The sequence below is a fragment of the Raphanus sativus genome, chromosome 4 (genome assembly GCF_000801105.2).
Source record: "Raphanus sativus cultivar WK10039 chromosome 4, ASM80110v3, whole genome shotgun sequence".
NCBI classification, from domain to species: domain Eukaryota; kingdom Viridiplantae; phylum Streptophyta; class Magnoliopsida; order Brassicales; family Brassicaceae; genus Raphanus; species Raphanus sativus.
Window position 1 is genome coordinate 5,582,503 of NC_079514.1, and position 50,817 is coordinate 5,633,319.

The 50,817-nt window shown below is 34.0% G+C and overlaps 8 protein-coding genes and 3 non-coding genes across 15 annotated transcripts; 8 read left to right on the plus strand and 3 right to left on the minus strand.

Moving 5' to 3' along the window:
- The first annotated feature begins 5,901 nt into the window (after positions 1-5,901).
- Positions 5,902-7,638, plus strand: LOC130510934 (protein DETOXIFICATION 56-like). The gene has a single exon (XM_057007649.1). The coding sequence runs from the start codon at positions 6,086-6,088 to the stop codon at positions 7,559-7,561; it is 1,476 nt and encodes a 491-aa protein (XP_056863629.1). The 5' UTR covers positions 5,902-6,085; the 3' UTR covers positions 7,562-7,638.
- Positions 7,639-7,901: 263 nt separating this feature from the next.
- TRNAK-CUU (transfer RNA lysine (anticodon CUU)) lies at positions 7,902-7,974 on the minus strand. Its single transcript has one exon. It is a non-coding gene; the product is annotated as a tRNA-Lys (tRNA).
- Positions 7,975-14,803: 6,829 nt separating this feature from the next.
- Positions 14,804-17,577, plus strand: LOC108849627 (ACT domain-containing protein ACR7). Its single transcript, XM_018623209.2, has 6 exons — positions 14,804-15,087; positions 15,588-15,633; positions 15,726-15,840; positions 15,931-15,998; positions 16,092-16,763; positions 16,857-17,577. Exons 1-6 carry the CDS (start codon positions 15,026-15,028, stop codon positions 17,244-17,246), a joined length of 1,353 nt encoding a protein of 450 aa, XP_018478711.1. The 5' UTR covers positions 14,804-15,025; the 3' UTR covers positions 17,247-17,577.
- A 5,262-nt stretch (positions 17,578-22,839) lies between these two features.
- Positions 22,840-24,845, plus strand: LOC108849131 (AT-hook motif nuclear-localized protein 2). Its single transcript, XM_018622640.2, has 4 exons — positions 22,840-23,557; positions 23,830-23,897; positions 23,978-24,109; positions 24,211-24,845. The coding sequence occupies exons 1-4, from the start codon at positions 23,152-23,154 to the stop codon at positions 24,595-24,597; spliced, it is 993 nt and encodes a 330-aa protein (XP_018478142.1). The 5' UTR covers positions 22,840-23,151; the 3' UTR covers positions 24,598-24,845.
- Positions 24,846-25,592: 747 nt separating this feature from the next.
- LOC108849249 (uncharacterized) lies at positions 25,593-28,129 on the plus strand. Of its 4 annotated transcripts, XM_018622791.2 has the most exons (5): positions 25,593-25,752; positions 25,879-26,038; positions 26,134-26,223; positions 26,291-26,323; positions 26,489-26,522. In XM_018622791.2, exons 1-5 carry the CDS (start codon positions 25,718-25,720, stop codon positions 26,504-26,506), a joined length of 336 nt encoding a protein of 111 aa, XP_018478293.1. In that variant the 5' UTR covers positions 25,593-25,717; the 3' UTR covers positions 26,507-26,522. The 4 variants fall into 4 exon arrangements, 1 of the variants encoding a protein (XP_018478293.1); XR_008945520.1 differs by adding an exon at positions 27,097-28,129 and having other exon boundaries at positions 25,595-26,223; positions 26,489-27,020; XR_008945522.1 differs by adding an exon at positions 27,097-28,129 and having other exon boundaries at positions 25,595-26,038; positions 26,134-26,323; positions 26,489-27,020.
- Positions 26,672-26,744, plus strand: TRNAK-CUU (transfer RNA lysine (anticodon CUU)). Its single transcript has one exon. It is a non-coding gene; the product is annotated as a tRNA-Lys (tRNA).
- TRNAK-CUU (transfer RNA lysine (anticodon CUU)) lies at positions 27,458-27,530 on the plus strand. The gene has a single exon. It is a non-coding gene; the product is annotated as a tRNA-Lys (tRNA).
- An 820-nt stretch (positions 28,130-28,949) lies between the features above and the next one.
- LOC108849248 (probable protein S-acyltransferase 13) lies at positions 28,950-30,921 on the plus strand. Its single transcript, XM_018622790.2, has 7 exons — positions 28,950-29,303; positions 29,545-29,767; positions 29,857-29,948; positions 30,041-30,170; positions 30,260-30,345; positions 30,430-30,495; positions 30,584-30,921. Exons 1-7 carry the CDS (start codon positions 29,115-29,117, stop codon positions 30,713-30,715), a joined length of 918 nt encoding a protein of 305 aa, XP_018478292.1. The 5' UTR covers positions 28,950-29,114; the 3' UTR covers positions 30,716-30,921.
- Positions 30,922-32,792: 1,871 nt separating this feature from the next.
- On the plus strand, positions 32,793-34,821 carry LOC108848627 (uncharacterized). 2 transcript variants are annotated; one of them, XM_018622037.2, is made up of 7 exons: positions 32,793-32,965; positions 33,306-33,731; positions 33,797-33,969; positions 34,046-34,126; positions 34,201-34,276; positions 34,374-34,451; positions 34,542-34,821. In XM_018622037.2, the coding sequence occupies exons 2-7, from the start codon at positions 33,311-33,313 to the stop codon at positions 34,670-34,672; spliced, it is 960 nt and encodes a 319-aa protein (XP_018477539.1). In that variant the 5' UTR covers positions 32,793-32,965; positions 33,306-33,310; the 3' UTR covers positions 34,673-34,821. The 2 variants fall into 2 exon arrangements, with proteins under 2 accessions (XP_018477539.1, XP_018477540.1); XM_018622038.2 differs by having other exon boundaries at positions 32,807-32,965; positions 33,299-33,731.
- A 2,885-nt stretch (positions 34,822-37,706) lies between these two features.
- Positions 37,707-38,294, minus strand: LOC108850080 (LOB domain-containing protein 35-like). Its single transcript, XM_018623667.1, has 2 exons — positions 37,950-38,294; positions 37,707-37,853 (listed from the first exon to the last, which is right to left on the minus strand). The coding sequence occupies exons 1-2, from the start codon at positions 38,292-38,294 to the stop codon at positions 37,707-37,709; spliced, it is 492 nt and encodes a 163-aa protein (XP_018479169.1).
- A 4,417-nt stretch (positions 38,295-42,711) lies between these two features.
- LOC108850081 (LOB domain-containing protein 32-like) lies at positions 42,712-43,291 on the minus strand. The gene is made up of 2 exons (XM_018623668.1): positions 42,941-43,291; positions 42,712-42,846 (listed from the first exon to the last, which is right to left on the minus strand). The coding sequence occupies exons 1-2, from the start codon at positions 43,289-43,291 to the stop codon at positions 42,712-42,714; spliced, it is 486 nt and encodes a 161-aa protein (XP_018479170.1).
- Positions 43,292-50,817: the final 7,526 nt, after the last annotated feature.

The following is a 50,817-nucleotide window of genomic DNA, read 5'->3' on the forward strand; positions in this document are numbered from 1 at the left end:
TTAAAGTTACTAGATTCTGAACCGCCCTTAAAGGGCGGATATATTTTTTATTTTAAATTTAGTTTTTATATTTATGTTTTCTTTGTGATTATATTCGTATGTTTTTTTGAAATCATATTTGTGTGTAAATATTAATCAAAATATATTTTATTAAATAATGGCAGTTTAAAAATTAATCCGGTATATATTCGATTATGAATGAGTTGCAGGTCGAACCCGGCCGCTGACCCGCCAACCCGCGGATTTCAATTTTGTTTTGGTCAAAAAATCTGACCCATACAACCCGCAAGCAAATAATTTTGTACCCGCTCTGCTTAATTTTTTTTGGTTATCCGCATGTTATATTTTTTTAAACCATAATTCTTTAATTTAATAATTATAAAAATATATAAAAACATATTTATAATGAACCTTTTATATATTATCAAAATTCATATACAGTTGTATATTTTGATTTGAATAAAACAATATTTGAAACTTAAATAAGATATATGGTTTAAAAGTTGAGGTCGGATCATAATTTTAAATATGATATATGATTAATTAGCGTTTGTTATGCAAATATGCATTACGTAATCGTGGACTGTTATTATATGTATATCAGTATATGATAGAAGTTAATTTACAAAAAAAAAAGTATATGAAAGAAGTTGGGTGCGATAATATTGGAAAAGAGAGAGGAAGTTATAAATATGGCTCCTTGAATATTTAAACGACAGTTGGCTAGTGTAAAGACAGTTACATGTTCGAAGGTATAAGGACAGTTACATGTTCGATTAGTAATCATGGACACAATTATAGAAAATTAAATAAAGTGTATTAAAAGGGAGTTATAAATTTTAAAAGGTGGACACAACATTTATCAACTGGTCATACATGAGAATTAATAGAATAGAATATATGATTAATTAGCGTTTGTTATGCAGATATGCATTATGTAATCGTCAACTGTTATTATATGTATATCAGTATATGATAGAAGTTAATTACAAAAAAAAAAGTATATGAAAAAAGTTGGGTGCGATAATATTGGAAAAGAGGGAAGAAGTTATAAATATGGTAGTTTACAAAAAAGTTATAAATATGGCTCCTTGAATATTTAAATGACAGTTGGCTAGTGTAAAGACAGTTACATGTTCGAAGGTATAAGGACAGTTACATATTCGATCAGTAATCATGGACACAGTTATAGAAAATTAAATAAAGTGTATTAAAAGGGAATTATAAATTTTAAAAGGTGGACACAACCTTTATCAACTGGTCATACAGGAGAATTAATAGAATAGATTTCAACAAAAAAATTTTTTTTTACTTTCTCCAGTAATTTTGAATAAAAAGCTTTATACATATCAAATGTAATATCATGAGAAGCATCGTTATGTTCTTTAGTCAGGATCACATGTTTCATTTTGCCCGCGATTTCAAGAAATGCTCTCACTGGTGATGCATACACTATTTTCAATGGTTTGAGCATCACAGTCATTGACTTAATTTGTATAGATTAACGAGGGCATCTTCAACTTCACTCTATTTTTATTTTAAAATAAAGTGAAATATAATGAATAGAATAAGATGGAACAAATACTATTAAAATAGGAATATAATTTATTAATATAGGTATGGTCCGACTATTTTAATATAATTATTAAAAAAATTATTAATTATTTTAAAAAATATTAGAAACATATATATATGATTAAAAATATAAATATAAAAATTAAATTTTTAAAAAATGTGAAACAAAAAAGATATACTCACCTTTTTAAGGACGTATCAGAATCTAGTATAGAGTAAAAATGATGCAATTCAATTCCATATTTCAATTCATAATGAAGTTTATTATATAATGAAATTATCTATTTTAGATAAGGTTGTAGCATTTTTATTCCACATTATTTTTACTTTATTTTAAATGAAAAATAGAGTTTTACATTGGAGATGATTGTAGAATTAAAAAGAGGAAAAATTCCATAAAAATACCCGAACTAAATTTTGTTAAGCTTTTTAATACCTAAACTTTTTCACTACCCAGTTTAATACCTCAATTAATTATTTTGCTCATTTTAATACCCAAACTTTTAAAACTGTGCCCACTTTAATACCCGAACTTTATTTATTTTAATAAAAATACTAATAAGTTTCAAACAAAACTTAAAAAATCTCAAAAATTGAAGAAAAAAATATTAAAAATTCTAATTTTATTTTGAGATTTAGGAAAAAAGGTAGATAAACCATGGAAAATTTATTTTTTAAAAAATAAATGAACTTGAATGATAAAAATAAATTTCGTTTTTTTATTTCAGAAAAAAACTAAATACAATATTTAAAACTTAGAAATTTTATTACAAACTTAAATATTTTACACTATTTAGTTACTTTTATTTCTCAAACCACAAAAAAAATTAGAATTTTCTGAGTTTGCTTTGTAAATTTTAGAAATTTTTTAAAATTTTGTTTGAAACTTATTAGTATTTTTATTAAAATAAATTAAGTTTGAGTATTAAAGTGGGCACAATTTTAAAAGTTTGGTTATTAAAATGTGCAAAATAATTAATTGGGGTATTAAATTGGGTAGTAAATAAATGGACCCGTTGTAACATGTTTTGTTGCCTAATGTGTCGAACAGACGTTGAAATACTCCTTGATGGTCCGGCACAAATAAATGGACCCTTGTAAGCCCAAATGGGTTCTCATTGAGTTGATTGATTAATTAATTGCCTACTTGTCAAATTCGATCACAAAGACTATTAATTAATACTCCGTTGGTTTCATGTTACTTAAGAAAACTATTTTTATCATTAAAATATGATTTTAAATTAATTTATTTAATTACAAATAGAGATAATAAAATGCAATTGGTTAAATAATTTTTGATAAAGTTAAAATTATCTATATTTGTACAAACATCTTCTTTCATGAAAGAACAAAATCTCTCAAAACATCATTTATATGGATAGAGTAAAACTCTAAACGTCTCTGATTCTAAAGCATATTTATTTCTAGTTTATCCTTCTGAAAATATGTTCCAGTAAAAGTGGCAAGCTTAAAAAGCCCTTTCTCAAAAAAAGAAAAAGTTGCAAGCTTAGGTTCATTAACTCGAAGTAAGAGTGGCAATCATATCAGTAGGATGATGTAATATTTTTCATGCATATGATTTCCATTTCACCTACTTTGAGTTATTTAATTTAATCTTGATAAAAGCATCTGATTAGCGCCAAATGTTGGATATAATTTTTTTAAACAAAATCTGAATTATCTGTTATCGGCTCATATCCACTATCATCAATCATGATTTATGAAATAAACACGGATAGATTGCTACATATGTTTTTCAAAAAAAAAAAGTTTGCGACATATGTTTTTCCTACAGTTTTGTTCAACCACCAACTTAACACTAACTTTATGGGTAAAACAGTGGAAATCCTTATCACCTAAACTTACCAACCAGTCGAAACCTCTATTTTATTTTTGGGGGATTTGTGAGATGTACATAAGGGAGGAAAAACTCAAGCATATAGCCATTCTACAGTTGCAAACGGTGGATGAGACAATTAGCACACAATCTTGACCAAATTCTCCTTTTAGGCGCGTGTGTTTGATTTTGAAGCTCTAAAACTGAATTTGTAATACTATACTATATGTTATATAGTATAGTCGAAAGATTATGACAATTAAGAATATAGCCATACATGGAAAAATGTGTCTATGTATTATCAAACGCTCGAATTATATACTATTCTATATATAATATAGATATAGAATAGATTATTCCAAACATAAAATGTAAACCCTAAACCCTAAACCCAAATCCTAAATCTTAAACCCAAACCTAAACCCTAAACCCAAACCATATACTCTAAACCCTAAACCCAAATCCTAAATCTTAAACCTAAATCTAAACCCTAAACCCAAACCATATACCCTAAACCCAAACACTAAACCATAAACCCTAAACCCAAATTCTGAACAGTAAACCCAAACCAAAACCCTAAACCCAAACCATATACCCAAACCATGTACCCTAAACCCAAACCCTAATCCTAAACCCTAAACTCAAACCATTATCATTACATGACTATGTTATACATACTATGGTATGGAAAACTCGACACACCCACAAACTTTGTATATATGAAATTCTCTAAAAATTTTTTAGAGAAAGAGCTGATGAGTGGCGATGGTGTTGGAAAACAAAATAATGTAACTGATCAAGTAGTGAGTAAGAAGAATCAGAAGGTAGAGAAAGAGATACAAAGTGCAAAATAAGAGAAAAAGAAACGTATCATACTATACTGTAATTTAAAATAGAGTATAATATGATAAATTGAGAGAGAGAGAAACCCTAAATCTAAACTCAAATCATATAGTATAGGTAAAGACAAATAGATTATGACGTATGATATGGGGATATAGATTATGACGTATGATGTAAATTACAAAAGAAGAGAAAAGAAAATTTATCATACTATACTGTAATTTAAAATAGTATAGAATATATGACGTATGATATGGGGATATAGATTATGAAGAAAATTAGAGCAGTTTAACCAATTGGGAGGGTCAAAGTTAATATGATAGTTTGAATATGGAATACTCGACACAACCACATAAACTTTTATTTTTAATATGTACACAGTGTCTAACCAATTGAGAGGGTCAAAGTTAACATAACAACTTGAGAATGTCACCATAAATGTATGTGTTATGACACGAAGGAAAGCTTCTGTGAGAGTTGCGTGCACGGGGAAGAGGAGGAGTGGAGATGATGTAAGAGGAAGAGGAAAAAGAGGAGGAGGAGTGGAGATGATGTTATAGTACATTGTGTTGTACTATTCTATATTTATCAAATGGAATAGTACAACACAACATTTACTGTTCATCTTCTCCATTAGTTCTTACGCATCCTCTGTTTTTAATCCACATATATCAAAGTATTAAAAATATAAACCCAAACAAATATATGAAGAAACGTGATCAAACATAGTTATTGGATCAGATGATTACACATCATGCGAAGTATCACTTTCCAAGAATTTCATAAAGCTTATAAATGATCATCAGACAAAAGAAAGAGAATAAAGATCATTCTGGAAAAAAATAGTTTCAGAAGAACAAGATGAAGTGATGAACGATGGAAGTGAGAGTGAAATTGAAATAGTAGAATGAAGGGTATTTTTTGTCTTTATACATATTATACAAACAATATCATAACCAAGAAGTTGTTATGGTTATAAACTTTTTTTTTTGTGTTGCTATGTGTATGCAATGCAATTTCCCTTTATTTTTCTGAACCCTTTATTTTTTCTCTTTTAGTTCTTTTAGAATTTAGACGGAACCTCTTTTGAGAAGCACCAAAACAAAAGGTAAAACATCCAGTGATCCATAAAAAGAGTTTGTATATTAAATTCATGATGTTTTTTATCACACAATTATATGCCTTATTGCAATTATTTCTTGCTTTTCTATAAAGAAAAATAAAAAGCTAAGGTCGCATGTCCTCTCTTTTCTTGTCTTTGAATTTTATTATTTATCTCATAAAAAGTATAGTTTCTAATCGCTACAAAGAAGAGATGGAACTGATCAACTATCAGTTTGGTCAGTATTGCTCGGGGCCTTGATCCGTGCAGTTTAGTTATACTTTTGACCATCATGGAATTTTTCATAGCAGTTAAAACAAAATCTGGAATCAAGTTTAGAAAATCTACAAGAATATGATATATAAATATAATATTAGCTGAGCATTTTTAAATATTAAAAAATAGGCGAAACAAAAAAAAATATTGCAAATGTGACTGATGTGGTTTCATCATCATCAGTGCACTAAGAAGTAGAAACCCACCAAATTGTTCCACCTTTTCTTCTTGAGCGTTACAATAACTTTCTCCAGAAAATGCAACCTCTCACGCAAACCATGCTTTTAATTTACAATTTACAGTCCTACACGAAAACATAAAAGCCATTGGCCACCTACAAATTTCTTGATCTTATCAACTAATAAACAAGCAACTTCTCAAAGTTCTTTTCCTTTTATTGTTTCACTTATCAACTTCCCTTTCTCAAAATCATCCTCTTCTTCTACACACAAATGTCAGAGACATCGAAATTAGAGACTTTTCATCTAGAAGCCTCTGATGGATTGAAAGTCTCTGAAGGGTGTTGTTCAAAGACCTTGATGCAGAGCATTTCTCATGAGCTCAAGGTACAAATGAGAATTGGTTTACCATTGGTGGCTATGAACTTCTTGTGGCTTGGTAAGATAACAAGTACATCTGTGTTTCTTGCCCGTCAAGGCAAACATAACCTAGCCGGTGGCTCATTAGGGTTTTCCTTTGCAAACGCTACTGGTTTTGCGGTTCTATACGGAATCTCCGCTGCAATGGAACCCATCTGTGGCCAGGCTTTCGGAGCCAAGAACTTTAAACTTCTCCACAAAACCCTCATGATGGCTGTGCTCTTGCTCCTCCTGATCTCGATCCCTATTTCTCTCTTGTGGCTCAACGTTGACAAGATCCTCATCGGTTTAGGTCAAAAAGAAGACATATCCTTCATAGCCAAGAGATACCTTCTCTACCTCCTTCCTGATCTACATGTTCTCTCTTTGCTTTGTCCCCTCAAGGCTTATCTAAGCTCACAAGGCGTTACTCTCCCCATCATGTACACCACAGCTGCAGCCACTTCTCTTCACATCCCCATAAACATATTCCTCTCTAGGGCTAAGGGAGTCCAAGGAGTTGCAATGGCGGTTTGGATCACCGATCTTATCGTCGTGGTTCTTCTAACGGGATACGTGGTAGTCGCTGAGGGGTTGAAAGATAACAAATGGAGACAAGACGGGTTGTTAGACCAACGTGGTCAAGAATGGCTTAACCTGATCAAACTTAGTGGACCGTGCTGTCTCACCGTCTGCCTCGAGTGGTGGTGCTACGAGATCTTGGTCATATTAGCCGGGAGGTTACAAAACCCTGAGGAGTCTGTTTCCACCTTGGTCATAATTCTCAACTTCGACTACTTGCTTTACGCCGTGATGCTTTCCTTGGGGACGTGCGTGGCCACACGAGTGTCTAACGAGCTCGGCGGGAATAATCCAAAAGGAGCTTGTAGAGCAGCTTATACTACCCTCGGTGTGGGTGTTGTTTCGGGATGCGTAGGAGCTTTGGTGATGATAGCGTGTAGAGGTGTATGGGGTTCTTTGTACGCTCGCAATGACTTGATGATCATAAACGGTGTGAAGAAGCTGATGCTGATAATGGCGGTTGTTGAGGTTATAAACTTCCCTTTGTTGGTATGTGGAGAGATTGTTCGTGGAACGGCAAAGCCGTTGCTTGGGATGTATGCGAATCTCGGTGGGTTTTACCTGTTGGCTTTGCCGTTAGGGGTGAGTTTGGCGTTCAAAGGTAAACTAGGTCTTGTAGGGTTCTTGGTAGGGTTTTTGGTTGGAGCATCTGTTTGTTTCTCGACGTTGCTCATCTTTATTGCAAGGATTGATTGGGAGAAAGAGGCGGGTAAAGCACAGATTCTAGCTTGTAACACTGAGGGAGAACAGAGTCAAAACAAGATATGATCTCTCAAAATACATGTTAACAAGTATCTTGATGTCTTAAGAAATAATAAGGTCAAAGACACTCATAAAGAGAAGTAGCTTCATTAGTAGTAGACTTTTCCTTAGAAGTTTAAAAGTTATTAAGATAAGGAGTCTCTTGTATTTGTATATTATGCAGAAACTCCTTATCATGCAGTATAAAGCGGGTAAAGCAGAGATTGTCTGTACATTATGCAGAAAATGTGAAACTTAAATAAGGAAAGAGATTACTAATTGAATATTTGAGCAACTGCAAGGACAAGATTTCATTTGAAAGAAGAAGAAACAAAAATTATTTCGAGTAGAGAGAAAAAAAAGAAAGCGCCCACCGTGGGGCTCGAACCCACGACCACAAGGTTAAGAGCCTTGCGCTCTACCAACTGAGCTAGACGGGCTTTCGATTGTTGTTTGACATAAATATTTATAGTGTTTTGTTAGTAATAAAAAATAACGATGGCTTTCCCAGTGGTATAATTCTAAAAAAGGTTCTGAATGATTCCAGCACTGAAATGAGTAACCTAAATTTCACTAAAAGACAAGAACAAGCTATACAAAGTAAGGATTAAAGTGATACGTCAAACCTGGTTTTATTTACAGATAAAGAATCAAAGTGCCCTTTACGCAAACCTTCACACACCCTGTAAAGCATATACTAACAGCATTAGATGTCTATCTATAAAGCATTGTCAACAACTGTTCCCACTCACTAATTTGAATTTTCAATTCATTATGTGTATATTAATCACAGATCTCGTCACCTTCAAACAAAAAGTTGCATGTATATGATTATTGGAGAAAGATGGTAACCTCTTTAGATACGACGATAGTTTCATGGATTGATGGTTGATCTGTGCGTACCTGCGTGCGCACATTAGCTTCTGCTGCAATGGCTAAGAATTAGAGAGAACAATTGAGGGATCAACCATGGATACGTGAATCAGAGACTGAGTATAAAATTATCTCGTCAAGAGACTGATCTGCCCTTTTTTTTCTTTTTTTTTTTTAGTTTTGCCTACTTCACTTTTGTATGGATATCAGAGGAGAAGAAAAACGAATATCCCAATGATCAAGAACACCGAAACGCTATCGTTTAATACTAGCTGACTTTTTATTCATATAAACTTGGGCTTTCTACCAATTTGAAAGCCCATTATTTATTTCATTTACAGGGCTCGTGGAAAACCTTACCAGGCCTCTTTTATTTAACTCGTTAATGAAAGGATTCCAGTAGAATGATATGTTTTCTCTTGTTTTCTGTCCCAAGAAGCTTTCAATCAGTTCTTGAAAAGAAAAAAAAACGAATTCTTGATTATGAAAAGAAATGAAGCTTAAATTTTATATCTAATTTTAAAGAACTAATCTCTTGGCCAAGCCATTAGGTAATAAAATGACGTTTCAACAAATTTGAAACAGTTACTTTAGATAACTGAAAATATTATATTTGCTAAGAATGTACCTAATGAAAGCTAATATATTAACCAAGAGTGTATATATTAACTTCTAGCTTCAACAGAACAATTTCAAAATGTAAACGTTTTCGTTGATTGCGAATTAAAAAAAAATGACATTTTACCAAACGAAAAATAAATACACTTACCAATACAGCATGATACAACCATTTGGTTATTGGTGTTTTGGTAGACAAAGAACCTAAAAACATTGATTGTGTCTTGTGAGTGCCATGTGAATCGGAAACACATATCCGAGAGAGAGTGTGAGGGTGGGCAATCAGATCTCAATATATGAGTGGGTTTGAAAGCTCAACATTAACTGAGGTTGGATTTTTATAAAATAATAATACTAGTGTCTACCGGTGAATTTGTCATCGTTTTACATGTACGCCCCACGTTTATCGTTGTATAGATCCGATATCAGTAGACACGCACTCAGGTCACTCAGAGTTAGTATTACTTTTATAAAGCTTTTGTCAACGTTTATTGATTATTAATAACGTTGAGTTTTAGTTACACAAATGCATTTGCTGATAATACCATTCTTCTGCCGTTCTGCGATATGTCAAAAGTCGGTTTTGACTTTTGAGATTAGGCTCCTTCTTAAGATATAAATGAAACATATTTGAATCTAAGTTTGTTGCCATTTTATTTAATTAGTTTGTGGAATCTGTTGCATTAATGTTTTGGGGACGGTTCTCTTAATTTTGCTTCTCAGAGTTGAAACTGTTTCAAATTTCATGACTAAGTCGATCAAGTGGGGTTGTATAATCCATGTGTATACCTTGTACTTTTTTTTCTTTTTTTTTACCTTGTACTTTTCGGTTATAATTTGTTTTCTATTTGGGAAATGTTACTTGCCAATGGAAATGGTAAACAGACTGTTACACATCACATATGAAATATTACACATACAATACATGTACTTACACATACATGATGAAACGAGATAGACTAGTTGATTTATGCAAGAAAAGGATTAAGTGGTTTAGGTAATTAACATCTCTTGTGATACCTCATGAGTTATCTTGTGATGTAACTAGTTTTTTTTTTTTCCGTCAAAGTTAATTAATATATAAACGGGCCAAGCCCAGATAACATACAAAAGGGAGGCCCGCGGCCCAATCCCTAAACCCACTAGCAAACAAACAGTTTGGGCCTCAAGCCTACCCAAACCCACCGACACTGTCCAGAAGCGGACCAGCTGTCGCAAACCCTAATCTTGTCTACTCTCGGCGACTCCGCCAAAGCTTAAACGGCGGTACACCGTCGACTTTGTAGCATCGAGCATTCTCGGACTCACCAAGGGCTCAGCCAAAGCCGCGCATGCCGCCTACTGGAAATTTTACACCCGAGACCCATCACCTCTGCTTTAGAACAACTAATAATTTATTTCCTCATAAAATGAACTAGTTACAAAAGCGAAATCCAATTTATATTTTAAACTACAGGTAGTTGTTGCAACCATCTAAAATTTTAACAAACTATAATGTTTGGATAAAAATACAACGACTAAACTCATTATCTTGGTATATGATCGTGATCAGGCAGTTAGTTGTCGCTGTAATAATCAAATCTAAGGTTCAAATTCAAAACTATAAAAGTTCATCTTGTCCGAAGAATTACTTTTATGAGTTCTTTTTATATAAATGTTGGCTACAGTTGTAATATACAACATATACTCCATCCATTTCAAATTAATCCATTTTGTAGAAAAAAATTGTGTCAAAAAGATGTATTTTTTACCTTTTCAATACAATTTTAATAGATAATAATGAAAAATTATAAATTTCAAGAAAATTAATTATATTTACTAAATTTTGATTAGTTAGAAGTTATGGAAAAATGTTAATCACAAAAACTATACATGTAATATGTTTTATTAATAAGTATGAAAAATCTAAAACATGGATTAATTTGAAATGGAGGTAGTGTATATACTTTATAGTGATACAAGCAATTAGAAGATGTCACTATCTTCTAAATGTGTGTGTCAAATATTTAAGAGAATTGGATTATAAAAAATGGCCGGTTCAAATGTCTGAAATTACAAGCCAAGTTATAGTCCCACGCCACACTCTTCTCTTCGAAATATCTTTGACAATTTCTACTTTTATATTCATATACTCTTCTTAATTCCGGCTTACATTTTAAATAAATTAGTCATCCCATTAGTACCAAATGTGAATGGAACTATCTATATAAACAAGAAAATTTGGAATCATATCATTGGTTTATTTTATTAATCCTGTAATTCTGACCATTGAGAAGTGACACTGACAACTGTTGCATGCTTTGACCACGTGTTCTGTCTTTGACCAAATCTTAATCCTCTCTCTTGTTCTATGATTCTTTAAGATCTAACTTAGCCGAGATCTACGGCTATAATCTTCTGACACTTCAAAACATCAAGATATCACACAAGTTACTCGACGATGCGGTATTTTTTTATCTTAAGAAACAAAATATCATCAAAACAAATTGATCCAATAATAGTTTATACCTCTTGGTTTGAAAAACTCGGCATGTGGTTTACATATTGAAAGTGTAACATCCCGAGTTGTGATATACGGAAAGGCTTAAGAGAATTGATTTGGCTACCTATGTCACCAAAGTTGACTTACCTTTTCCTGTCACACATCTGTTTAGAACTCCAGAGTTAAGCGTGCTTGGGCTGGAGTAGTGAAAGGATGGGTGACCTATCGGGAAGTGATTCGTGATACCGTGTGAGTGAGGCCAAAGCACGGGGAAAGGTCATGTGGTGCTTGCAGGGTCAGTAAACGATGATTTCAAGCCTTGGAAAATTAACGACCGACCGTCGGATGGGATGGGGCCCACGGGCCGAGAGAGCGGGCGTGGGTGGCCCATTAGCCGTGGGCGGGTCGGGGCGTTACAAGTGGTATCAGAGCTGGTTAGCCGTCTCAGTTCTGACCTGAGAGGCGTCTTGAGACCTGTCGTGGGGGCAACGACGAGGACGTTGCGTTCTTTGAGAGGGGGTGAATTGTAACATCCCGAGTTGTGATATACGGAAAGGCTTAAGAGAATTGATTTGGCTACCTATGTCACCAAAGTTGACTTACCTTTTCCTGTCACACATCTGTTTAGAACTCCAGAGTTAAGCGTGCTTGGGCTGGAGTAGTGAAAGGATGGGTGACCTATCGGGAAGTGATTCGTGATACCGTGTGAGTGAGGCCAAAGCACGGGGAAAGGTCATGTGGTGCTTGCAGGGTCAGTAAATGATGATTTCAAGCCTTGGAAAATTAACGACCGACCGTCGGATGGGATGGGGCCCACGGGCCGAGAGAGCGGGCGTGGATGGCCCATTAGCCGTGGGCGGGTCGGGGCGTTACAAGCAGATCAATTGGTGACAGCTTGTCCTGTGGGAATGCTGTTAAAGGGTGAGGACCTGGGTTCGAGTCTCACCAACAACCTAATTATGGAGATAGTGAGATCTCATAATGGAGGGGTTGGGGTCGGTGCGCTGCAGCGCTGTGAGCCTGAGGTCCATGGGCAGGTGTTCCACGGGACGGGTTGTCACAGAAAGTCTCTTTAGTCGAAGGCCTCAACTATGCATCTATGCCGTCCGTCGCCTAAATATCATCTTTTTCTTTAGAACTGTGACAATAATCACACTCTTAAAGTCTTTGAAGAACGCATCTCCCATCTCGGATTCAAGTGTAGATAAATGTAACATTACGTATAAAATAATCAAAAACAGGTGTGACTCCATAAAAAGACGAAAAGAAACACATCGTTGCTACCTGCTACAACTACAAGTCTACAAAGCACTCAAGCAGACACGAATCATGTCTTCCCCATTTAATAAGTCTCGAACGTTCATTATATTACACATGACACTTTAAACCTCTCAAACATTTCTTTAGATATTTTATATTGCCTAGATAAATCACATTTCCGTTACTATACTTTCATATAAATAGTGAAAAGTATTTAGTGGGTAACAGAACAACGGTTACGATCCACTATCATTTATGGTTACATTTGAGACGGTGAAGATTTTATGAGTATGTTGTGTATCTTCTTTAAAAATGAACAAATAAACCAGCCATGCCGACCAAAGTCGTTCGCATGTCGATAGGTACATGTGGGACCAACATCTGCTTTGACGCGCCTACGACTAGTCTTAAGCCAGCCATTTCTTCTTACCGTGGACACATGACTCTATTTTTCACACCATTTTTCTATAGTTTTCAACACGGTTTTATTTTTAATTTAATAAAACATACCGACAACTTTTCTTTTCTCTTATCTTCTAATTTTCAAAATTCCTAATACTAATGTTGTTATTATAAAAAGATAACTAACCAAATGTATAATGCCAACAATTTTAATTATTTGGCTATCTCTATAATTTTTATAATTTCTTGAACGTGTAAATATTAATATATGTACCGGTAACATAACTTTACGCCACCCCTTAAATTTTTGGTTTCTAACAAGTCACAAGTGCAGTTGGATAACAAGAAGAAAAAAAATTATTTCTTGAAACTAACAAGACAAAAATCTCACAGGTTGAAATTAAACTGTCAATTTTTTTGTGCAAAAAACATTTCTGTTAATAAGTACAATGAAAATATAAATAACCTATTAAACATCTGCTAATTACCGTATATTTGGCGGGAAGACAACTAACTTTCCGCACGAACCGGAATCATCAACGGCTGTTTGTTGCTACGTGAATCATGTGTCGTTAACTTTACCGTTGACAAACGCGCGTAAAATCCACAACTCTTCTACATGCCACGGGGATCCCGACAGACGAACTAGCTCAAAGTGTTGCATTTACTGGGTTGTACGGTCGAGCCATATTGACAATACATTCGGTTAAGATATTGATTGTCACTGGTTTACTGTTGATAATAACGGATTATTCTTATGCTCTGTAAATACTTTGTGTAAAGTTAATTTTCTCATAAATTTCTAGAATAAAACAATTGCGAATAAGAAAATAGACAAGATGAACAAAGAAAAGAATAAGATTGACGATGATCGAAGCTTAAATCAATCGAAAATAGAGAATAATGGTTTTGATACCATTACGATCAAGAAAAGATAGCGAAAGAAGAAAGTTTTGTTACTGTATTATTCAACTCAAGTATAAAGTAAAATACAGAGTTCTGATTATATACATATACATATTTACATAGCATAAAAGATTAACCTGACTATGATCAACATTAAACCATTGATAACCAATCTCTTAACCGAATGTTTTGTCAATAATCCATTGTACTCCATCTGTTTCTGAATAAATGTCATTTTAGAGTTGTACACACGGATTAAGAAATTATTAAATTTTGCATATTTTCCATACAAAAATATCATTATCCATACATTTCAACCAATAGAAAATAAAATACAGAATAAAGTTAATAAATTTTGCATTAAAATGCTAAAACGATACTTATTTTGCAACGAAAAAAAATTTCTACAACGACATTTAATATGAAACGGAGGAAGTAATTTTTTTTCTTTTCCTGATGTTTGTGAAAATAAATAAGGAAAGTGGGTAAGAATCCAGATGGGTGAAAAGGAGACAGAAAGGAAAGTCAAATAAGAAGATTAGTAATTTTGAAAATTGAATGGTTTAGATTTTTTTCCTATGGGAGCCGCTAGAGGAATCCAAAACAGGAACAGGTCAGCGTCTGTTTTGATTTTTCAAGAGCCGGTCGTAACGCCTCGTGGATATTTTATTAATATTTTGTTACAATTTATTTTCTTCTCCTATTAAATATTTAAGAGAGACTTGGAAGTAACTCTGCCCCATAAGAGGAGAGAGAAAGACAGAGTGGTTTTTAGATAGAGAGAAAGAACGACGCTGTGCAAACACATGAATTGTTTTATTTATTGATAGCTTCATCCTAACATCTGAAGAAGAAGAAGATATATAAAAGGGTGCTCCGTGAGGCTGTGAGATATTGTTTGAAGGATTTATTCTCTGCAACAAGGAGCAAAAAAGAACTGAAGGATAAAGATGGAGTTATCTGATTGCTCTAATGAATATGAGAAGCTCGTTGTACGGATGAACATGCCCAGGTTTATATTCTTTCTATTACTCTTCTTTTTCTTATAGAACCTAATATTTATGTACAAAAGTATCATCTTCTTTGAAGAAAAATCATGGACTTTTAACAAAAACAAAAAAATATCAAGATCTTTATTCCTAGGAATTAACCTCTTTTTTTTTTTTTGAAACTACCTCTTTTTTCTCGTATTTATTCAAAGCTTAAATTCGCTGTTAACGTTTATATTTAAACAATTCAACAAGTTCACTTGATCATTTTTTAATTTCATATGATAAGTTTGCTGAAACGAATATAAGGTTCTTGATGAATTGATGAAGAAAGAATAATCTCCAATTTGCATGGAAGTCTTAGTCATCTCCTCGCTTTACCCTCATGTATTAGTGTATAATAATAGTGTATAGTAAAACAACAAGTCAAATTATTGGTAATTTTTAATTTGTAATGTTTTGGTTGTTTGATTCATACAAAAGAGTGAGGTTAAAGGGTCGCTGTCTTTTTGGTAACTTGTAGGGTCGTGATTGACAATGGAGTTTGCCCCAATTCAACTGTCGTCAAGGTTTTTACCCTCACGCTACCTTCCTCTTCTCTTCCGTTTCATTTCAAAATGATTTATAATACTTAAAACTTAATCGTTTTTTTTTTGGTTAGATCGATAGCGCAAGAAGCCCAGGAATATTGCTTGAATCTGTACAGCTTCTAACCGATATGAATCTCTGGATTAGGAAAGCTTATATTTCCTCTGACGGGAAATGGAATATGGATGGTAATTATCCCTAATCTTACGCTAATTAGACTAATTAAGGAAGTAAAAATAATTTAGTTGATTCGTTTTTTTTTATTTTTGCTTGTTCAGTTTTCCATGTCAGCGACCTTAATGGAAACAAATTAACTGACGAGAACCTAATCCGTTACATTGAAAAGGTAAACCTAAAGTTACCATTTAACTATGTCATTACTTTTGTGAATGTTATGTGAAATGAAATATTCAAAACACTCTTTTAAAAATATTTACAGTCGATCGAGACGTCTCATTACTGTAAAAGCGAAGGGTACACCGGTTTAACGGCTCTAGAGTTAACCGGAACAGATAGAGTTGGTTTACTCTCCGAGGTTTTCGCTGTTCTAGCCGATCTTCAATGTGATATTGTCGAGGCTAAGGCATGGACGCATAACGGGAGGATTGCCTCCATGATCTACGTTAGAGACGGTAACTCCGGGACTGCGATCGACGAAGATTCCGACCGTGTCCAACGGATAGAAGGGCAGTTACGTAATTTGTTAAAAGCAGACGATGGTTACCAAAACGACACGAGGACATGCGTTACGTATGGTGGCAACACTCATATGGAGAGAAGGTTGCATCAGAGGATGTTCATGGACCGTGACTACGAGAAGAAGTTTGATTCCGAGACGTCTCCGGTTGTTTCCGTACAGAACCTTGTAAAACGTGGTTACTCTGTTGTGAACTTGCAGTGCAAGGATCGGATGAAGCTTTTGTTCGACGTGGTTTGCACGTTAACGGACATGGCTTACATTGTGTTCCACGCCGCGATTCGAACGGTTGGAGAAACGGCGTTTTTGGAATTTTATGTAAGACATAGTGATGGAAACCCGGTTAATTCAGAACCGGAGAGACAACGTTTGATCCAATGTTTACAAGCTGCCGTTGAAAGAAGAACGGTTAAGGTATGAACTATGAAACAATTAACAATTTCAATCCGGTTGAACCAAAATTAAACCAATCGGTTTAGAATCTGATGTATTTTTACTTTTATGCAGGGTGTTAGATTGGAGCTATGCACTACAGATAGACCTGGATTGTTGGCAGAAGTAACACGAGTATTGAGGGAGAATGGATTAAACATTGCTAGAGCCAAGATATCGACTAAAGAAGGTATAGCGAGGAATGTGTTCTATGTGACAGATGCAAATGGTAACCTTATAGATCCAGAGATAATCAAATCAATTAGAGAGAAAATTGGAATCGATGACTTAAGTGTTAAAGAACCGTTCCCGCTTAGTTGCCGAGAAGCAGTTGTGAAGGAACAACAGAAAGAGGAGCAGCAAGATCACCAAGCACGCATTGGAGGAGGGGCAGTGTTAGTATCACTTGGGAGTCTAGTAATGAGAAATCTATACCAATTGGGTTTGATCAAATCATACTTTTAGGACATTAAACCGGTTGACTAAACGAGCCATATATACCAATTCAATCGTGTTTGTTAACAACTCACGCGGTTGAATTGGTGTATTTGAATCAGATAGTCAACCGGTAGTGGATTTGGTTTGTGGTTTGTATTATTATTGTATGTACAAAAAGAAGGTGAGAAGTTAGCTAAAATATTGGTGGTCGGTCTTCTTGTTAGACCAATTGGTTGTAGAAGAATGTTAGGTAGATCTTGGTACATTTATTTTTATCTGTACATATTTATTATATTACCTATGGTTGTTAAGAACATTAGCTTGTCAATAGTAAGTCAATATGTTATGTAAATAACAAGTTAGTTTATGGGGTTTGTTTTAAGTAAGGAGACAAGCTGGTCCTACATGTACTCTTAGAGCATCTCCTTATTATTTTTTTTTACTGTTTGATTTTTTTTCTGTAAAAAAAAATAATAATAATAATAATAATCGACCAACTGCGAGCCGCCACGTGTCGTGGGACCCGCGAAATAGTGATGATACAAGTTCAGTGGGAAGAGACTATGAGAAGAGAGGTTCATAGAATTTGATTTTTTTAATATTTTTTTTTTTAGGATTTGTGTGAACCCCCCATTAGTGAACTAATGGGGATGCTCTTATTAGTTTGTTTTGTTTATGAATCGTTCTCATGTGATCTCTTAGCATGGTTATAAAAAGACAACTATGTTTCTTCAAGATGAAGATAAGCTTTACAAACCAATAAACAATTATTTGTATAAGAATCAGTGTGTAAGACTTATTGGCCATGGACGTGCGTCTCCATGATGTAACATCCACGTATGTTAATGACAACTATGGTGATGCATAATCCTAACTCTGAGTCCTTCCCGTGTTATAAGGAGAAGAACATCTTTTTACCACATTACATAGAGATTAAAGAAATTTTGATGTTTATGGCATTGATGAGTACTTTTTAGCAAAAAAAAAAAGACATTGATGAGTATTTAGTTTTCAAAAATGTCACTGTTTTTTTTCTTTATGTCACTGTTATTATAAGTAAAAAGAAATATGTTCGAATTAATGATATTACCTTTTGGAAAGAATGCGGTACAACTGAAAAAGTCAAAACAAACATTTAAATTTAGCGAAAATCGTACTCGTTCTATAATTCATCAGAAGAGAAAACAATCCAATAAGAAATTTAGAGAATCTAGCAAGAATATAAAGTTGAAAACTTTACTGTGTCTTTAAATGCAAAGTTGCAAACAGCTAAGCAATATAGACGAATAAAAGCGAACCACGTGACTTCTGAACTGAAATCTCCACTAACCGGTTCTTCTGAGATGCTTCCTAATTCCGCCGGTTGAAGTCGGGTTCGCATTTTAACTCCACCAACTCTGTTAATCTGTTTTTTTTTCCTATAATTGACAAGAGCACTAAATTATTTAGTGGTAAAATAAAATGATAGATGATAAAAAAAAAGAACGAGTCGTAAGAGCATCAATATTGGGAAGTCCTTAGCAAAGCTCTTAAGAAGAATAATGCGGAGACCGAGAAGAAAGAGAGTGAGAAAACCCTTATTTAAGGGTGAGCCCTTACTCTCTACCGAACAAAAAAAAGCCCTTAGTTAAGGGAAAAAAAAAGAGGACACCAATAATGATGGTCTAAAGAGCAACTGGACATAAAATTAGATAGTTAAAGACGTAAAAAAGAACGACTCGTAAAACTGATATAAGGGTTGAAATAGATTTTAACGATGCGTTAATGACTAATTTACATGGTTTGAATCCTATCGAGAGATCCACTAGAAATTAGAAACTGTAATCAAGATAGTGCCAGTGCCGGCGCTAAGATCTAAAGGGTTATAAATAATCTTTTAAAAATTTCAGCTCAAATTTTTTTTGGATAAATTTGGAAACTTATGAAGATTTTTATCTATGTAATTTTTTTCAAAATTAGAGATTTCAGGCAATGTTTTATTGGCTAAATCCAGTGAAACCATTTCAAATATTATAAATTAATTTATTAGTGTGTATTAGTTTCGTTATCCATATTACTATAGAGGTTCCCAATTGTATGATAAAAATAATTTATACGTTTTGTTCTTGATAAATAATGATATTATTACATAAATAACATACTTTTACTATTTGATAAACAGTAATTTAACAGTAGTATCTACATAGGGCTTCTGTGGCCTAAAGTAATTACATTGAGCCGTCATTAGTTCATAGTTTGTTAACACTTTTATATGTATATGTAATTTCATTATATATCTAAGATATGTTGTTGACATATAGTTGATATTTAATAACAAAACTGAATATCATTCACATTCTGATAAACAAAGAAAATTTAGATTAACATATCTACTGTAAAATAGTTGAAATCAAAATAGAAACAATATCCTGTCAACAAAAATTATGAAATGGTTAATAAGATTTTAAATCTCTAACAGATGATTTAATAAAAATTTAATCGCACGCCTATGATTTTATATAATTAGTATACTTGACCACTTGTATTCACATGGTATTACTATACATATTGCCATTTGCTGATACGTCAGGAGTTTGGACGTAAAGGATAACCTATTTTAGAATAACAAGTACTATTAACATATCTTAGTTTTAATCTTACTTCGTGTCACAGTATCTTAATAATGATGGCTTAAAGCCTTCAACAATCAGATTAGAACACACTTAGTCGAAACTAGAAACCAAACATTCATCTCAAAAACTAAATAAATAGCACTAAAACAGTAAAACTAAATAATAGTACTACTAGATATAAATATAGCACAAATCAGTTTTTTGACAAAATGGTTTCTCTTGTAATAGATAAAAACACAAACCTATGACTTTCGCAGATTATACTCTTTGGAAAATAATATGTATAAATATACAAATTTAATTTTTTTTTTGAGCAACAAATATACAAATTTAATAATAACCTTTACTTATGGTTCCTTCTTGCTATCTCAGAATTTTATTCTTTAATTGTTTCTTGGTCCGCATTCTAGCTAATTTTGATTTGCTGTTAAAAACTTAAAAAGAAAAGAATGTGGATTTCTGAAAAGACACAAAATTGCCGAGAAAGGCACGTCCGAATATTTTATAAGAAAATAAATGTATTATAATAGAACAAATAAATAAATAAATACTACTAATACCTGGTTCTTATCTAATCTTTATTTTTCTTAATTATCATATTGCTTTTGGCAAATTAGATGTGTTAACCGCTATAAGGGTCAATGCTTTTGTGGTCCCGATTTACATTATATTCGGTTTTAAATGATAAATTATAAATACTTATGCTTCATGATTACTTCCATTTTCTAAATTATTCAAACAATAAAGTAGACCAAACCGGGAAAAAATATTTCATTTGTATATTTTATCATATACTAATGTGTGTTCTTAGCACATAAAGTGGTAAAATATAATTGTCGGCAAAGAAAATTATAAAATATGTGTGCGTATATATTAGAACAAATTGCTTATAATTGAAGATATCTATTAAAAAATTGTAGATATCATTAACTAGTTAGGTAGATATCAATGTGTTTTGATTTGATTTTTAATGAGTTTTTAGATGATTGCAGGAGAATTAGAGAATTTGATGTGATTTTTGTTAAAACACTCTAGATTCAGTTACAAAAAAAAGATATCAATGTGACCTAAACCTGTGAAAAGATTACAACGAAAAACAAACAAAGTAAACTAATACTGTTGACAAAGAAAAATATACAATAAACATATATACAATGATTTAAGCAAAAAAAACATATATACAGTAAAATGCTCTTCTTTTATCATAAAATTAGTACTCATTATTCAAGGTGACATAAACTAGTTTGGTAAATACCAAATTGAGCTAAAACTTAAAACAATAAAAAAGAAAAAGGGACCGGTAATAAAACCCTCTATTGCCTTTGTTTATGATTAGCATCGGATCTAGAATAAATTTTAATCGGGGCATTTTAATAAATTTTAGATTAGTTGGAGGCACATTCATGAAATTTAAACTAATTTCTTAAAGAAAATTAAGATCTTGAGCTAATTTTTTTGGAGCTAATTACTTATGAGAAACTAAATTTTAGTCGGAGGTATGTGATCCCGTTAGTCATCACTTCCATCTACCCCTATGATCACTGCGGTCCGGGTCAAGCTCGTTGGAGATGAGCAGGTCCTTTCGCTACCTGTGCAGAAGCCCGAGACTAGATACAAAAGGATCCATGTAGTGTTCGATTGTTCCCAAAAAGAATTGTACTCAACATTATTTAACAAATATGTAAACAGTAAGCTTCATGATAGGTCAATATAAACAATGTTAACAAAACTAAAATTTACTCCTCAAACCTGAGATTTGTCAGTTTATATACAAAACAAGTGTACACACTGAGTAGAAATATCCATTATGTTAATCATCTTTTTATACATATAAACTTATTTTCTTATTTCAAAACATATTAAGTTTTTTGCTTGGTCCTGTAAATGTCTATGATTTTTTTTAGCATACGATATCCGTTAAAATGGTCTTCTGTGATGGTCCTTGTCACACTCCTTGTCATTTATCTCCTTTGAATTTATTTCTCAGTTAAAGAACTCTATTGCTGAGGATTTAACCAAAACATGCCTTAATGTTTCTGTAATCGCACCTTTGGTGTAAAACTCTCGGTTTGAGTAAGGGATGGTTTGATCAAAAGATACGTACTTCTACTAAAACAACATGTATTGCGTGAACCTCTTTTCTTTTCATTTTCTTGTCCAAAGATTTGTTCGACAATATGCCAAACTCAAAACAAGATTATGTAATCATAGGCCACAGATCAATCCGCGGCATATATCACGAAGCGTTTATAAACATTGTTAGTCTTGAGGGTTACTAAAAGAAACTAAAACAGAGTACATGTGTTGCAATTGGAAATTTTAGCATGAGGATGTTCTAAGAAATCAAATTTGAAAAAAAAAATCAAATTTGAAGTTAGCGTTAATATGACTTCAAAATTTAAAAGACAGTATTCTGTAATTTGTGTCCTACATTATTTTGTGGTTTTTGCTAGATTCAAAATCCAGATATTACAAACAATAGTGATAAATTAAATACGGAAAATAAAATAAACAAGTCTTGATGACAAAGAAAAAGAAATAAACAACTCTTATCTGCAGGCCACCTCTGTCTTTTAAAAAATAATTCAAAACAAGAGAAATTCAAATTAGTTTCACCCACTTTCAGTTTTTCTACTTAATATTCATTATTTATTCTCTCTTTTAATTTATTAATTTTTCCCATCGGATTCCAGCTAAAAACACGAATTTCTATATATGCCAAAAAATATCATTTTTCTCCGAAATTAAAATATAAATTTATTGCGAGGTGTAGTATAATTTATAACGCTCCATTAAATACATTTCCTTTTACCAAACATACATTTTCTTTTCGAGATTACTTAATTTATTCAATATTAAATTATAAACGGACAGACAAGGAAAAAGTTAAGAAGGAAATGAACTGAAAGTCTGAACCGAAATATAAAAATATAAAGCAAACGTTTTATTTTAATCATGATATTTCCATATTCAAAATCAAAATATATTCATTTTCTTTTTCCATCTAAACCATACAGCATAAATAAACGTAATTTTCCTCACTTTCCTCTCAAACATTTCCTAATTTCATCCTAATATTTATCAGTCTTTAAATCCTTAGAAAAAATATTTCCTACAAGAAAATATTTTTTTTCTCATGTATTTCTGAAAGATTTTCTTCCTCTTTAATTTTTAATCTGTTTTTTTTACAAAGTAATTGTTCCTTTCTTTCCCGTTAATTTGCTTCTTTAATTTCTTGAGTGGTTTTAGATTTGGAAAATTAAATCTTCTGTTCCAAAATCTATATTAAGTTTGTCAAAATAAGTAATAATCTTCTAGATATGGAGTCTACAGGAGAAGTTGTTAGGACATCCGACGTGAGCGACGGTGGCGTCATGGTAGTGAGATCCAACGCGCCGTCGGACTTCCACATGGCTCCGAGGTCAGAAACTTCAAATCCACCTCCAACCACCGTCGCTCCTCCTCCTCAAAATTCCTTTGCTCCGACTGCGCCGCCGCCAACAACTGAAGGTTTCTCCAGCGGTTTGATGAAGAAAAAGCGTGGACGCCCTAGGAAGTACGGACACGACGGAGCACCGGTGGCTCTATCACCCAATCCGATATCTTCAGCCGCACCAACGACCTCTCACGTCATCGATTTCTCTGCATCTGAGAAACGTGGCAAAGTGAAACCAGCTGCAACTGCGAGCTCCTTCATCAGGACAAAGTACCAAGTCGATAATTTAGGTAATAATCTTTTATTTTTTATGGTTAAAAATATACTTTTTGTTTAGATCGTGTTAGTTCCCGTGACTTGAAAGTTAGAAATAGATTTTTTTCGGATCTTTCTGGGTCTTGAGCTAAAAACATGCAAGAAAAGAAAAGCTTCCAACTATTTCAAGTGGGACCTCTTTAACTTGGAACACGACTTTTGTCCGTACATATATGGTCATCTACTTATACATACATATACATACACCGTATATTATATGAATTTTTGTTGTTGTGGTTTGTTGAAGGTGAATGGACTCCTTCCTCTGCCGGAGCTAATTTCACGCCGCATATAATTACGGTGAACGCAGGCGAGGTCAGGACAATTTATATATTAATATATTTTATTCATTATATAAAATGGAATGGTAGTTGATGATTTGGTGGTGGTTATAGGACGTAACGAAGAAGATAATATCGTTTTCTCAACGAGGGTCTCTTGCTATTTGCGTTCTCTGCGCAAACGGTGTCGTTTCAAGTGTTACACTTCGTCAGCCTGATTCATCTGGTGGTACATTGACATACGAGGTAGACCGTGCGAATGATTTCATAAAGATAATCATATTAAGTATCCCTACTTCTCCTTTTTTCTTGTCATTTAGTTTTTTTTTGTCTCTTTTTGGTAAAAGGGCCGGTTTGAGATATTATCACTGTCGGGATCATTCATGCCAAGTGACTCGGACGGGACACGGAGCAGAACAGGTGGAATGACCGTGTCCTTGGCTAGTCCTGATGGACGTGTAGTAGGCGGTGGAGTCGCTGGCTTGCTGGTTGCAGCCACTCCTATTCAGGTGGTCGTGGGAAGTTTCTTAGCTGGAACGAACCAGCAAGATCAGAATACGAGGAAGCAGAACCACAACTTTATGATGTCTCCAATGCCAACCCCTTCAAATGCAGTTGATCATGGAACCATCCGTCCTACTTCGTCTTCTCACCAGATTGGTACATGGACACCGCCTTTAGCTTCTGATCCACGACACAAGCCCTCTCATGACATTAACATCACTTTAACTTGATTTCTTCCTCAAAATAAGTGGTGGATCTTCCGTACTTCGGTTTAGACTTATCTCTCAAGATTTTGGTTTTATGTTGGTTTGTAACCTAATTAGAGATTGTTTTCCAACTTATTTTGATTGGGTTTCTTCCTGTATTGGATGTACGTAGTAGTAGAAGTTGAATCTTGTTCACCAATCTCTTGACCAGCTACATGTTCTTGTTTACATAAACCGTAGACAATTTGTTTCACACCGATGTTTATTGATGATCCTAAACCAAAACCAATGATTTGAACCTTCAAGCCGGTTACAGTACCCTAGTGTCTTACTCAACTTCTTTTCTTCCATCATCGCTATTACATTCTTTGCATCGTCTCATCTACCATACCAAGTTACCAACAGATGCTTCTAGTTAGCAAGATGCAAAAGATAGCTAGAAGCATCGGTCTCGAGTTCAACGCAGTGGCTGCTAACGCGATCTCCCCAAACTCAACGTTGTTGTGTAACCCACTGACTAAAAGCAACTCTCGCCTCTCTTGGCTGGTCCTAACATGTTCACCATTGTCCCATAATGATCAGCTGAAGTTTCGAAGTTGTAGTGTTTCATGAAATTCAAGCAAATGTGGCCTTCTTGAACTTGACCTGAATGGGGCTACACGTTGATAATAGTCAGGTGAATGTTATCCTTTGTTATATATTTTTCTGTTTCATATAAAATTTTATTGTAAAATAAATTTTCCATTACAAAATAATCGACGTTTTATGATTTTGATATAATTTTAATTATTTTAATTAATTTAAAAATAATAATATTATGAATTTTAACAGTTAAACAAGAACAAAATTTAAACATTTAATTAGTTTGTTTTTTAATTTATGTTAAAAATATTAAAAATGATATTTAATTTAAAACGGAGAAAATATCAACTAAATCTATTTTTGGTTTGATTTGGCTCCACAAGTACATGTCAAGCGACATCACGCTTGTCCATAAGCAGATCACGCCATGTCATCAGTCGAAATATTCGGCAGACCAGTTATATAACAGATAAAATCCAGCTAACAACTTCTTCCTCTTTCTCAGTCTCACGTCAACAACCGTGGTTGTTGTCACCGGAGAAACGAGCTTTGTCATCTAACAATGATCCCTTACGCAACGGTGGAAGATGGCGTTAGGTTAGAAACCTCACGAGACTCGAGACTGTTTTTGGTTCGAATACTCCGTCACCAAAGTCAGATTACTACCTCCGCTGCAACAACATTCTATTCCTCTTTCTAATCCTCTCCCTTTCGTCTTCGTAGAACTGGCGCGATCCGTCTCAGGCTGGTTCGATTGGTACAAGATTCTAACCTAAGGGTTAAGAACTCCTTCTCCTACATGTTCCGTTGTTACAGAGACGTCATGAAGATGTTCATCCTCGTATTTGGCTCTTTACAACTAGTTTCTTATCCCTCGATCCAGGTTACAAAGTCTCGATCTTTGTCTGATGAATTTGGAACTGCTGTTGTGTAATGAAGCCGACTCTGTTTTTTTTTTTGACTGATGATTGAGATTAGAAGTGGATCGCCATTACGATCTATGATGGAGATCGTAGCACAGTTAGTGGTTTACTTCTTGGGTTCATAGATTCTTCCATTGCAAATGGGGTTAGCATCTATCTATTCTGGATGAAACTATTAACAATGTGGTTATATTAATTCTACTTTTCATCAGGATTACCAATTCCAAAAGAAGCTTCTTCAGCAGGTAAAATAAATACTTCCCAAGCTGAGACTTGTTTTTCTCTTGTGATAACCATAAATATGTTGTCTCTGTTGTCCTAGTTTAATGTCATGTTGATGATGATATGTTTCTTTGATGTTTTACTTGCATAGACTCCACTACTTGATGCATGTATGTTACGATTTGCAGATCAAGGATAAGCTATAAGCATCCATTTTCCATTCTTGGACTTTTTTTTTTTTTGAACAACTCCATTCTTGGACTTTGTATTCTGAATCCATGCTTTGAAACTCGAATTATCCATCGATTTTTGCTGGGGTAAAGTTATATTGATTTACTAAGTAAGTGATGAACACCAAATTTAAATCAACAGCCCGTCTAGCTCAGTTGGTAGAGCGCAAGGCTCTTAACCTTGTGGTCGTGGGTTCGAGCCCCACGGTGGGCGTTTTTTTTTGGCAATTTTACGGGAATCAGTAGGTTATAATTTTTATTCATCTCATCGTCTGTGACATTCATCCATGATCCTAGCTCTCTTATTGTGTCTTTTTTGATATTTTTCGTTAACTGTGTACAATATGATATTCCATGGACTCTGACGAAATACATTCCTTTCTACGGTGGAGCTGAGTATCATGACTACCATCATTACGTTGGAGGACAGAGCCAGAGCAACTTTGCCTCAGTTTTCACTTACTGCTATTACATCTATGGAACTGATAAAGTGAGTATCGTAATTTTGCATCTCCTTTCCAGTTAGCAGTCTACCGTTTCTTGATGAAATCAAGCTTCTTCAACAGGTAAGAGAAATACTTCCTAAGCTGATCAGACTTGAAAAATTGGTTTATCTACGTCAAGACTCACAAAAGAAGGGGTAGTTCGTTTTTTCTCTTCTAAATTCGTCCTCGTCCTCTTCTAAATTCGTCCCCGAGGGGTTGGCCCCTGGGGGTGGAAGTCCCTCCAGGTTAAACAAAAAAAAAAAAAAAAAAAATTCGTCCTCGTCCTTTTTTTCATTATTATACTCTGTATTTTGAATCCATGATTTGAAACTACTAACCATAGATTTTAGATGTAAAAGAGCGTTGCTCATTTGGGTAAAGTAATATTGATTTAGTAAAGTAGGTAAGAAGATTAAAGTAAACACTTGGTTACGTATCAAAAGCCCGTCTAGCTCAGTTGGTAGAGCGCAAGGCTCTTAACCTTGTGGTCGTGGGTTCGAGCCCCACGGTGGGCGTTTCTTTTGCAATTTTACGGGAATCAGGTTATATCGTCATCCTAAATTATACACTTTTGAATGTTACTTATATATTGTTTCCTCTTTGATCTTTTTCGTTCCATTACTTTATATGACCGGCTTTGATTCACTAAAACTCGACTCAGCAAACTTGCAAATACTACTGATTACTAAAAATCATTACTGATTAAGTTGATGATATTTCTAAGCATTTTGGAAAATTTGTGTTGCAATCTAAAAAGACATTCAGAGGTCAAAACTTGTTTTACAACGACAATAGTTCAAGAATGAGACTAGTGGCTGTTAGGTTTTAGGGTAAATTACCTTAAATAGCCAAAATATTTGACAAACCGTTTCCATATGTTTTTTTTCTTCAATGATTTATTTCTAGGAAAAAGGCAACAATAATTACATTTGTAAAATTCAACATTATTAATGACTTTGACTTAATGACTTAACGTGTTTGTGACCCCCAGTTGCAGGTTGGGAGGATCACTGTAATCAGTTTGACGAGTTCAACACTAGAAGTTACTGGAGAGACACGGACCCGCTTGATTTCTATGTCTAAGCTGTTAAGAAACGGACAGAAGATGCGTGGATACTTGAAGACAAAGATTTTGATGTTGCAATTAACATCTTAAAGCAAAAAAAAAAAGAATGAAACAGAGAAGTATGTTTTCAATCCTCTGCTTCTGTTTCAGCTCAATGTATGAACAGAGGGTAGGTACTTGAGGCCCAACAGTACTTACGACTTCAACCGCCTTCTCATCCTCTCTTCTCTTCCTTTTAACGTAACGGCTCAAGAGGGTTTCTTCTTCAACGGTTCCATCGGACAAGAACCTAACCGGGTCCACGCAATAGGGATGTGCATACCAGGAACAACTTCAGAGGACTGTTCCGATTGTATCAAGACCGGTTCTGGCGTGGCTCCATGGCGGCTGAGCCAAAGAAAGAACGGTTCCACTAACTAACGAGACATAAGTTCATCAAAAGAAAAAAAGAAATATTGAGCAACTGTATAATGCATGGTTTGTTTGTAAGTTACAAATATTTAGCAGGTATGCGATGACGCAAATCATTCGAAAAAGAAACATTTATAATATGTGATTCTTATGCTTTCATAACCGGCTAAATCTGACATTTACTTATAACCTTATGAATAGAGACTTGGTCTGACCATTTTGGGTAATAAATCCCGCAATTACAAATATGGTCGAGAATGAATAATTCGGATATGCACGACTATTATTGGATATATATTCATTCAGATAACATACAAATAATTTCAGATAATTGAAAAGACATCAAAAGATAGTCAAACAAAACAACTACATTTACATTAATCGATAAATTAAATACCTAATAAGTAATTACCTGATCCATTTTATATAAAAAAATTCCCACTAAAAATGAAGTAGACAATTAGAAAAAAAAAAAAAACAAATGTGAAAACAAGCAAGACCTTGTTTGTTGTGTGAAACGAAAATTATTGAATTTTCAGCTTCATATTTTTCTCCCAAATTGACGATATTGTTCCTCTAATTGGGACCAAGATTGCTCGGGCGGGGACTTTTTCAAAGCAAAATGGCGTGGAACGTGTTCAAGTTCTGCACAGCACTTCGGGCCTTGGGTTCGATCATGATCCTATTCGTGATCGGGATCATCGGATTCACATACTACGCCCTTGTTGTCGTCAATTACGGACCCTCTCTCTTACTCGGCGGTCTCGATTCCTTTACAGCTCTTCTCCTTCTAGCTCTCTTTCACTTCCTGGTTAAATCCTCATTTCCCTCACTAAAGTCAAAAAAGTCTTCTTCTTTTTATGCGAGACCTTCTAAATGATCTTTGCACTTACTACTGTCCTAATTGTTATTCGTCGTGTGCTCTGTATTGGCTTATCTTTAGCAGAGAGTGTCTTTGTTTCCTCTGTTTTTGAAACTGTTTTGGTCTATTGCAAATGTAACAGAGTATCTACATTTGAACTCAGTGTTGTTGTTGTTGTTGTTGTGTGAAGCTTGTAATGCTACTGTGGAGTTATTTCTCTGTTGTTGCGACGGACCCTGGTGGTGTCCCACCTGGTTGGAGGCCGGAGTTAGACATTGAGAAAAGCGATGGAAACGAAGCTGCGATTGCTGAAGCAAGCCCGCTTTCCGCTGGAGATTCATCCTCTCATATTGTTAGACATTGCCGAAAGTGCAATCAATATAAACCGCCTCGCTCTCACCATTGTTCCGTCTGTATGTCTCCTCAATTACACTTTGATTCTTCATTAATCTTGAATCTATTCGAAGCAATGCCTGATTCTTCTTGGGGGTGGGTTTTTTAGGTGGAAGATGCATACTAAAGATGGATCATCACTGTGTTTGGGTTGTCAACTGTGTTGGGGCAAGGAATTACAAGTCTTTTCTCCTCTTCTTGGTATGTCTAGTAACATCTCTGCAAAATAAAGTTGTGTTTGGGTTTAGTACTGTTCCATGTCCGTTAATGTTTGCAATATGTCAAAAATGCAGTTTTACACATTTCTTGAGACAACGGTGGTTGCAGTATCACTGTTTCCAGCTTTCCTCGTATTCTTTACCGACGGAGACGATGAGATTACTGTATCACTAGGAAGCCTAGCATCTACCTTTGTTGCATTCAGTGAGTCCCATATATCTTTTTGTTCGTGAACACGTCCTTAATGTTGTTTACCAATATGCGTTAGCTGATTTAGAATCTTGCTATAACAGTATTGAACATAGCATTTGCGCTAAGTGTCCTTGGCTTTCTGATCATGCACATAATGCTGGTCGCTCGTAACACCACAACTATTGAGGTAAAAAAAAAAAACTCATTTGCTATTAAGGTACTGGTAATAAACTTACTAAACCAGAGTAATGCACTTTTTTTTTTATGGCAGGCATATGAGAAGTATACAACTCCTAACTCTCCTTATGACCTTGGTCGTATGGCAAACTTTGAACAGGTAAAATCATGTTAAAAAAGTTTATGGTCGATTCTTGGGGTTGGGACATAAAACACAACTCCTAACTCTTCTTTTGTTGATGAATCAGGTTTTTGGAAGGAATAAAATGTATTGGTTTGTACCACTGTACACAGAAGAGGACATGAAGAGGTTGCCGGCACTTGAAGGGTTAGACTTTACAAGCAGGTTGGAGGAGTCTCAGCCGCTTCAGTCTCTATGACCGACCCTTAAAACTACAAAACTTTTGGAAATGGGTCTGCTTTGTGTCTCTGTATCATCAGATATTTCGTCGTGTGTAGTAGTAGTGTCTTTAATGGAATTTGATTTTTTTTTAGTGAAAATAAATTTCATAAGCTTTTTAAGCAGAGCCAACATTTTTTTTTTGTATTCTTAGCCCAATATATTTTTAGATTTCTTGTTTAATTATTTTTTAAAAAGATTTGACCATTTATAGCAGTATTGATCTCTACCTATCATATGACTGCGCTATTTAAAAATCTAAAGCCGAAGTTGTATTTATAACAACATTCTTTTTTTAGTAAATATGCTATTTTGATAGGAGAAGAATACCACACTCAAATGAACAACTGAATGTGATCATTTTATGTTATAACGATCAAAGATGAAACTCCTGCTCATTTACAATGGCACTAGATTTTAACCCGCGCTTTTGAAGCGCGGGATATTTTACGATGAAAAATTTCACTAATAATTTAACAAATATTTTGGTAATTTTTAAAGAGTGTGTATTTAAAATATTTTTGCATTTAAATCAGTATTTTTAAATTCAACCCGACTGTGATTATACCGGTTAGTCCGGAGATCTGACAATTCAATTTATGTTTTTAAAATATTCATATTAAAAAATCATTAAAACCCGAGACTAACCGATTGAACTGATGGATGACCGATATGTAATCTAATTAGATTTAAATTGTAATAGTTTCATAATTTGTAATCTTATAATCGAAATTTTAAATTTCACTATTTTGCAATTTATGAAATTATGACGTTTCTACAAAATTTTAAAGAGAAAATGATAGATATAAAATAACTAAGATTAGTTATTGTATTATTTGGAAACATTGATAGTAGTATAAAAAATATATTGTTTGGAAAACATTGATAGTAGTATAAAGAAATAAGTATATTGTTTGGAAATATTGATAGTAGTATAAAGAAATAAGTATATTGTTTGGAAACATAGATAGTAGTATAAAAAAAGAAACATTAGTGATTTAATGTATGTTTAGCTATAAAGTATAAATGTGTATTTAATTTAAAAACTTACAAAATAAATATTAGGTCCAACAGAATGTTTCTGTTTTAATAAGATAAATTTAATTTTTTTTTTTGACTAAGTTTTTTTTTGCTATATCATGTAAACAATACAAAATAAATATTAGGTCCAACAGAATGTTTCTGTTTTAATAAGATAAATTTAATCTTTTTTTGACTAAGTTTTTTTTTGCTATATCATGTAAACAATTATTATTTTTTGTTCCTAAATAATTATTCCATAAGTTGGTAACTGGTATGCAGCTAAATCAGTCTAATAAAAATTTAGGAGAAATTGCCAAAAATACCATTTTCATAGTACCACTTTTCATGTTTACACTAACCACTTTTACCACTACTTTTAATGAAGGGTTTAGATTTGAACGTTTAGGATTTAGGGTTTAGATTTTATGTTTTAGGGTTTAGATTTGATGTTTTAGGGTTTAGGGTATAAATTTTAGGGTTTAGAGTTAATGATTTAGGGTTTATAGTTGAGGTTTCAGGGTTTAGGGTTTAGGATATTGAATTTAGGGTATATAGTTTAGGATTTAGGGTTTAGAGTTGAAGATTTAGAGTTTAGGGTTTAGAATTTGGGGTTTAGGATTTAGAATTTTGGATTAAAATTTTGAAAAGCATATAAAAACAAATATATAAGAGTCTTTAGCATTTTAATAAATAAGGTATTTTTAAAAATGTGTACTTGGTGGTGGTAAAGATGAATAATGGTACCTTCAAAGTGGTATTTTTGAAAATTCCCCAAAATTTAGATGGAATATGGCAAGGTGACAGTTTCTATAAACTAAACAGAGCATATATAAAGTAATAAAAATCCTTTTTCGATCGAAAAAGTAATAAAAATCCTTGTGAACAAAAAAAAAAGTAATAAATATCCAAAAACAGGCATTTTGTTTGAAAATTAATTAATAGAAAATCTAAGAATGAAATGTTTAATTACAGTTGTTAAAAAAAAAAAAGAAATGTTTAATTACAGAAGTGGTGTTCGGTGTAAAACATAAAGCCAATCATATCGCGACGTGTGACAAAACCTGTCGAGTCTCGAGAAGGTTCTTTCTTTCATCGTCCTCGCGGAGAATTTTTGCATAAAGGGTTCAAAGAATACTCCATCAAAAACGATAAATTTATCGACTTTTGAAGTTTATAATATTGCAGATTTACTTGCTGTTGTTCAAAGGTATGAACTTTGATCTCTCTTAACTTCGAAATTTGCTGTTTTGATCTGGGTTTAATCGTTAGGGTATTTCTTTTTTTTTTGTTTTTTTGCGTTGAAACCACCAACCGTTATTTACTGCTTTGATTGCAATTGCTTTATGATCTTAAGAGTTTCTGACCTGTTTAGCGGTTATGTTCTTCTTGTTCTTCGATTTTGATTAATTTTGGTTTTGGATTGGTTTACTGCTTATGTTTGAGACTTAATTTTGTTCTCAAATTGTTTTGTTAGTGTTATTATGATATTCAGTTTTGTTTGGGGAAAAGTTTGGTCCTTGTCTGAATATGAATTGTGTAGTAAATAGGGAAGATGCAAGGAGGTGGTAGAGATCCTTTCAACTTTGGTGGTGGCCCTTTTGGTGGTGGCCCTAACAATGGACCTCGGAATCTCATGTCTAGCTTTTTCGGAGGAAGAGATCCGTTTGATGACCCTTTCTTCACCCAGCCTTTTGGTGGTGGTGGCGGCGGCATGTTTCAGTCCAACTTCTTTGGTCCTGGTCCTAACATGGATCCTTTTGCTGGAATGCGTCCTCCATCAGGTTTTCTCGAGAATCATCATCATCATCATCAACAGCCACCACAACCGAGAAGGTCTCACGGACCGGTTATCGAAGAGATTGATTCAGATGATGATGAGAAAGAAGGAGATGGAGTCCAAGAGCAGAGAGTAAGGCTAGGGAAACATGGCAGGTCAAGCAGTGAGATTGAAACCGAAGAAGCTAAAGCTGAAGGTGATAATACCATTTTATCATTTTTGTTTCTTTGTAACTGACTGTTTGTTTATATATATCTGCAGAGAGAAGGAACAGACAAATGCAAAACATGAATGTAAGTGCTGCTATGGCGAACAATGGACAGTGGCAACCACAGACTCGTAGTTACAGTTTCCAGAGCTCCACTGTTACATACGGTGGTCATGACGGAAACTACTATACTTCATCCAAGACCAGAAGGACAGGAAGTGATGGGGTGAGTTGTTAACAGTTGAAGGCATTTAGTTTATGTGTGTTTAACTACTAAAAACTTGTCTGATTGTGGGAAGCAGTTAACTCTTGAAGAAAGCAAAGAAGCTAATACCGCAACACGCGAAGCAGCGCATAGGATTTCAAGAGGCTTACATAACCAGGTAGTATTTACTCTTTCTCCTTTGTTTGTTGTCCATCAATGAGCTCAATACAAATGGTGTTCTTATGGTTGCAGGGCCACACAGTTGCGCGTAAACTTAACTCAGATGGTCGGGTTGATACAACGCAGACCTTGCACAATTTAAATGAAGGTAGAGTTAACACTTTGTGGAATGGATGATAGAACCTGCAAAATTCAGACCGTTTCTTTTATCTTTCTTGCTTTTTAATTTGCAAAAAATTCTGCAGATGAGTTGGCTGATTTTGAGCAGACTTGGAGTGGAAATGCTAGAATGCAGTTACCTGGTTGGTCTGATTCCTTTGGCAGTAAGTAGTCAAATTACGCCTTATATCCTTTTTATTTTTGTTGCTTCTTACAAGAAGAAAACCTGTCTTTTTTTTTTGATATGGTTACAGGTGGTCTTGTAAACAGAGAGCAACCAATGTCGCTTCCTTCAACTGATCCAAGCTCTTCTTCACGTGCAAGAGCAGAGTCATCCAGAAGAACAAATGCTGCAATGAATGTTAGAGGACAGGGCAGAAACTAAACTCTTAGGACTATCATGTCCTGTTAGTGAATGCAATAACCAAAGACTATTATCTACTTTACTTAGGGGTGCATCGTTACTGTAAGCCCTGTATGATGACATGATTTGAGGCTTTTATGATAAAATGGTATATGCATGTTTTTTAATTACATCAACCTGTTCTTAGCTGCTTGTGATGATGGCATCAGTTCTACTAGGCATGCCTATTTTATTTGAATCCAAAAATTTGAACAGAAAAAATACTCGAGACTCGAATTCACTACAAATATTTAGTTAGGTTCAAAAATTCTTTATCAAAAGAACCAGAACCAAAAAAAAGTATCAAGATAAATCTGGATTAATTCGGATTCATCATTCTTATTCGTCCTAGAATATGAATATTTAAGACTGTAATTACATGTGTTCTAATTTTTTTTTTATACGGCACATGCCCAGTCTTCATAATTTAGCATCTGGATTAAGAGATACATCTACATCTTCGTTGTTAGTCTATTGACCAATTTAATCAGATGCCAGACGCCAGTAAAGTGAACCGAGATGTGGATGACAAGATTAATTACATCTTGTGGATATCAACTCCAACAGGCCACTTTAAGAACTTCATTTTTGGTCCTTTGGTAGGCTCAATCTCCTAAACATTAGGGTCTAAATTATAATCATCATAGAAACATTAAAAACAAAAAGAAAAAGAATAGATAGAAATAAAATTATGTGAATGATGGAAAATATTTTTTTTATCAAATTTAAAGAGAAACAAATTTGTTTTATATTAATCTATGATTAAAAGAATGAGAAGAATAGAAAAAAATATTAATTATAAATGGTAAAAAGTTTTAAATATTAAGAATACACTATTATTCTTTATTTTTCCGTCACCAATTAGACCTTCAGAATCACAAACTATAATGAGGAAAGAGTTCCTTCTTCTTACACATTTCCGTGACAAGAATAAAATGTTGCCTTAGTTGATCCTGAAAATATATAAAATAAAAGTCAATAGTGTCAATTGACATGATGACATTATTTGGTATTTAATCAAAATGCCAAAAGACTCCAGAATGTTCTTGCCTTGTCCATCCATTGAAAGAAATTGACAGGACAAAAATGTAAGCACTTAGAGATTGAAATCAGCTATAAAATATCAAAAATGATTCATAATCATAAATTGAAAATAACGCTTATATCTTAAATCTTTATGATATTAATGTTGGTTGTCAAAGGCAGTTCCAAATCTTTATGATATTAATGTTGGTTGTCAAAGGCAGTTCCTTGCCTAAACAAAGAGAAGAGGACTTACCAAAATGTCATACCTAGACAAGTCTATCAAAATAGTTCATGACAAGGTAAAGAACAAAGATGTCATCAATGACCTTGTTCTACAAAAAAAAACCAACTCTTAAGTTTTAATTGAATTCAATAAGTACAGAAAATTGACTAAAAGAACGAAACAAACCGACAGAAGTAGTGAAACTCGAGAACTTACATCAGGCATGCTATGAATTGCCGGTTGGCGAATTCGTTCGCTCTTTGGTCATGTAGAAGTTTTACAGGGCATGGAATTTGATTTCATTTACAGACATGCCAAGGGATCACATCTCTTGAAATTGTATGGATTAAATCGATCCAACTGATCACCTTAGTGTTTTGCTCTTTGCTTTGTTTTTCTCTTATTTTCTTAGGGAGGAACCAAAACCTTCTGAGAAAATAATGTGAGTAAAACTAATTAATAGAAACTTTTAATATCATTTTATATATAGTATGTTATTTGAAATTCAAAAGTTGTTTAACTATATAAGTATTCGTTTCCTGTCTCGTATAACTGAAGATCATGAAAATGACAATCGATACTAAAACAATGAATTTAACATTAGAAGGATTATGACAAATAAGTGATAGCATTATCTTGCCAAAACTTACAGGATAATAGTCAGATCTCTCATATTATTGGTAAAGAAATAAAGTATTACTATCAATCTATGAATTTTTTTACCAAAAAAACAATGAGTAGTTTCATAATTGTAAAACAAATGATCGTATTTATTTTTAAAATTTATGCAAATACTGCTTGTGCTTGGACATGTACTTGACTTGGCTATTTCATAAATAATGAAATAGTTTTTAAATAGTAGTATTAAATGAAGAATAGTTATTAACAATCCAATATATAATAACTTATTTGCTATCATTATATGGTAAATCATAACTTATTTTCTATTATAAATATATATACACAATATAAAATTAAACGCGGTGAGGAAAACGTGAAGTTCTACGTAATAATGAATCTAAATAGTAGAATGAAAAGTGTTGAACCTAAGTAATCTTTAGATTTTACCATCTAGTAATACAAAAGACATTAATTTTTGATGATGTTGAAAAAAATTAAAATCTACCATCTATTAATACAAAAACTAAACCATTTGGTAATATTCTTTAATTTTTCCTATCAATACAAAATATATTCTTGATAGGCGATTGAAAATCATTAAAAACATATAACGAAAAAAACTAAACCCTAAATGAAAAGTGTTGAACTTAATTAATAGTTGTTAATGTTCATTAATTTCTTTTTGTCAGCATGTTCATTAATTTAAAACTCTATATGTCTGTTTTGAAAAACTTTACCAAGGCAACATGTTGATGAAAAGAAAACATCCTTTTGAATATCCACACAGTTCAATCAAGAATACGTAACCAATATCAATAGAATGTGGCGAGATCGATGAATATGGAAGCAGTTTAGAAGACAAGGTAAATCATGGGTATGAAAAGAAGTCTGCAGGAAGAAACAAAACAAAAAAAACAAATGAGTTACATGAATCTCTCACAAATTTTATTACCATTATTTAGTTAGCAAAGTTCAAAAGCTTTGTATGAATCAAATAAATAAAACAGCATGAGTATCCATTATTAAACGAAACAACTACATAAACTTTTGATGAAACTGAAATAAACGAAAAAGACACCAAATTATTATGAGAATTGAGATGCAGACAAATACGAAACAGAAAGACTTTAATTAATTTCACCAAAACTATGGTTGGTTTTGGTGTGGAGGTCCGGAAGATGTTGATGCGCCATCAGCTCTATGAACATCACCCTGATCATTTTCTCTCATCCCAACGATTTCATCCACGTTCCTTTGTGCATCCACATCTGGGAGTCGCGTACGTTGATTCTTCTGATCCTCATTTAATTCCAACATTTCATTAATAAGGGAAAATAAAGAGGGTTCTGCAAAATCACTAGGTATAGGAAGATTAAAATATTGCGGTACCTTATCCTTGGTGATCATCAGTTCATTTAATGCTGAGTCTATATCCCTCTTTAAATTATTGAGCTTATTTTCGAGAACCAATTGCACACCAACATAACCACATATGGGGTCTTGTATGCGAGCCTCTGCCTCGTAGCAGAGAGCGTTCGCAGCATATTCACGTTGCCAAGGTTCTTCAAGATTGCGGAGAATCTTGTAGACATTTAAGATTCCAAAAACTTTATTAACACGATCAAATTTATCAGGCTCTGTCGATGGAAAATATGGTGCCATAATGCATTCATTCCCAAGTGTACAAGGACCAACGACCGCGAATTTGCATACAGCACAAATGGGTAAATCCATTTTTCTTCTTTTTGGCTTTCCTATAACTTTTAAAGACGACGTTATAAAGAAAATTATTTAATTAAGATTACCATATGCACATTCTATGTATAAATTAATAAAATAAGATTATTATATATAACTAAAGGTACATAATTGAATTATGGAGGGAAGACCGGTAGTATACAAAACTGCAAAATATTGAATGGTTTATACGTACTTAGAAAAGAAGAAGCAAGAATCAGTTTAGCAAACACAAAATTTATATTTACAAAGTAACTTAGAAGTTAGGGTATTTTAGAAAAATCTTACAAACACATCAATCTATTCATGATTATACCTGGAGAATCTTGAAAACTGATCTGCAAAAGAAATTAAAATTTCCTGAATATGATCGTGGGTTATAATGGAAAAATATCTCGAATTTATAGGATATCTTAAAAAAGATTTAAGTAAGAAAATAATGAATCTAATAAATACAAAGTTTGACTATAATGTTTTATTAAATTAGGAAAAACCAGATATTTGACCACTTGTTCAACGAAAGACTTGACTGTTATGATTTACTGTTTTGGCATGATAATACTACTATCACATGTTTGGCATGCATTTAAGTTACTTTTTATTTATTACTCTGTCTTTTTAACTAATGTTCAAGTATTGAGTATGAGCACATACATGATACATGTATGAATACAGGTCAATGAATATGGATTGAATTTTCATAATTGCAATATACCAATTGCCAATCTATAACTTATTTTACTTTGTCTACCAACTACTCCTACTCCCTCAGTTACATCTTAATTATCATTCTAAATTTACGGTAGATTAATAAAACATATGATTTTGTATATTTCTAAAATAAAAATACAATTATATATATATCTAACTATATTTTAACCAATAGAAAAAATAAACTAGAGAATCTTATAAAAATTATGTTGAAATTATAATTCGACACTTATTTTGAAACAAAATTTTTAGTTCAGAACGACAATTAAATTGAAATGGAATGAGTAATACTCTCTTTATCTGTGGATGAGCTATTTATTATTTAAATGACATGATATTGACCCAACAATTTTTCGTGACATCAAATACAAAGCTTTACTCCGTTCAAGAAATCTACTACTTCCTCATTCTTACAAATGCTTATGTTGATGCTTCTGATAGCTACTAGAGAACCATATCTGACGATTCCTTTGAACACCGAGATAAAGCTGTTTCTGCTCAATAAGCTAGCTTCTGAAAAGCATTGTGTCGCTGATTCAACCTAAAACTTCTATTTACGACAAGCTCTTGTGAGAACTAAGCTCCGTTTCTGTTCTCAGAGTGGATCTTTCAGTGAGCAGACAATGTGCTTAGTTGCAATGCTGTTTGAGATATACAGAACCAGACATGTTATGAAGAGTTGATTTATCGGTGTTCTTTTCACCCTGAGGCAATTGGAGTTCGATATTCACCTCACCACAAGCAGAACAAGCTTTCTGAGGTGAAAACACCTTTTTAGTTTACCAAAAAAAAAAAAGCTCTGAGAGAAGAAAAATAAATGCCACATAAACCAGTATTGTTCTCAAACTGGAATCTCTCATTCAACTTCTTGAATCATAACTCACCAGGAGGAACAAAGCCAGAGAGAGAGAGAGAGAGAATTGTTGCGCAAGTCAAGAGTACCAAACTGAGAAATGTTGGCTAAGGTTTTTTAGTATTACTCCTCCTAACACATTGCTGAAGCTTAGATCAAGCCTAGTTATAACATACACAAGCTTCCCGGTTAATCTAAACCGGTTTAATAATTGTGAGATGCTAACCTTGCAAAGACCTGATCAAACAACATTTGAGCTCTGCGACAGCCGGAGACAGTCTTCCGGTCAGATGTTTCCCATGTAATGATATGTTGGCAACTTTCAGATGCTGGTTGCAGGCGATTCCTTTGAAAGATACGTCGTATGGATCGCTGTTAATCTTGACCTCTATTAATTAAATCTTTCAGCTAGCTATTAGCTACAACAGTGGGTGGGGTTGAAAGAAATATTTTTCTTCTCTCTTTTACTTGACTTGAAAAAGGAGTCAAATAAATGAACTTCCAACCAAAGCTTAGAGGTTTTTAAAGATTTTTTGAAAGTCCTTCTTGTGATTCCCCAAGTGTCACTCTGAAAAACATCCCAAACTACTTGTACACAGTATGGAGAATTAGTTGGATAGCTTCAGGACCTATATGCTTTCTCAAAAACCATGGTTAGATCAGTCGTTAATGGGTGAAGCTAAGTTAATGATGGAAGTATAGAATTAGATAGGAAATTTCCGCAAAGAATAGCTGCTGGTGATAAACAAGGCAATATCTCAATGGTGTCTGTTGAATATTCATGGATTCCAACTAAGTGTGAGAGGTGTGGCCATTTAGGCCACAAAGAATCGAGATGCTTTCTGCCTAAAAGCCCCAGTTGTATCCAGATTGATCTGTTGGTGTAAATGATGTTGTCAAGGAAGTGGTTCCAACAGTCAATGAAGTTGTTAAATACATCTACCGCTGCAACCCCTGTTGCTACTCATTCTACGGTTCAACCCGTCACCTCTACTCATGTATTTGGTTATTCTCCTGCTTTGGTAACACAAGGTGATGCTTCTTCAGATTTATTGACAAAATGAGGAGGAAGGAAATGTTTTTAGAGGTAACTTTGCTTCTTTAGACCCTGAGTATACATGGTTTGAAATGGGTGATCCCTCTCGAACTTGAGGAGGTAAACCGATCAAACCAACTCAGAAAGTTCAAGAGATGCAATGGACTCCAGTACATGGGCGAAAGATAGGTCGTAGAGACCTGTTACCTCCTTTCTAGAAGGTCACCTATTCACCTCACCATATTCTCATCTCATGATAGTGGTTATCGTCTTCTGGTTGCAGTGTAATCATCGACTTCAACTCTCAAATTTCATACCTGAAACTTTTTCTATCCTTTTCTCATATGTTTTTTTTCAAAATGTATGTTTCCTCAATTGTTAGATTTCTATTTAGTAAAGGACAATTGATACTAAAACGATGAGTTTAACAATAAAATGATTATCACAGATATGTGATTTTTATTATCTTGCCAAAACTTACAGCATAATAGTCAGATCTCTCACTGTTGGTAAAGCAATAAAGCATTACAATCAAAATTTATGTATTTTGACCAATATTAAAACAATGAGTAATTTCTTGATTGTAAAAGAAATTATTGTAAGTTTTATTTTTGCAAAAGTTTGTGCCTGGACATGTACTTGACTTGGCTGTTTCAATAATAGCGAGATGTTTTTTAAATAGTAGTGAGAATCTCTAATTAACCTTTAGTTTTTACCATTTATTAATACAAAAGATATTCATAAATTTTGTGGATGTTGAACCTAATAAATCTGTTAATGCAAAAACTAAAACCTTTGTTGTTATTCATTAATACGCGATTTACAATCATACAAAGAAATGAAATACTTTATCTTAGTCCACGTATTTCTTTACGTAAGACTATATCATCAACTATACTCCCAATGTTGTAATCTTCCTCATGTGGTATCCTATCAACATATAACCAGAAAAACTAAACCCTAAATGAAAATTTTAAACCTAATTAATCGTTTTCGATATTCATTAATTTTCAATTTTATACAATTTTTCTTTGAAACTTTACCAACGTAACAAGCTGATGAATTAAAAAATCATTATTTTGAGTATCCACAAAGTAAAATCAAGAATGTGTTACTGATATCAATAGAACGTGGAGAAATTGATCAATATGTAACAATTTGGAAGACAAGATAAATCAGGGGAATGAAGATAAGTTTGTGGGAGGAAACACGAGAGAGAAAGAACAAATAAGTAAACAAGCAGTTAACAATAAGGTTCATTATTTCTATGTACCAAATATTTATTATTGAATGGGTTTTTAACATGAATCTCTCCTAAATTACACTAGTTTCATTATTGAAAGTTTATTAACATGATGAATCTCTCACAAATTTTACTGCTATTTAGTTTGGAAATCTCAAAAGTTCAAGAAACTCATGCTAAAATCTCTTCAAGAATTTTTCAATCTTTGACATGAATTTTCTAAAATTTACGAGATTTTGATTAAATATTAATATAATTTATGTTGATACTTTAAATTATTCAACTTGAGATAGAATTTGGATATTTAGCTGGAAGACAACATTATCCTGGTATATATAAGGGACGTAATAGCTTAATTTTACCTTTCTGGAGATATATTTGAGGAGATTCTTCCTTTTTTTGTTTGTACGAATCAAATAAATAAAACAACATGAGTATCCATTATTAAAAGAAACAACTACATAAACTTTTGATGAAACTGAAATAAAAGAAAGGACATGAAATTATTATGAGAATTGAGATGCAGACAAATACGAAACAGAAAGCTAGACTTCAATTAATTTCACCAAAACTATGGTTGGTTTTGATTTGCAGGTCCCGAAGAAGTTGATGCACCATCAGCTCTATGAACACCACCCTGTTCATTTTCTCTCATCCCAATGATTGCATTTCTTCGTGCATCCACGAGTCGCTTAAGTTGATTCTTCTGATCCTCATTTAATTCCAACATTTCATTATAAGGGAAAATAGAGAGGGTTATGCAAATCACTAGATATAGGATGATTAAAATATTACGGTACCTTATCCGTGGGGATCTCCAGTTCGTTTATCGCTGAATCTATATCCCTCTTAAATTTATTGAGAATATTATCGTAAGCCAATTTCAGATCATAATTACCATGTATGGGGTCTTGTATGCGGGCCTCTGCTTCGTAGCAGAGAGCGTTTACAGCATATTCACGTTGCAATGGTTCTTCAAGAATACTCAGAATCTTGTAGACATTAACGACTCCAAAAACTTTATTAACACGATCAAATTTATCAGGTTCTGTCGATGGGAAAAATGGTGCCATAATGCATGCATCCCCGTTCCCAAGTGTACAAGGACCGTTGCTCGTGAATTTGCATGCAGCACAAATTGCTAAATCCATTTTTCTTCTTTTTAGACGGCACTATAAAAAAAAATTAATTACGGTTAACATATGCACATTCTTTTTTTTTCTGTGAAAGTGCATAATATTGATAGGGAAATAAACCAAAGTTTCAATGTTACAAAATCAAAACATAAGAAAAATAAAACCAGGTGAACAGAGCATCAAACTCATTCGCACAATATTATATATATATATATATATATATATATATATATATATATATTAACCAAAAAAGAAAAAAAATTATAAGTATATAAATAAAGCTACACAACTGAATTATGAAGCCAGCCCAATAAAAGATATTTCCTTTGAAACGACTGGTAGTATATAAAACCGCAAAATATCGAATAGTTTATAAGTAATTTTTTTGAAAACGCAAGAATTCGTTTTGAAAAACAACACAATTTAAATGTAAATTATTTTCAAAATGATAAAGGTAAAACAGAAAGAAGTTAGGGTATTTCTAGATAAAAACTGACAAAAACAAATCAATCAATCCATGATTATACCTGGAGAACTGGTAATTATGATTCTACAAAAGAAACTAAAGTTTCCTGAATTTAATTGTGGTTTATAATGATAAAATGCTTCGAATTTATAGGCTCATCTTCAAATATGATTTAAGTAAAAAAATAATTAATCTAATAAATACACAAAGTTTGACTGCAGTGCTTTAATATTTTTACTATAACGAGAGATTTGACTACTTTTCTCAATTTGACTATTGTGATTTACTTTTTTGGCAAGATAATACTATATCACCTATTTGTTATGTATTTAAGTTGCTTTCCATTTATTACTCGGTCTTTTAACTAATGTTTAAATATTGAATATGAGCATATGGTACGTGTATAATTACAGGTCCACAAATATGAATTGAGCCGTCGTAATTGCATTATATAATACCAATTGCCAATCTATAATTTATTTTCATTTCTACCTACTACTCTATTCAGTGCAGGCCCTTGTACAAAGGGAAGAAGCGATCGCTTCCGGCCGTTAAATTTATGAACAAATTTCAGCCACAAAGTAACTAATATCATCTTTAGTCTAGTGGTCTTGTTCATGTGTTTACATTCTTTCCAACACCGGTTTGAATCCCATACACCATTTATTACCTAATAATTTTTTTCTCTAAAGAGAGGCTGTTTTTTTATTTTTTGCTTCCAGCCACCTAGGATCGGCTCTGACTCTATTATTTGTGGGGATCGGCTATTTATTATAAAGAGTGATCAAAATTTAGATCTCCTAATAATTCTAGTGTTATTCAGTTATAACTTTTCAAAACTATATTAAAGTCTGATGTTATTGGTTTATGAATTTGTAATAAGTTGTTAAAAATTTATAAAAATCTGGAGTTATTAGATTTGTTATTTTATGAAGTCAACAAAACTCTTGTGTTATTGAGAAAAATATAAAGTAACTGACGTTTTCATGATTTAGAAATCCGTTGTTATTCATTTATTGATTCTACATACTTTTTTTCACAAAATTTGTTTAGCAAAGTATCGCATATTGATGTTGTATTCTCATATATTTTTTATAATTTATCCACATTCAAACTAATTAATAGCAGTAGAAAAGAAACTCGATTTTGGTAGTAACACGTGGATGATCTGAGAAATGGCCACCATGGACTGGAACAACTCTCATTCATTTACCCCAAAGGTCAATTAAGTACAAACCTATTTAGCCAGAAGCATAAACTAATCGATAATGAAAAAATCAGAAATTAGTCAATGAAATTCTTAAGAAAGTGGATGATCTGAGAAATGGACACAGAGACTTTTGATAAAATTAAAACTTAATAAAAAGAAAGATGTGAACTACAAGAAAAAAAGTGAACTTCTGTAAAGATGTAAATACGAGAGTAGCAAAGAAAGAACAAGAAATATAGTATAAACTGGAAAAATAAAGAGGATAACAACAAAGATAACAACACAATATTTAAAGATACTCTTCATAAGTTTATAATTATCTTTCGGATAAAGAACCTAACAGTTTAATAAACTCTTCGACAACCTTTTAAGAAAGTACAAAAATCATCATAACTCTTTTAAAATACAGAAACTAAAAAATCATCAACTCTTTTTTAATCACAAACCAATACCAGCCCCTTAGATAACCCAATATATTGGCAAAGGGTTTATCTTTCAAACTTAATACTTATCTTTTACTATATATAGTGAAAGATGCATAAGACACATTGTCTTTTACGACGCATCTAATTATTAAAACTCCCAACAACAAAAAAATGAAAAGAGTACGTAACTTACAATCAACTTAGTTAACAATTTTTAATAAATGTACACAAATGTTATTTTGAAAACTATATATATTGAAATCTATTTTTGATGAAATTTTATTAATCATATATTCAAAACTTATTTTTTTTATTTAAAAATGTGACACCATATTAATAATTTAATTTTAAACATTAGTTTTATATGAATTATTTATAAAAATTTGGATTCTCGAAATATTTTTATTTGAATAAATTAAATTAGATAATATTATATGTTTAAAATATTGTATTTAAAATAATTGTGCTATACTATTTATTTTCACAATTAATTATCCAAAAATACATACAAATCTGGCCTAGATTAAATTGGTAAATTTCAGTATAGAAATGGATTAGATTTATACCAGAAATGTTATTGTTTAGGTTATATGGTTTAATATTAGGAAAATATCATATATGCATATATTTAGGAGATTTTGTTAAATTTTTAGTTAGTAGTCTAACAGAAACTCTTTAATGGTAGATAAAACAATGACTATTATGTTAGACTAGTCATTGTTTACAAAATAAACACTCAAACGAGCTCGATGTGAGTGTTTATTTTGTAAATAGAGTACAAACTAGATTGCACAAAAAAAAAGAGAGTCCAAACTTAGATATGTATTACATTCAAAAATAAGATCAACATAGTACATTAACTGATGACCCCACATGCGCCATCCAAGAAACTCCTAACGAAACCGCTGTATTATCATCAAAAAGTCATGACTAGGAAAACAGAACCTTAAGATAGATCTTACATAAAGCCTCAAACAATCCAACAAACATAAGACAGAAACAAAACTGCAAGAATAACCTAATCACGCTAGTGAATAGACAATGCACCGAGAAGAAAAACTGAACGATGTATCTTCTCCGGCAACAAATTCGTCGTATAGTTTGTTCGTTTGTTGTTGTAGTGTGAGACGGAAGCAGCTACGTTTGTCGTTCAATCAAAGTGACGGGTCTGCGCTTAATTGCAGAGAATGAAATATAGGCCTAAATATTATTTCATAAACATTTTTGGGCCTTACAGATATTTGATCGTCGCGGTGCTCCAACAGCCCACAGGATATTATTTGCTCAGTTCTTTTTTTTTTTTTTTAATATCTGGTGGTTTTACCAATATGACGATATATAATGGGGACAAAAGTGACTTCTGTTCCAATTATGCCAGCTCTTGTATTTACAGTTCCATACACATAAATTTATATATATGCATGCATAATATATAAGTCTCAATATATAATGAATGACGATGGCATTACTCGGAAGTTACGCAAGTGGTAACTTGAAAATGGGATTAAAGCAAGAGGGTGACTAAAACCTTTTGATCAAGGAAAGAAGCGAAATTTAAGAATCTTATATCTTAATCAATAATTAGTACATGAGAGCGAGAGAAATAGAAGAAAGTGGTGGTGCGGAAGTCTCGATACCTAAGGTGTTGAAATGTCGAGAGGCGTGAAATGTAAAGATCACTTTAGAGAGAGAAAGACTAGAGAGAGAAGAGAGAGAAAAGGATTCCCACCGTGAAAAGCTTTCCCGGCCGACGGGTGGGCTTCCATAGCCACCGTCGGTCCGGTATCTCCCCAGCTGTGATTCTAGGTTTATTTTCTTGTTTTTTTTAAGTTTAATCTTTTGCTTCCGTCCTCGCTCCTCTCTTCTGAAGGATGGTCCGTTCCGGTGTGCCGCTGTGGCTCCTTTCCGACAAGGGTGAACAGTCGGCTTTAGTTGGTGGTAGTGGATGAGGCTCGTTTATGCTCCGGTAACTCTCAGAGTTATGGTTTTGGTTTTCTTGGTTTCAAAGCTAGATGAGATCTAGGGTTTCTTTGATGCTCTCGATCGGTAACTCGGTAGACAGTGAGGTTCTACGGCGAGTTAACGAAGGTCAAGGGAAGAGAGAGGGTTCTTGGTTCGCGCGTCTAGAGTGTGAAGTGGGGCAAAGTCAGAGGAGATATCGAGGGTCGATGAACCCTCCGGCGGGATGACAGCACGGTGAAGAATTGTGATGGGTTCGTCAGGAGGCATGTCGGTTTCAATGCTCCGACGAACGAGGATTGCGAGGGTAGCTCCGGGAGGCTTAGAGACGGAGGCGGACGAGTTGAAGCGGCAGCGACGTGTCGCGACAGCATCCTCGACAACCTACCCGATTGGGCAGTTCCCGAGGTGTCGGTGGGATTTTTTGTGGAATTGGGCTTCGGCCCATTTTTCCTTTCTGTTTGTAGCTGTTTCGTGGGCCTTTTCAGATTTTATGTTGTAGGGGCTTCGGCCCGATTTCTCTTTAGGCTATGGGCCTTTAATATAATCTAATTTGAGATAAAAAAAAAGGTGTTGAAATGTCACTTTTTTTTGTATTGATGACATGTATTGAGTTTTTAAAACAATTTTTTTTTTGAACACCAAATTGATTAGAAGCTGTCTCCAACTACAGACCCATCGCACTCTGTAGTGTATACTACAAAATTATCTCCAAGATACTATCTCTACGGCTCAGACCAATTCTTGGAGATATAGTTTCGGAAAATCAATCTGCGTTTCTTCCCGGGAGGGCCATCACCGACAACGTTCTGATAACACATGAGATACTCCATCACTTAAAGAATTCGTCAGCAAAGAAGCATTGTTACATGGCGGTTAAAACCGACATGAGTAAAGCTTACGGTTGGCTGGAGTGGAGCTTCATACAGCAGGTGTTTGATCGCTTAGGCTTCAGCGAGGTGTGGACGAACTGGGTAATGCAGTGCATAACGACAGTTTTTAATTCGTACCTGGTTAATGATCCGGCCTACGGGAATGTCACACCGCAGCGGGGAATCCGCCAAGGTGACCCTTTGTCCCCGTACATCTTCATTATTTGCGGCGAAGCTCTTACGAGCCTTTACAAGAAAGCTCAGGAAAGCGGTCAAGTGACAGGGATTAGGCTCACGAAACAATGTCCGAGAATCAACCATCTTCTCTTCGCGGATGACACTATGTTCTTTATTAAGGCAGATGAACAGAACTCGAGAGCACTTAAGGACATCCTCGACCAATACGAATCGGCTTCCGGGCAGCTTATTAATACAACCAAATCGTCGATCTTCTTCTCTTCTAAAACGCCACAGGTGACCAAACTATGTGTCAATAATATCCTTGGCATTGAGAGAAAAGGTGGCGTGGGCAAATATCTAGGCCTCCCGGAATTGTTTGGTAGAAGGAAAAAGGATCACTTCGCCTCTATTGTCGATAGGATAAAACAGAAAGCGATCTCATGGTCAGCAAGGCGCCTGTCCTCAGCCGGGAAACTCACAATGCTTAAGGCGGTCCTCTCGGCTATCCCGACGTACTCCATGTCCTGTTTTGAAATCCCGCTGGGACTTTGTAGTCAGATCCAATCTGTTTTAACAAGGTTTTGGTGGGATGATGACCCTTCTACAAGGAAGATGTGTTGGATAGCTTGGGACAGATTAACGGAAGCTAAATCAAACGGAGGTCTGGGTGTACGAGATGTTCATGACTTCAATGTTGCTCTCTTGGTTAAGTTGGCTTGGCGAATCTACACTCGACCAGATAGCCTGCTAGAACGTCTCCTTCTGGGAAAGTATTGCAATAATGCCCCATTTAGCCTAGCGACATGTCCCTCCTCTACATCCCATGGGTGGAGAAGCGTTTTAATTGGAAGAGACTTACTGCTTTCGAAAATGGGCAAGGTCATAGGAAACAGAGTTACAACCAAGGCATGGAAAGATTCATGGTTCTCACCCACGATGCATGTAAGACCGTTTGGACCTCCACGCGAATGCGACCAGGACCTAGTGGTTGCGGATTTCCTCTCCATCGATGGCTCTAAATGGATACAGAGCAAAATAGAGAAAATTTTCCCAGATTTTACATGTCAGATCATGAGTATTGTACCAAGTTCGATGGGTGCAGAGGACTCTTTCGTATGGTATGGCACAAAATCTGGAATCTACTCTGTTAAATCGGGTTACTTAGCGTTCAAGGAACTTCAACATCAACAAAGTGCAGTCCCTATCCAAGAGGAAATTCTCGACTGGCATAAATCGGTATGGGCCATTATCACCTCACCAAAGGTGAAGCTATTCTATTGGAAGCTTTGTAGAGGCGCTCTCCCACTTGGAGCTAACCTAGCGGCTCGTGGCCTCTCATCAGCAGGACCATGCCCTCATTGTGGTTTAGAAGAGACTGCTCTACATCTTTTCTTCCACTACGCTTTTGCAAAACAGGTATGGGGTCTTACGCCTCTTGCTAGTTCTTTCAGTGCTGAATCATGTCAATCTCTAGTGTCTGCTATCCAAGAGATTACACCCATGGGATGTCTGCCGCCTACTGGTATTGTGGGTAACCTATCTTCCTGGATTTGTTGGTTTATCTGGACAACGCGGAACCATTTGATCTTCGAAAGTCGACATATCTCGGCACAAACCACTGTATGTCAGGCTCTCTCAGCAGCACGGGAGTGGACAACGGCACAACAGAGCCAACCGAAAGTTACTGGAAGCTACACAACTTCGGAAATTCCCTCGATACTCCCGCCTGGAACGATTATATGTTACACTGATGCAGCGTGGTCCAAGGATACATGAGCGGCTGGTTTAGGTTGGCTCTTCGACGATACTCAGAGCAACCAGCAGGAAGGTCACTCCAAGTCTTTCCCTATGGTCTCGTCACCCCTACTCGCTGAAGCACTTGCGTAACGTGAGGCTCTCATCATGGCAAAGCAAAGTCTTCTCCACAACGTCTGGTTCTGATCCGACTCTCAAGGGCTTGTTCAAGCTATCAACTCGAAGATCTATTCGATGGAGCTCTATGGAGTTTTATCAGATATCAAATTTCTATCATCTTCTTTCTCTTTTGTTGTATTTTCTTTTTTCCCTAGAGAGCAAAACTTTCAGGCTGACTCCTTGGCAAAGAGTACTCCGCATCATGCTCACTTGTACTAGACTACTTTCAGTTTTTAAAACAATTAATCATACAAAATCTCATTTTCGAGACCTATCATGTTAATGAGGGGGGCCCGGGGCTCTATCCCATAGACCATTATTTTATTTTATTTATAAATAGCAATGCAAGATTCGTTTTATCAATAACAATGATTGGTGAAAAAATAAAAATCAAGTTTGTTTGCTTTTATTCTTTAAAATTCCCCTTAATTTTGTTGTTACACTAAATACCAATATGTATATGTTTTTCTTTTCGTTGATGGTATATAACACATATATGTTGTTGATAGAGATAT

What these genes read in the sequence shown, in the direction of transcription:
- LOC130510934 (XM_057007649.1), top strand. Translation starts at nt 6,086, where the DNA reads ATGTCAGAGACATCGAAATTAGAGACTTTTCATCTAGAAGCCTCTGAT.
- LOC108849627 (XM_018623209.2), top strand. Translation starts at nt 15,026, where the DNA reads ATGGAGTTATCTGATTGCTCTAATGAATATGAGAAGCTCGTTGTACGG. An exon ending in TAATCCGTTACATTGAAAAG is followed by an intron (nt 15,999 to 16,091) that starts GTAAACCTAAAG and finishes AAATATTTACAG; the next exon opens with TCGATCGAGACGTCTCATTA. An exon ending in TTGAAAGAAGAACGGTTAAG is followed by an intron (nt 16,764 to 16,856) that starts GTATGAACTATG and finishes ACTTTTATGCAG; the next exon opens with GGTGTTAGATTGGAGCTATG.
- LOC108849131 (XM_018622640.2), top strand. Translation starts at nt 23,152, where the DNA reads ATGGAGTCTACAGGAGAAGTTGTTAGGACATCCGACGTGAGCGACGGT. An exon ending in GTACCAAGTCGATAATTTAG is followed by an intron (nt 23,558 to 23,829) that starts GTAATAATCTTT and finishes GGTTTGTTGAAG; the next exon opens with GTGAATGGACTCCTTCCTCT. An exon ending in GTGGTACATTGACATACGAG is followed by an intron (nt 24,110 to 24,210) that starts GTAGACCGTGCG and finishes TTTTGGTAAAAG; the next exon opens with GGCCGGTTTGAGATATTATC.
- LOC108849249 (XM_018622791.2), top strand. Translation starts at nt 25,718, where the DNA reads ATGATCCCTTACGCAACGGTGGAAGATGGCGTTAG. An exon ending in ACGGTGGAAGATGGCGTTAG is followed by an intron (nt 25,753 to 25,878) that starts GTTAGAAACCTC and finishes TCGTCTTCGTAG; the next exon opens with AACTGGCGCGATCCGTCTCA. An exon ending in TTTCTTATCCCTCGATCCAG is followed by an intron (nt 26,039 to 26,133) that starts GTTACAAAGTCT and finishes GATTGAGATTAG; the next exon opens with AAGTGGATCGCCATTACGAT.
- LOC108849248 (XM_018622790.2), top strand. Translation starts at nt 29,115, where the DNA reads ATGGCGTGGAACGTGTTCAAGTTCTGCACAGCACTTCGGGCCTTGGGT. An exon ending in CTCTCACCATTGTTCCGTCT is followed by an intron (nt 29,768 to 29,856) that starts GTATGTCTCCTC and finishes TGGGTTTTTTAG; the next exon opens with GTGGAAGATGCATACTAAAG. An exon ending in ATCTACCTTTGTTGCATTCA is followed by an intron (nt 30,171 to 30,259) that starts GTGAGTCCCATA and finishes TTGCTATAACAG; the next exon opens with TATTGAACATAGCATTTGCG.
- LOC108848627 (XM_018622037.2), top strand. Translation starts at nt 33,311, where the DNA reads ATGCAAGGAGGTGGTAGAGATCCTTTCAACTTTGGTGGTGGCCCTTTT. An exon ending in CTTGCACAATTTAAATGAAG is followed by an intron (nt 34,277 to 34,373) that starts GTAGAGTTAACA and finishes AAAATTCTGCAG; the next exon opens with ATGAGTTGGCTGATTTTGAG. An exon ending in TTGGTCTGATTCCTTTGGCA is followed by an intron (nt 34,452 to 34,541) that starts GTAAGTAGTCAA and finishes ATATGGTTACAG; the next exon opens with GTGGTCTTGTAAACAGAGAG.
- LOC108850080 (XM_018623667.1), bottom strand. Translation starts at nt 38,294, where the DNA reads ATGGATTTACCCATTTGTGCTGTATGCAAATTCGCGGTCGTTGGTCCT. An exon ending in TGATGATCACCAAGGATAAG is followed by an intron (nt 37,854 to 37,949) that starts GTACCGCAATAT and finishes AATGAGGATCAG; the next exon opens with AAGAATCAACGTACGCGACT.
- LOC108850081 (XM_018623668.1), bottom strand. Translation starts at nt 43,291, where the DNA reads ATGGATTTAGCAATTTGTGCTGCATGCAAATTCACGAGCAACGGTCCT. An exon ending in TGGAGATCCCCACGGATAAG is followed by an intron (nt 42,847 to 42,940) that starts GTACCGTAATAT and finishes AATGAGGATCAG; the next exon opens with AAGAATCAACTTAAGCGACT.